This window comes from Bos javanicus, chromosome 1 (assembly GCF_032452875.1).
Source record: "Bos javanicus breed banteng chromosome 1, ARS-OSU_banteng_1.0, whole genome shotgun sequence".
NCBI classification, from domain to species: domain Eukaryota; kingdom Metazoa; phylum Chordata; class Mammalia; order Artiodactyla; family Bovidae; genus Bos; species Bos javanicus.
Window position 1 is genome coordinate 134,563,303 of NC_083868.1, and position 60,948 is coordinate 134,624,250.

General features: G+C 51.0%; 1 protein-coding gene and 1 long non-coding RNA gene across 2 annotated transcripts; one reads left to right on the top strand and one right to left on the bottom strand.

The window, feature by feature from the left end:
• The first annotated feature begins 11,688 nt into the window (after positions 1-11,688).
• On the top strand, positions 11,689-58,143 carry KY (kyphoscoliosis peptidase). Its single transcript, XM_061421085.1, has 11 exons — positions 11,689-11,919; positions 15,192-15,254; positions 18,962-19,024; positions 30,146-30,220; positions 32,172-32,234; positions 35,685-35,767; positions 37,289-37,397; positions 39,336-39,453; positions 48,009-48,197; positions 49,723-49,913; positions 53,761-58,143. The coding sequence occupies exons 1-11, from the start codon at positions 11,784-11,786 to the stop codon at positions 54,654-54,656; spliced, it is 1,986 nt and encodes a 661-aa protein (XP_061277069.1). The 5' UTR covers positions 11,689-11,783; the 3' UTR covers positions 54,657-58,143.
• On the bottom strand, positions 11,832-14,383 carry LOC133249964 (uncharacterized). The gene is made up of 3 exons (XR_009737186.1): positions 14,192-14,383; positions 12,473-12,581; positions 11,832-12,208 (listed from the first exon to the last, which is right to left on the bottom strand). It is a non-coding gene; the product is annotated as an uncharacterized LOC133249964 (long non-coding RNA).
• Positions 58,144-60,948: the final 2,805 nt, after the last annotated feature.

The following is a 60,948-nucleotide window of genomic DNA, read 5'->3' on the forward strand; positions in this document are numbered from 1 at the left end:
TTCTGTTTCTCTAACTCTCTGAGTCTCTCTCTCTCTGAAAACCTTTCCTCTAAGTATCTCTCTGTCCTGTGGCTCTTTCTTCCTCCTTCTGTCCCTTCTTCTCTAAGAGTCTCTTGTGTCTGACTCTGTGTCTCTGTCTGCCTCTTTATCTCTCCATGTCTGGTCTCTGTCCCTCCCTGTCCCCTGCCCTGTCCCTCCCTGGAGGCCTGCAGGCTGGTGGTGGAGCAGATGGTTGTCAGGCGTTGGCTTGAGGCCCGTGTCATCACACAGGCTCCTCCCTCCGTGGCGGCTTTTCAGCAACCACCTGGGGAGTGCAAAGTGTCCTGCCACAAACAGGTCTCTGTCACCACTGAGATCCAAGGCCTGGCCCAGCCCAGGCTCAGCCTGCCTTGGTTAACCCTGCACGAGGCCAAGTTCCCGCCTCTGCTTGCGCAACAGCCACTCTGGGGCCAGAGGCCCAGCCTCAAGGAGGGGAGCAGGGGCAGGGGCTTGCACCCAGGAGGCTTTTCCCAGCTCTTCCCAGGGGCAGCACGGGGAGATTGGGGTCCTCCATGGATGCCAGCCAGCTGACCTCTCACTGAGAGGCGTGGTCCAGACCTCCACCCCGGCTCCTCCCTTAGCAGGAGACAAGGAGAAGCCAGACTGAGTGGGGCACCAAAGCCCCATATCCCATCTCTCCCAGACCTGCAGGGGGGCCGGAAGCAGCCCTATGCTGCTGACCCCAGGGAGCGTCAGAGTCTGGTGAGAAGCCAGGGCCCCCACATCCCTGTTGCCCACCCAGTGTCTCCTCTCCAGTCTCCTCTTTTTCTCTGGAGCAGACCCCGAGACAACTGAGGAAAACCTGTGCCCTGGATGAGGGAGGGGGGTGGTGTTGCAGCCCCCTCACCCAGTGTGCCGTGGTGGCAGGGCAGGTGGGGGGCCACCCAGAGAAGGGGCAGGACCCCTCCAAGGTCCCACAGCACCAGCGGGGACCCAGATGGCCTCGTTACACACGTGCACATGCTCAGAACTGCCTAAAAGGGGTCCCTGCTCTGTGCAGGAAGCAGCTGCTCTTGGAAAACATGAACCAAAGACCTGTCCTTGCAGCAGAGACCTCCACGAATGCAGTACACCTGCCTCCACCCTGCTATCCTGAGGCCCCCATAGCAAGAGCTCCCCTGTGCCAGGTACACAGATGCCCCTGACTATGAGGGAAGTGGTCACGGCCAGGTTCAGGGCCAGGCTGCACGGCTTGTGCACAGACACCCCTCGTGCCAGCATGTGATGGGCCCCAGACGGCACCATGTCACCTTGTCTTCTATCTGGGGCAGCAGACGTGACCACTGCCCACGTACAGATGTGGAGACAGAGGCTCCCATTTGCCTGGCCATGCTGGGACTTGTGCTCCCAAGTGGCCTTTTTAGGATGAAAATGAAAGCACCTGGCAGGGCCCCCCACCCCAGACTCAGGGAGGTGAAGGGGAGGCAGGAGAGACTCTTCTGCACTGAATGGGCCCAGCAGATGTGCAGGAACCAGAGACCAGTGCAGGCCCTGCCATGGGCAGCTCCAGAGGGAAGCCCTTGGTTTTGTGGTTCTCCTGCATCCAGGAGCCCCCACTGCTGCAGCCCAGAAGCAGCTGAGCCTGCGCCCTGCCCTTCCTGCCCCCAGCACCCCTCCTGTCCCTTTTGGCTGGGGGTGGGGGGAGGACAGGATGGCAGGATGCAGTAGGAGCAGGCCCGGCTCATGTTTCCCCCTCTTCCTGGCTGGGATTCATGGTGAGCAAGGACAGCTGAGCTGGCAGGTGCAGAGGGGAGAGCTAGTGGGGGAAGGGCTCTGAGTAGCCACTCTGCCTACACACACCCCTTCCCAGCCCTGCGTGCTGGGGCCGAGCCACTGGGCCCGGGACTGATACCTGGGCACTTGCATCCTGTACACAGACCTGCTCACCAGGGCAAGTAGGTAAAGGCCCAACAAGTAGTTTCTCAATAGACAGACAGACAGACTCCAGGGAGAAGACCTATTGGTTTGAGGAAGCAGCAGGGCCCAGCCGAATGAGACCTCTGTAATTCTAGAATCTCTAATTAGCACTGCCATCCCCACCCAGCCTCCACGATGTTCCCTACCCTCCAGCTCTGCAGCTGTTGGAAGGTATCTGCCTGGGAAACCTCGGGGCCCCCTCACCCTGACTTGCCACTAGAGCCCTCAGTTGCTAGGACCACCTACCGAATGAACTATTTGGGAACACTCCAGCCTGGGGACAGAGATTGCCCACCAGTGGTCCTTAGAGATTCATCACAACAGTCAGGAAACCGTGGGTGACATCAAACAGTGAGGACTGGCTGTGGATCCAGAAAGGGCCAGTAGTGAAGTGTCAGCAGAAAACTGCACATGCTGAGTGACAGAGGGGCCTGGGGCTGGAGCTGGCTGAAACCCTAATATGTGGGAAGTAAAGGGGAACTCTCCCCCCTCGGCCTCTACTGGGTCTTCACCCCCAGGAGGAAGTCTTAGACCAGAAAAGTAAAGCAAAGCTGAACACTGAAGCAGCCGAGGTGCACAAAGGCCTGGCAGGTCTGGCCAGAGCCTATATCCTGGCAGAGAGAGTCCAGAGCCAAGAATCTCCCAGGAGGACCCTAAATCTGGTGCAGCCACCAGGGGAGACTCCAATTCCACGTCAAACAGAGTGGTACCACCTGGAATCAAACTCCAACAGCTGTGCATGCCCCCGTGACCACCTTCTGAGCATCACAGGAGGAGCCAGTTGACTTTGTGGTTCTTGTCCACATGCACAGCTTCAGGCAAGACAGTCCCAAAGTCAGCTGTCAAATTGTCCTGGACTGAGCTCTCACTCTCATGCTCTGCGTTAGCAAGCATATTCGAGCCAGTCCTGCTCTTCGGGTTTGATTCACATTGAACAGATGCCCTGTCTGAGTCCCAGTTCTCATCTCCAAAGCACACAGAACTACTCCATAGGTTGTTGGGATAATTAAGACTGAGGAAACACTTAGCACAGGGGCTCAAATGCAGTGGATATTCAATACACATTCCCTCCTCTTTCTTCCTTCCTTTCTTTCTTTTTCTTTCTTTCTTCCCCCTAAAGCAGAGTCTAAAAACCTTAGTTGATCCTCCTCCAGACCTTTCTCTTCTCCTTATTCTGCAGCTATATTTTTTTGGTTGCTTTTCTCAGGATCCTCTTAAATTCCACTGGGTCCTTCATAAGTGGTTCTGCACACTAGGTCGTTGACTATCAGAGAGAGACCCATTGATCTCCGTGTCCCCACCACAACAGAATCACAGCCTGGAATGCAGTGTCTGGTTCCAAACGGAATGAAGGAAGTGGTGATGGGATGGGGATGGAAGGGTAGGTGAATGAGGGGGTGGGTGGAACACATTACATAGGATGGATGGAGGGATGGGGTTAACAGATGGATTGAGACGTGATGTCTGGGTAGAGACAGAAAGATAGGGGAACAAATGGCTAAGTGAGACGGGTGGGTGAGCATGCGAGCAGATGGGTGGATAGATGGAGTGATGACTAGATACAAAAGAGTACGTGAAAAGAAAGATTGGTGGATGGGTAAACAGATGGACAGTGGCACGTGCCACGGTTGCCTTTGGATCAAGGCAGGGAGGTGTTTGCAAAGCTCTCCTCCCAAATCCATGTTTTCACCATATCCTTCTGCTCTTAAACCATACAGGTGTGGGGAATGGGAGGAAGGACCTGGCTGAGAGGAGCAGCAGACAGGTAGGCCTTCATTCCAGTTATGCCAAGCCATCATTTTGTAAGTCCTAGACTCCAAGCAACACAAGACTGGAGACACTTTACTCTCCCTAGCTGTTGTCCTGAGTCTCGCCCTCAGAAGATGCTTTAGAGAAAGGACTGACTGTATCAGCAAAGCTTTGACTGTCCTTGTGCTGGACACCAGAGTCTGGAAACCTGCTGACCTCAATTCCCAGGCTGCCGCTCTCCAGAGCAGGCTTGCATACTGGCTCCCTGAGACCCAGTTGAGAGTCACGTTATGTTATCCTCACCAAGTCCACAGTTCTCAAGAGCAGGCGCTGTATCCTCCTCACTGTCTCATACCTATGAGAGAATTCCTGACACAGAGTTGGCATAGGAAAAAAAAAAAAAGGTTCGTGGTTAAATCAGATGGATCATGAGTCTTACACCTGACTGACTGTCCTTTGGGGAAAAGTGGAATATATCAGAAAATCACAATAAACCTTGATCTAGGACACTGAGTTTGAATCCCAACTCTGTCACTTCCCAACTGTGTGGCCTTGCCCAAGTGCCTGTACTTCTCTGAACCTCATTTCCAAATCCTGAGAAATCAGGATAATAGCTGATACCATTCAACCATTCCCTGAGGTTGCGACGATCATACTGGGAATCGGCTTCTAAGCTGGTCCTTTAGAAAGCCCCTCACCATGACAGCCTCAATAGCCAAGACCCAAAGTTGAATATGCATCCCACCTGCTCCCCAGAGGGCAGACCAGGCCAGTGGGGAGGCAACCAGCATGCTGCAGGAGGTGAGCCTGCCCCACTTTCAGACCTCTGTAACCAGGGGTGTGCATAATCAACCTGACCTCAATCTTTCTCCATGAATTATGGAAAGACAGCGTTCTGAAAATGAGGCATGTGCAAAAGTTCCACCAGGCTCCCCACCCTCCCCTTACTTCATCCTTCCCAACTTAATAAGGACCATGGCTTATTAGCTCTTCTCCTCTAGCTCGCCTTGTTCTGTGCCCACACATGCGAGACTAAAAATACCCATGGCTCCTATTAGAGGCTCTGCCCCCAGGGATAGGCAAGGCTGGAGTCTGCATTGAGACTGGAAACTGGCTCCCTTGTGCCCCCTGAGATCCAGGCCACTGGGCCTGTCCTGCTTGGGGCAAATGGCCAACAGCCTCCTCCCAACAGTCCCCAGGGGTCTCCAGTAATAATCAAAAGGCTGTTCTGACTTTACATGTGTTTTTGTTCGGATACTCCAAAGCCGTTTTCTGGGTGCCTCCCTGCCACCCCATCAGACAGCCTCCCACCACCAGCTGTGCCGGCTCTTCCCCAGGGACATGTATCACTGGGAACAGAGTCTGGGCCCCAATAGTGGTGGGCTGAAGTTCCAACCTGCTGCTGGGAAAGACACCTGTGCCTTTTCCGCTAAAACGCACAGAATGGGAAGTGTGGGAGGCTTGGTGTGAGCACTGGCTCATCTAGAAGCCAGCAGTGGTGCACTGGGGAAGTCACATGAACAGATTTCTTTCTCCTCTGTTTCTTTGTCAGTAAAATGGCAAAAAGGAGTCAGCCCAGCCTTGGGTTAGAGCGAGGATGACATGAGTTCATAGAAGTAAAATGCAGAATTCTGCACGGAAGAAGGCGACACGGGTGGACGAACTTTGAAGCCGGAAGTAGGTGTGAGGTCGCCTTGCTTCCATCAGAGAGAGAAGCGGCTCGAGGAACACGCAGGGGGCATTTCAATAGCTCGGCAATAAACACTTGGTGAAGCTGAAGAGGTAATCTCTCCATGGGCTTTCATGTGCCACTGGATACCTCTCTTGGCATGGCCTGAGATATTTTGGAAGTGGTGGTGAGAGACAAATTGATTTTCATCATATCCATCCACAGGAAAAGGCCAAGAACGCCAGCGAGTATAAAGACTATAAAATTTAAACTACCTGGAACTTGGATGTGGTTCTTCCCACAGGCGCACATCATTATATGCAAGAAGAGGGGGTTGGAATGAGCCATACACAGAAAAATAGGGACAGGCGATGAGGGTGCCTTGGACAGAAATACTGGCCCAGGGAATGGCTGACGGGCCACTGGGGAGAGACAGACGGGAAGGCTTGAGGATGGAAACTGTGTTGAACAGAAATGTCACAGTTCTGGCTCCCGAGTGGGGTGGGGTGGGGGCGGCTGCGTGGGGCTGAGCAGCGCTGTGGGAACCAAACTCTCCCCAGATCCGCGCTCCAGATGGTTCGGTCAGCAGCGGGGGAGGGGCCTTTAGTGTTGCTCGTCCCCGTTTAACCTCCTCCTCCAGCCCCTGAAGGTCTGAGGAAAGCACAAAATGTCAAACTACCGTCTCTGGACGGCTGGTACCCTCCAGGCTAAAGAGAGAAGTCTTGCCGGCTGGGAGCACTCATTCTGCCCCATCTGATACAAACATTTATTGAGCACCTTCTGTGTGCAAGACACATAGGAGGGACTCAGGAACGAGGAAGACTATGACCCAGCCCTCAAAGGCCATGACTTCACCAGACTTTGCTATCAAATAGGAAAGACCTGGGTAGTTTGGAAGAGTATTCTTTTTTCCAAACTAATATTTAAATGCTTGTGCCATTTCAGTAGGAAAAAGGAACTAAGAATACAAACCACATGAGGTTTAATGATTTAACACTCACACACACACATACAGTTACATAAAAAATATTGTTCTATCCCAGTGGTAATTTAAAGATGAAAATTAATTACCACGCATAGATTATATTATGGCAAAGGTTCGCTCAGTGACAGCATTCACCTCTTGCGGCAGTCTACAGCAAGGTGAACGCACACAGCCAGTGACATTGTAAACAGGCACGATTGCTCTGCAAAGTGATTGGACAATATATCTATCTCGAGCCTTAAAATAGTCATAACCTTTGACTCAGTAATTCCACTACCTAGAATCTACTCTAAAGAACTAACCAGAAATGTGGTCAAAGGTGTAAGGTATAAGCACAAAGATATTTATCAACATATTATTTATAAAAGTCGAAGATGCAAAACAAACTAGAAATTCAACAACAAGAAAATAGAAAAGTAGATTATGGCACATAGGCATAGTGGGTAATGAAGCAGCCTTTTAAATTGGGTTTTTGAATACTTTTTAGTCAATTATTCATTACATGTGAATAATATGTCTTTTTTGATGTTGATACCAAAAAAATCATGAGACCAAACTTTATGTGATGTGATCCCAGTTTTATTTTTTAAATACGTATACACATATATTCTGGAGGAGGAGGGCATGGCAATCCATTCTAGTATTCTTGCCTGGAGAATCCCATGAACAGAGGAGCCTGGCGGGCTACAGTCCATGGGGTTGCAAAGAGTCGGGCATGACTGAAGCAACTTAGCACACACACATGCACACACACACATTATATGTGTATGTGTATATATGGGTATACACACACATTTATTATATATGTTATAATAATTATATGTTGTAGTCAAAAGAAAAGCTAAATAACAAAATGTTTAAAAGTGATTATCCCTAGATGATAGGATTGGGTGGTTTTATTTTCTTTTTTATATAGTGCTGGCATTTCCTAAATTTTTAATAATGAGCAAGAGTTTAGAGAGTCCCTTGGACTGCAAGGAGATCCAACCAGTCCATCCGAAAGGAAATCAGTCCTGAATATTCATTGGAAGGACTGATGCTGAAGCTGAAACTCCAATACTTTGGCCATCTGATGCAAAGAACTGACTCATAAAATGGACATGATACAGAGGCACTTCCCACTGGATTCACTCAGTGTTCATAGAGTACAGGGGGTGGGAAGGAAGGAGAGTTGTGTTGAACCACACTCTGCTGCACAGATCTGATGTCAGTTCTGCAAAAAATGGATTCTGGGGCTCACTGAGTTTCTCTGCAATGGCAGAATAGCAACAAAGAACAGTGACACAGGAGGGAAGGCAACTTTCTGCTCCACAAGAGGGTCTTTGACCCTCCGGTTTCTTCTGTTCCTCCCCTTCCCAACTGTGGAAACACGTCCACAAGAGCCTCCTCAGACCAGGAACCAGACTGGAGTCTGACCGGAATGCAGGCAGCTGCTATAGGTTTAATTAAGCTATTGCTGAGCATTTTATTTCACTTAATGCTAGCAACACCCTCACCCATTTGACAGATGAGGAAAACTGAAGATCAGAGAGGTTAAGTATGTTGCCCAAGGTCACCTGGCTAGGAGGTAGTATGGAAACATACATTTTCCTGACATAACTGCTCCCGTGGGAATTGACAGCTTTTCTAAATTTGATGAGCATGGGACCAGAGCTGGGGAAATCTTCCAATGTTAACCATTGGAATGGACACAGAGAAGCATCAGAGAGCTGGCATCCTTTAGGAGCTCCAGGAGCTAGGGTGACCAGGAAGGCTTCCTGGTGGAGGTGAGGGCTGGTGTCAGGCCTTGAAGGATGGCGAAACTGTACTTGCCAGGAAGGTCCAAAGAGGTCTTCCAGGAAGAAGTGAAAGCAAAAATAAACATTTAGAAGCAGAAACGAACCAAGCCAGGTTGGTCAAGACTCCTGGAGAAGCCCACACCTGCTGTAGAAAAAGTCTCTGGGAAAGATGTCTAACCCCCCATGTAATGGTTTGCCCATCTCCAGGGAAGAGAGAGTGTTAAGAGGTGGGGACCTGGTCTCTGCTCTTCACTGAGTCATCCCACGCTCTGTGTGCCCCTTCCCTACTGTACCAATGGAGAAAAGCATGCTGTGTCTACAGATTGCCTGCTTAGAGCCTTTCAAGGGTTGGCTTCCCTATTAGGTCTCTATAGAAAAGGGGGGAACTTGTCTCCTGGAATACCTAGAGAGGTAAGAGTTAGGTGGTCCCTGGGGAACTACTATTTCTGAGGAAAAACAATATTATGAGTTGGAGCATATTCTCTTCTGGCAAGAGCAAGCCTCCTCCCGTCCACCATCCCCCACCATCTTGCAAAATCAGCTGAGGGCTCAGAACCATTCGGCTGATGAATTTCCCCTTCAAGAAAGGGGTGAACACAGTGTGGGTGACAGCTGGACTTGTCTGGGTATTAAACATGACAAGGATAAAGGCGAAATACAGTCATCTGACTACTTTTTGACTTTTGGAATCCTGAAATTTCCAACTCATTGTGATTCAAATAATTAAAGTTCTGACCTAGAATGGAGATATCCCCTGGCTTGTCAGATCCTAAGACAAGGGTGTAGACTAATTAGTTGGGTCAAAATACAGAGGTCCTTGAATCCATGTTGTTGAAGATGGTGGCAGGATGGAGGAGCTAGAATGTGGAGCAAAGCCAGGAAGCAGACAAGACAGATGTGCTTGGGGAGCAGTTACATGGTCGTGGCTGCAGCATGTATGGGTTGGCAGGAGAAGAGGAAGGCATGGGTCTGCAGAAGGAGGTTGGACCAGGGTGTCAATCACAGGCTGTGTCTATTCTTTGTTCCTCTGGTTGTGGGAACAACTGGAGGGGGATTTTGAGCATAGAGATAGACCCTCTGACTGATAACTCATGGCCTCAGTCTTCACTCTTGCTTTCCCTTCCCCTTTCCAGATACATCCAAATGCCCTCATCCACACCATCTTCCCTGTGGTGTCTCCCTCTCGGCCCAAAACTGATGAGGCTCTAGATGGAGGTATGGGTCACCAGAGACCAGGGATAGGGGAAGGGTGGAGTGATGAAGGCATCTCTTCTTTCTGCTCCTGCTCCTGGAAGGAAGTAGTTCTGCGGGCTTCAGAAAGCCAGCTGCTGGACTGGGGGCTGTGGGTGGGAGCCTCTGCAGAATGGGTCCAGGGTTTGGGCAGCGTCAAGATCCAGAAGCAGCAGCATCTCTCAAAGCAGTCAAGGCAACGCAGCCTCTATTTTTACAGGTTTCCACCAGTGTTTTCACTGCATTTTTGTTTCCCAAGAAACATACGTCAATGTCTGGAAATGTTCTGGGTGTCACAAGTGGGATGTGGGTGCTCCTGGCCTCTGGTAGGTAAGTCTCAGGGATGCTGCCAAATACCCTACAATGCACAGGACATCCCCCTACAACAAAGAGTTCTCTTGCCCCAAATGTGCATCGAACCATGTGGGAGAAGCCCTCCCCAAAGAATCTATTCTCAGGTAACCTAGAGAGGCAGGGGGCCCCAGACCATCTTCCTGGAGCTGACTGGCCAACCCCCACCCACCTCCAGGTCATCACCCCCTTCTATAAAGGCAAGTTATGGTGGAAGGCAAGTCACGGTGAGTGAGTTCCTAAAGATGACACTCCCAGCAGGCAAGTGAGTGTGGGAATGAGAATGCAATGTCTGGTGAGGGGCTTCAGCTCCCTGCCCTCCCCAGCCACCCCCATTCAGGTGCTGTCCAGGAGCTTTTGCTGGGATCTGCACCCTCAAAGGCCTTAGCCCCAAGGATGGGGTGACGCTGAATAAACCATAGTTCTTACTTCCCCGGTCATCTGGCTCAGCCAGCCTCCCAGCCGTGTATGTGCGTGTGTGTGTGTGCGTGCGCGCATGTGTGTGTGTGAACATGCACACATACAGACGGGACAGGGAAGGACAGGGTTCCCTGCATAAGGAAACTGCCTTGGGAATTACCACCTTTACTGGCTCCATGCTGAGCCCTCTCCAGCCTCCAGTCAGTACTGCTGGAAGCCAGTGACTGCTCCTTTCATTGGCTGCTCAGTGGGCAAGGGGGCGGCAGTGATGCAACGAGGTGACGGCATTGTGAGCCACAGTCAACAGGGAAAGAGTTTCTGAGTCTGAGGTTCAGCTGTGTGACCCCAGCTCTATTATTGACTTGCCACTTCACCTGTCCCTTTCCTCATCCTTAGAATGAGCGAAGAATGACAGCTACCACTTGAAGACCACTTATGATGCATCAGGCACTTCACCCACACATCACTGTCACAGCAGCCTAGTGAGGGTCTGAATTATGCCCATGGCACAGGTGACCAAATGCAGGGGAAGTGGCTTTTCCAAGGGAACAGGGGCAGCAAGTGTAGAACCCAGGCCTGGGCCATAGGGTCTGCCTCCAAGAGGTGGGGGAGCTTCCAGGGGCCATGGTGCAAGGTGGGGTCACTCAGCTCCACAGCAAAGAGGGTCCCAGAGCAAAGGCCTCCAGCGGCATGGGATTTCTTAATGGTGGAAAGTCAAGTTAGGGTCTGGCCCCAGCCAGGTAGGCCCACAGTGCCAAAGGCTACCAAGCAGATGCGCTGTAAACACTCCTGAGTCCCAGAGCCAAAGGCCGGCGGTGCTACTGGCTGGGCAGGCCCGGCCTCGCTAAAAATAGACGGGCCTTCAGGTCCAGCTCCCTGACCGTGGCCCAAGCAGGCTGCTCCCTGCACCCAGCCTCCTCCTCTCCCCCTCCCCTCTGCCAACAGGGCTAGAGCCAGGCTTCTAGAAGGTACAGAGATGTTAAGAGTTTCACTTCAGGCCAGAGAGGACGGTTAGGCTGATGTCCAGTGGGCAAGTTCCAAGTTCTTGTGGGGCCATAATGGGGCAGGGGTCCTGACCTCAACATCCTACACATCTCCCTCTAACGGAGGGAGCTGTCAACCTCCAAGCTCACTCGGGGAAAGAGTGGTGCCAAGGGCAAAACTCGGCCAATTTCGCCACATCTTGCAATGGAATCTGAAGCCCCCTTGCCGTTTCTCTTTTACTGCACTGACTCTCCCCGTTGACAGCACTGTGCGGTTTCTGTATTTGTCGCGGCTTTCTGAGATCTTCTGCGGACTGTCTCGGGGAGGCCCCCGGGATCGCGGGATGGGGCAGTGGCCGGCCGGCCGGCCGGGCCGGGAGGCAAGGGGCGCGGGGAGGGAGGCTCCGGAGCGCGGGCAGCCAGGGATTTCCTTTCAAAGGTGACTTAGAGTCGCTTCATAAGGGTAGCGCCCTCCCGGGAGGGCCCTAATGGCGAGTTTGGCAGAGTCAGCGAAACGCAGCGCCGCGGCCGGGCGGCGGGGAGCGCCCTCTCCCGCGCCCTCGCGGTCGGTCTCCCGCGCCGGGCAGCGGCGCGCACGGGCCATTTGCAGCGCAGGCAGGCTCGCGAGCGGCCGCCGCGCACCGGCCGGAGCGGGGGGCACCATGGAGCTGAAGAAGGACAGCAACGCCGTGTCCATCGACATGCTGCTGATCGTGCACTCGGAGAAGCGGCGCGCCGCTCAGGGCGCGCACTCGGACCGGCCGGCGGACCCGGGCGCGCCGCCGCAGCGCAGAGGAGGTAACCCGCGCTCGGGCCGGCCCCGGCCCCCGGCCCCTCGACCTCCTTGCCCCAGGGCCTGCCCGCCGAGGGGCGCCCCAGGCGCCCCCGGAACGAGGTCAGCGAGGCCGAACTGCTCCCCAAAGCTGGCTGCGCCTCAGCTCTGCGGCTCTGGCGTCCTGTGGCAACGCGTAGCCCCGTGATTGCCCCGGGTTGACTCCCCGTGCATGCCTGCGATGCTTCCGTCACCCCGGGAGCCAGTTTCCTCTTGGTCACTCTTTGAAGGGTGCAGATCAGGTTGGAAGATGCCCTGGAGGAAAAGGACCAGAGCTTCAGGCCTGAATCCTGCGTGCCCGAGGCCTGTTCCCCACGGGCCACATTGCAGGGCACAGGGGACCCCGGGGAATTCGTGTACTGAGTCAGACTTTGAGATGGGGCCCCCCTTGGTGTCCTCGCACAAATCATGGCCTCACTTCCTGAGCCCTCTCCCAGCTTCCAACAGTAGAAGGCGTGCAAGGTGTGAAAGGCACACAAGCTGGGGTGGCGTTAGGCTGCTCTCCCCACTTTGGCTTACCTATGATTCTAACTGTCCTGCAGACTTTCTGGGGAAGGTGATACTGGTAAAACAAAGCGACTGTTCCCAGAGTGGTTGTGGAAAGCAGGACCCTGGCCCCTGTACTCTCCTAGGATAGGAAACAATGTGAGAAGAGTAGAGAAGGATATTGTTAGAGGTTAAATTGGCCCCTCAGGCATCTGGGAGCCCCCCGTCCCTGTCTCTGAAGAAGCCCTCAGGAGCGCTTGAGGAGCCTGGTGTGCGGTGCACTAGACGGACTGTGCCCTGGCTCTTTGGGAGTGAAGTTTCACAGCCCTCAAGGTAAAACTTCTGCCTCCCGTCTCCCTTCCAGCTCCAGTGCTCCTCGAAGTCTGTCCCCAACTCTTCTGTCCCCACAGCCCCTGTGCACACTGAATACGTGCCTTCCACCCACCCTGCGGTAGCAGCGGGGCCATGGATGGCTCTGCCCCCCACCCCCACCCTGGGCCACGCAGGCTGCAGCTGCCCCTTAGCTCCTAGTGATGTCCAGGGGAGGCAGGCAGGGGAGAGAAAAGAGATGGTGGAGAGCTGAGAATGTTGACAGGCACCCAGTCTCCAGAGGATTTGAGGCCTAGCAGTTGTTTGGGTTCGTTGGTTCTGGTGTTCTCAGAGCTGCCCCTGGGAGAAGGGGACATGGCCTGTCTAGGGTATTTGTATTGAGGAAATTGACAGAGGCCGCTGGGCCTTCCTTGACAGAAATGTGGCTGCCCACTACTGCATGGACTGTGGTCCAGAGGGCCAGAGGCCCCCCACAAGGCACAGCTCCATGTCAGCCCATGAGTCCCCACCTCCCTCTCCTGCTCTGATCACATTTCTCCAAATGGTTCTGACACTAGAAAGAGGGTGGAGAACACAGAGAAAGCCCTGAGATGCCAGCGATGCGGACTGCTCAGTGAAGTGTCCAACACCGGGCACAAACCCTCCATGACGCCAGATCAATGCACTTCACACTCATGATCATGACTCAGAGAAAGAAGACCCCTGTTTCTTGAGCCCTCTCTGCTGATATGTCGCTCCAAGTATTTTCCTGACGAAAGTTTCTTCCAGACATTATAGAAGCACAGAGACCATGTCATTTATTGACAATCAGACAGTTGTGAGCTGGAGCAGAGGGAGAGCACACGGTCTCCAAGACCCGCTGGACAGCAGTGATGTCCAGGAGACCCCTAGCTAAGCCAGCACATGGGCCCGCTCCTCGGGACAAACCAAGGAGGAGAAACGCTGAACAAGACCAGCTTGTTCCAAGGCCTCCTGCTGGTGCACAAAAATCTAAAACACACCCCTCCCCCTCTTCCAGGTGTGTCTTGTCCTCTGGTCTGCTCCCGCTCCAGGGCCTGCCAGGCAGGGAATCCTCCTGGCTCTACAAAGGAGAGTCTGAACTCTGTGTCAGGAGAGCGAAGCTTGGTTACTTTCACGGGCAGAGAACCGACTGAGGGTGTGAGCAGGTGGCTTTCTGCTGTGTCCTTGTGGCAGAAAAGATTAAGAGGAACCAGGAGGCACGGAGTGTGTGTGCCGGGTATTGGGCTGCAAGGTGGCAGAGATGCCTTTTCCTTTTCTGCAGGGCTCTAGCACTTCCCCAGCCATTTCCTTAGAGCCGTGCTTCTCCAAAACACTCCTGGAAACCCTCAACTCCTGTTGCATATTCGCCATAGAGGAGGTAGCCTAAAGCTACCTGCACTAGGTCTGAAAAAGCTTCAATACCTCAGGATTTCTCCCCAAAGTCGATGGGACATGTGCTTTCCACTCCCTGGGTGTCAGTGAGGGTTCCAAGTGGTAGGTCCCAGATGCTGACTATGGAGGGCTCTGCAGAAGAGAAGGATGTCAAGAAAGGATTGGGGGCACTCAGAGTGGTGGAAAGGGCTGGAGATTCATATTGGAAGCTGAGCTTCCAGGAATATGGCCATAGGCTGCAGAGCAGGACTGGCCTGGTGAGGAGGCCTCTGCTGCCACCAAGGAGCCCTCGATGCTCCTTCCATGCCAGCAACTTGATTTTATCGCAGCTGCTTGCACTGCCAGAATATATGCCAGTTCTGTGCCAGGAACTCGACCTTGCAGCCACCACTTCCAGCCACCGCCAGAAAGAGAGAGAGAGAGAGAAAGAACCACTTCCATTCCCTTCCCTGTTGCCTCACAGGTCCCAAGATGCAGTGAGACACAGGTGCATCTCAGCGGATGCCTCGGCCACTCAGGCTCCTTGCTCTAGCTGCAAGGGAGGCTGGGAGCGCAGACCACCGTCACTCTCAGTTCCCATAGAGATCTATCACTTTCCATCTTTGCCCACTCCCCACCCTACCTTAGGACTCTCAAAGTGGAAGAAGGTTCACCACACACAGAAATAGGCAGGCAAAATGAATGTCTTCTAGCAGATGAAGAATCTAGCAGATGTCTTCACAATAACGCTTCCATACTTATGCAGTGGAAACGTGGGCATGACAAAGAGGCATCTCCATTGTGAAAATTCTCCCTGAATGATCCTGATAACCAACCACCACCCCTGAAAATTACCATGGTAATATTTTTTTAATGTTTTAAATGTAGAGGGTTGCATTCATTCCTCTGAGCTCTTCTCATTTGTGGGCAGCCTCTCTCAGACCCCTAGAGAGCCACATTCCACCTTTAGCTCAGATCCATTCACAACTGGTGCACTTGATCTGAGTCTCCTTCCACAGAAGGCCTCATGCTGGTCTTTGTCACTTCACAGGACTTCAAGGCGTCGGGAATGGAATCCGGAGATGGCAGAAACTAGAAGGAAATGACCTACATGGTAAATTCTCTCATCTTCATTTTATTTTCTTTCCAATCTCTTGAATTCAACACATTGAAAAATGTCTATGAATGTTGGGTTTCACTTGTTTGATGACTAGCCTAGATGTCTAACCACTCAACAGTGGCTGTTCGTGACTCAGCCAGGCCTCTGGGGCCACTGTGACCCTGGAAGATTTCCCTTGGCATCAGGTCCCCCAGTTTCCTGGAGGCTGTTGTGGGGGGCAATGCTATCAACTTGAGCACCCACTTGTTCACTGGCTGAGCTATAAAGAAAACCTTGGCATTGTTTGGGATAGTGGATTTGGGTGTGTCCCCAGGGGAGGGGCTTCCCAGGTTATGCAGGGCATCTATCTTTTAAAAATATTTCTAAACAGGGAAAACAGTGGCCTGCCTTGGGTGGTGTTACTCAAGGCCTGGGAAGATGCCAGTCCAGGGTTCTGTGGCTCCTGGCCTGGAACCCAGAATACAATAAGATCTGAGAGAAATCCCAGCTTCCAAAGCTACCTCTTTACAGTGCCAGGCATCAGTCACCCTGCAAGCCCAGGATTTCTCTGGCAGTACCATGCATGGACCATTATACTGGGCCTTATTCTGGCCCTCCTTGACTCATAAGCCCAGCCTCCATGGACAAATACTGTGGAACTGCACTGTGGGCCTGTGAGAATTCTAGCAAGAATAAGACCTCCACTCCCAGAGCCCCAGTAGGGGACTCAGCCAGACCCTGACTATCTGAGCCCAGGATCAGACGACTGACTCATCAAATGCCAGTGGGAAGGACCCATCCCCCATGACCCTCCACAAATGGAGAAACAAGACCCCAAATGAACAGGACTGAGCACCTATGTTCTGCCATCCTTCTGACAGTAACAGAGGGAGAGGACGAACTTCTAAAAGTGAATTCATTCATTCATTCCCTCAGTAAAGGTGTACAGTGATTGCTTGGTTCTGGGAAGTGTTCCAGTTGTTGGAGATGAAACTGAATGGAATAGTCAGGAATGCCTACCCTCCTGGGGCCATGTTAGAATGACTGCATCATAATGCCGTTCACCACAGCCAAGTCTCAGCACCCTGGAGGTGAAGAGCTTGTCTGTGTCCCCTGTGCTATGCATGGAGATAACTTATCCTCAAGACACCCTCCCCCAACCAGGGACCATCTTCGGAGTCCTGGCTGATGGGCTTGCATGCATAGGATGTCTTCCTTATCCTTGAGGTGGGACCATCAGGTGGGAGACACACCAGTTCTAGCTCTACCTAAACGGACAGCTAAGTTAGCAAAACTGTGCTGTGGGTTCATGAGAAGCAGAAAAAGAATCAGACCTCCAAGAGACCTGACAGCCTCAGAAGCACATAGCAGCCCATGCAAGCGGGCATGCCCCACCAGTGTGCGGGTGGATGGAGGGCAAGTGGGTCGTGTAGGAGGAAAAACACACCCCGTCTTGGTTTGTTACAGCTCCTACTTCACCTGAGTTGTTGGAAATCCATCTTATGGCTTCTTGGGCATGTTGTTACACTAGAAGAGGTTTGAAGTATACTGAATTCATCCCCTTTTTACCATCTTCAGGGTTCCTGGTTTGGGGGAAGATTAGTGGAAAAACATAACAAAACACAAAAAGATATGGTAACTATTACAAGACTCTTCTTAAAGATGTGAAGTGGGTACTAGGTGCTAGTTAAGAAAGAGAATGCTTAAAGTAGTTCTTGCAAAATCACCCAAGAATTTTAAAAGAGTTTTAGGTAAATGCAGGGCTGGGGAGAGACTGCACAGAGGCCTTGAGCCCGGGAAAGGGGATTCCACCACTCTGCCAACATATGTAATTTAAAATTCACTTGAAGTAAAATTTTATTCATTTTTTCAAGTGGCATGCTTGTATGCAAGCAGAAGTTAAATCTACAGCTTCTTTCTGCGTTTTCTGACGGTGAGGTCCTGGGTACATACTTGCCTGGCTGGTGCTCAGGTCACCCAGCCCTGGTGACCAGAATGGTGCCCAGCCCTGGAAACTGGACGGCTTTCACCTGAGAAGGAAGCAGCTGCTGGCTTGTACTGGGTGGAGGGTGCACAAATGTGGATGAACACGCTGTTGGTCCCCCCTCTTGCTACTCATGCACTCCTCTGGCTGGGGTGCTGGCAGGATGGGGGCAGCCCAAGTGCTCCACACTTTTCTGAGCAGCAGGTGTTTGGGCTGAGCCATCAGCTTGCCCAGCAACGGGCTTCCCCTGCTGTGATTGGCTGCTTTCCTTGGTCCTGGCTGAAGTCTGCCTAGCAGCACAGGGACTAATGCCCCACAGCCACAGGGAAACCAGTTGTGCAGCCATGACTATAAATACCCTTACAGCAGCTATGCCAGCCAATCATCCTCCTTGAGGATTCCCTTCCCAGATCCTGTTTCCTCCACCCTCCAGCCTAGCGAAGATTACAGCCAGCTGTGCCCACAGGAGGTGGCCTCTTTGTCCTCGCCTGGGTCTGGCCTGGAGCTCCAGCCTAGCACATACTGCTTCACCCTGAGTTGGCACACACAGGCACCCTGACCCTTGCCCAACTGACCAACCTCAGCCTTCATGGGGCTAACTGACCTGGTTGGGCCTGCTACAGAGAAGCCTAGAGAGAGTGAGCTTCCCCGGGCAAGACCCACCCCCCACAAGGAGGATAGCAATCCAGTTCAGCTCAGTGAGCCACCCACCCACCGTGACCGGCTTCTGCCTGACCCAAGGCGTGGAAATGCTGAGTGGCAGCTCTGGTTAGGTATACAAGCGATGACATATGAACAGAGCCAAATCGCGCCAGTGCTCCCGAGGCATACTTGCAACTGTGCCAGTGGTCACTTCCAGGGACAGGCCCAACAGCCTTTTTGCAGCTCAGCAGGAGGCCAGGGGAGAAGATGGCAGGCCGGGGTGGTAGTGGCCCTTCCCTAGCCTCATCCCTGCCCCTCTGAAGCAGAGGTTCAAGGGCAAGACCAGACCACCACAGCTGCCATACATGTGCAGCAGAGATGGAGGGGAGGCGGTGCTTCCCACAGGAGGGGCAGGGGGCACCCTGCCATGGTCTATGGCAGGAGCTGGGCATGTCTCCATAGCAGCCTGACTCCACTAGGCTCTGAGCATGGCTCTGTGTCCCAGGGACACGAATATCACTAATGCATGGCAGGTGCCCTGCAAATGTTGGTGAACCTGAACCAAACTGCAAGCACCCCAACTCTGAAGCTATAGTAGGAGCAGGGTACCCTCCATTCCTCTCAGAGAGAGGCAGGAGGCTGAGCTCGGACTCAGGAGACTTGGGTTCAAGCCCGGGGTCTCACCTGGCCATGGGGTCTTTGGCAAAACGTTAACCAAAGTTAGTCAAAGCCATGGGCCCATGATTGAGGTAAGAGCCTTCCAGGCTGCTCCGTAGAAAGGTGTGGAGATCAGGGAGGCCTCACACTGTGCTATGGAAACTGGCCTGGCTGCACCAAAGTCAGGAACGGTGGTCACTTAGCCCATGGGAGACGTGCCCAGCTTTTAGAAGAGAAACTAACCTCTGCTGGCCCCCGCTGGGAGTGAGAGGCTGTGTACACGGGCTCCTAGGCGCTTGCCTCTGTGTTCAGATATAAGATTCTACTGATTCACACGTGTTGATACCCAGCCTGGCAACTCTCTGCTCTGCCCAGGGAAAATTCCATCCTACTCTGGGCCCCATGGTCACTGCATGCCCCTCTTGTCTTCCCTCAACAGGAAACCTGGTGGAGAAGCAGCATGCCCAGCAGACCCAGGTCATCACTTCCTACGACAACCAAGGTAAGGTTCCGCCACTACCTGTCCCCTCTCCCCCAGCTCCTGTGTGCCCAGATCTGCTGTCCTGGCCAGAGAGAGTGGGGTCAGAGCACAGACTGTGGAGAGCAGGGCCCTCTCTGCCCCGGAGATGCTGGAGCAACCTTCCCTCCCCACATCCCATGGTAAACAGTGAGAGGCTGGCCGTGTCCTGGGATAGAGCAATGAAGTCCTTGGGCCACAGAATCCGCTGCTGTCATCATCATCACCCTGGTTGTCATCACTTTCGCTGAGTGCTAACCTCACGTCAGGCACCCTGCCAGGCCACGTACATGGTCATTCTCATGTGGGTTATGCCTCACAACAGTCATATTTGATCGGTACTGTTACTGTCCTCATTTTACAGATGAGTAAACCAAGGCTTAGAAAGGTGGTCTTCTGTCCAAGATTGCAAGGCCAGCAAAAGTCAGAGCTGGAGTACTCCGTTCCCAGCACCATCCCCGCCCCCCACCACCCCAACCACCATCAAGACCTCAGCTGTCGCTCCTCTCACAGCACTGCTTCTACAGCCACCCTGGGACCCGGCTCCCCTCGCCAGGCCTCCCTCCTTCCGAGTCACGGCGGTTCCCTGGCCTCTCCCCCAGAGATGGAGCCCTCCTGGACAGGGCCCTCCACCCTGGGACAAGTTTAACTCAGCAGTGGGGATTCAGAGGGCCCTTCCTTAGGAATCCTCACTTTGCTGGACGGATCCTCCCAGAGGGGAGGGCAGGCGAGGGCGTCCGCTGCTAACTCTGCAGGAGACTAGATCTGAGAGCACCTCAGGGTGGAGGCAGGGTGGCTCACAGCTACAACTGGAGGAGAAGCCAGGTTAGAGCCCCACCCAACGTCCACTCCCCCACTCACTCACCTCCCCTCCCTGCAGCCGTGGCTTTCTGCTCTGGATTGAAGGGCCTGGGGCCTGAGAGCTCTCATAGACTTGGACCTAAGACGTCACTGCCGGTGCCCTCAGTGCTCATGTTCTAACTCATAAGGCTATGTCCAGAAGGCGGTGAGGAGGAAACCCTGGAGGACTCAGAGGTCCTCGGGGAATTGCTCTGTAACACCAGCTACCTCAGCATCCCCAAGGATAGATGCTGGCAGACAGTGAAGAAAGGCCTGCCAGCTCAAGTTCCAGCAGGAAGTGGCTAGTTCTTCTTGCAGGCTAGGTCAGCATCCATTTAGGGCAGGATTCCTGGGACAATGGCTCCAGGACAAACCCAAGGTCACTCAGTGGGCCCACCTCAACCTGTTACCCCTCTGAGCACTACAGAGACAATCCTGGGCCCCCACTTCTCTGAAATGGACTAGCAGCAAGCAGCTCACCCCAAATAAGAGTGAGTGACATAAGAGTAAGTGACACCCCACTGAAATGAGTGTGGATTCAGTTCAGTTCAGTCGCTCAGTCGTGTCCGACTCTTTGCCACCCGATGGACTGCAGCACTGAGTGTGAATTAGCAACTATTTATCTTACTTAGTTCTGGCCATACCCCCTTGTGGGGTCATGATATTATCCCTGTTTACAGAGGAGGAAACTGAGGCTGAGGATGCTGTGGTCCCCAAGCAGGGTGCTCCTGCCAGACCTGTAGGATTGGACTAGTGAAATGGGGCCTTCCAGTTACCTTGCCTGTACCCCATACCCTGGCTCTTGTGGGCCACTCACATGCCTCCTCCCAGGATCTGAGGCTTTCAGAGGTGGCCTTGGACAAGGTCCACTGAAGATCGGGATGGAATGGGCCCTCCAGGTCTTATGGAAGCCTGGACCACAGTGAGGGAGAGGCTGCCCTGCTCTGGGGCTGCGGCAAAGTCCCCACTCATGCTGATCCATTCATTTCACAAAAAGCACATCTGGATGATGGCACTGGGGATCCATCAGAGAACACAACAGACAAGGTTCCCTCCCTGTGAAGCTGACAACTGGTGAGAGAAACTGATGAACCTGACTAGAAAAATGCAAGGTGTCAGATAAGGTTGGGGGAGAAAATAAAGCAGGAAGGGGCATGTAGGGGGAAGTCACACAGCTGAGTATTCATTTCTGGTGGCTGCTGTGACACATAATCTCAAACTCGGTGGCTTAACACAAATGTATTTATTCTCTTCAATGGGCTTCTCAGGTGGCTCAGTGGTAAAGAATCCACATGTAATGCAGGAGATCTGGGTTCAATTCCTGGTTCTGGAAGATCCCCTGGAGAAGGAAATGGCAATCCATTCCAGTATTCTTGCCTGGGAAATCCCACAGACAGAGGAGCCTGGCAGGCCACAGTCCATGGGGTCACAAAGAGTCGGACATGACTTAGCAACTACAACGATATTCTCTTCAACAGTTCTGAGACTACAAATCCCATAACAGTCTCACTGGGCCAATCAGTCTCTTGGTCAGCATCAGGTTCCTTTTGGAGGTTCTGGGCGATAATCTTTTCCTTGACTCTGCTGGCTTCTAGAGGCTGCTGGCACTTGTGGATTTGTGGCTGCATCACGCCAGTCTCTGCTTCCATCGTCACATTGCATTCTCTCTGTAAAGTAGTTCTATCCCGCTCTGTTTTATAATAATCCTGGTGGTGGCACTGGGCCCACCCAGATAATCAGGATCACCTTTCTATCACGAGATCCTTAACTGAACCACATTTGCAGACTCCCCTTTGCCGTAGAAGGTAACATTCACAGGTTCCCAAATTAGGACATGGATATCTTTGAGGGCCATCATGCAGCTACCACAGGGAACAATTTAAAATAGAGTGGTTGAGAAAGGCATCCCTGAGGTGACATTTGAGTAAGGGAGGTGATGAAGGAGCAGGTCACGCGGCCTCTGGGGATGAGCTCCCAGCAGAAGGGGTGGTAACTTTATGCAACAGGTGACAGAATGATCATGGGAATCTTGGATCTTCACACGGAAGAGGTCTTTGCAAGATTCATCTGTGACAGGCCTGATGAGAGGGGAGTGATTATAGAAGCCACAGTGACCTCAGGCCCCAAAAGTTACTCTTTGCAAATCAGATTTCTGTTGAGGCCTCCTTCCTGGTCACCTACCCTCATCCCCAGGCAGACTGCCTGTGCCTTCTTTGATCAGGGCTGCACTAGGCTCCAACTGCCGTGTTTCCAGACCTGGGACATCCCTGGTGAGCTCCATTCTGCAGAAAGAATCATGAATGGCCCTGGGTTTTCAAGAGCCCCATGGAAGCCAGGGTCAGTCAGGCTGCAGGAGACAGCCTTGATCACACCTCTTGGCTGGTGCCCTGTGGCCTTGGCCCTGAGCTCTGGCACACTCGCAGTCACCCCACAGCTAGAGCTGCTGCTCAGGGCTTCCACCCTGAGTCAGACTGTACCTGGTGCGGCATCTGCAGAGCTGGACTGTCGCCATCATCAGTCAGCTTGCTGTTCCCAGGGTGTCAGAGCTTACACTTCCTGCACTAATGCTGACTACCACACTCTGGGCAGAAACCTCTGAACACCCAGCCCAGGGCTGTTTAAGAGTTGGGTTTTTTTAGAAACACTTTAGCTGAGATTTTCTAACTCAGCTACTGCAGGAAAAATTCGAAGGCAGAGAATCCAGGTTGTAAAGGTGACAGCCAGTTATGGACAGAGTTAAGGAGCGTCTTAAGTCAATGATGACAAATATCTGACATGAATGCCGTACCACCACCCCCTGCCCCAGCACACACACAAATACACCCACGCATGTATGCATACACACACTCACATTCATATACACACGCACACACCTGACAGTCTTTGCTAATTGATAAGCGCTCCAGGCAGCCACTTCCAATCAGTCAGAGTTAATGAACAACACAAAATCTGTTTGCCATCTCTGTATTAGATGTTCAGAGCAAATTAGGTCTTCAGACAAAGCCTGATTCAAACCCGCAGAGACCTGGAGAGAAGCTGTTGGGTGAGAGGACTCTCCTGATGGGGTAGAAGGCTAGGCCTGCCTGCTGCATTGCCACATCTCTGGGGGTGGGAACAGGGTCTGGCAATCACTTCTCAGGTGTAGCAGAAAATAACCCCTAATATGCTTTTACTAAGACAGCCAAAGTTTCAGCTTCACAAAATGCTGTTTCAGTGATAGCTGGTGGAACTGGGAAGCGGTAACATGAGAAAGTCTGGGGCAGGTGATCCAAAATCCCAGGAAGGCCTCCTTTGGGTATACTTGTGACTAAGATTAGCATCATGGTATCTGACTGTGCCTAGGGCTTAGATCTCACTTTAAAGTTTGTCCAAATGATATTCTACTTTTTATCATTGGCAAATTAATGTTTTCTTTAAAGTAAGAGTTTTGTTTGGTAAGGAATGTTGTACTTGGCAAACTCTTAGCACTTCACACCTTTAGGAAGCACGGGGTGATACTGCAACCATGCTCACTGGGGATAGTGTGCCCAGGTCCAGGACCGTTTGGAGCAGAGAAGCCTCCCAGAAGTGCCCTTGCACACCTGTGAATGAGAGCAAGAATCACACCCATCAGGGAGGCCGGGAGCTTTGCTATTCTCTTCAAGGGAGTGACAATTAATAGCACCACTTGGGGCAGAGCCAGGAGGGGGCCTCAGGAAAATGTCAGATCCCGGGAGGGGGGGCCAGGGAGAGGCGAGGCAGTTCAGGAAGGGAGAGGTGAGAAGGGGTGACTGATGCATGAAGGGGTGACTGGCTAGTGAGCTTCCAGCCAGGCGAGTGCCCAGTGGGAGACCACCTCAGCACCCACCTCGGAAAGGGCTTATAGAGTTTTGATTTTCAGCTCACTCATTCTCTGACATAGCAACATGGCTGGATAGGAGTGGTTGGAAGTACCTGGACATTAGGAGAAGTTTGGGAAAGAGGTTTGTTGTTGAGCCCTGGTAGTTCAGCTGGTAAAGAATCCACCTACAATGCAGGAGACCCCAGTTCATATTCCTGGGTCCGGAAGATCCCCTGGAGAAAGGATAGGCTACCCTTTCCAGTATTCTTGGGCTTCCCTGGTGGCTCAGCTAGTAAAGAATCCTCCTGCAATGCAGGAGACCTGAGTTCGATCCTTGGGTTTGGAAGATTCTCCTGGATAAGGGAACAGCTACTCACTCCAGGATTCTGGGCTGGAGAATTCCATGGACTGTATAGTCCATGGGGTCACAAAGAGTCAAACACGACTGAGCAATTTTCACTTTCAAACCAATAGTCAGGTCAGCTTTGCAGCTTCTCTGTACTTCTAGAGACTGTTGCAGCCCAGCGTTTTCCAAATTTTGTTTGACGAAATAATGCTGGGTCAAGTAGACTTCTGCAGAACTTCTCAGCTCGTTGTGTGATGCGACCTACAAAAGGGGAGGAAGTGGCCATTTTTCTCAAATCCTTTTTGTTATAAAACATCTAGTGGGCAAGTATAGCTTGGCACCCACTTTGAAGACCAGCTCTGAGTGTTCGGGGGAGAAAGCGGAAAGGCAGTGGTGAGTAGACCCCTGCCCCGGGCATTGTGGGAAGACACACAGCCGTCATTTGCTGCCCATGGCGATGGTAGCAGATCCTCTGACCAGAGCTGAATGATGCTTTGAACTCTGAAACACTTAACATCCTAATTGTCAAGTCACAGGCTGATTTTCTCTGCCAGTGAATGTGCTAGAAACTACAGTCAAAATGAATGTTAACCCCTTCAAAGTAATCCCTTGGAGGCCACTTTGTACCTTTTAAACTTGTTTAAGAATTACTTTCCTTAACACGCAGAGCAAGGTTATGAGCTACACAAGAAAGTCAGTATTGTTATTCTGTGAAAACACATTTAGCAGGCAAAGGATTAGTAAATGGAGTTCTTATGAAATCAATAAGGAAAAAAATACCACATCAGTAGGTAAATAAGCAATTCACAAAATAAGTTTAAAACGGCAAATAAAATACTATACTGAAAAAAAAATACAATACTGAAAACTTAATAAATACACAAAAACAGTGAGATGTCACTATTCATTGATTTTTTAAAAAACTTAAAGGATTAATGACAATCAAATGTCAAATTTTTGCAATACAAACCACCCCAAAATTCAGTTCCTTAAAACATTTAACAGCTCACAAGTTAACGGGTTGTCTGGATGTTCTTGTCTGAGCCACACCTGGCTGCCTGCAGGTCTTGGCTAGCCTCACCCCTGTGTGTGGTCAGTGGGAGGGCTGGCTGAAGATCAGCTGGTCCAGGGTGGCCTCACCTGCGATGGCTCTGCTCTGCTCCCTGTGGTCTCTTGCCCTCCGCAGGCTAGGTTAGGCACAGTTACATGGCAGTTGTGGCTGGAATCCCAAGAATGGAGTGGAAGCAGCAGAGTCTCTTGACATAGGTTCCAAGCCTGCACAGCATCATTTCATGCTAATTGGCCAGACTGCATCATCAGGCCAGCCCAAATGTGGGAAGGAATGAAAGACCTCTTTTTGGAAGGAAATACAAAGTATTGTAACCAATTTTGCCACTAAACACAGAAAGAGTGAGCAAAGTAGACACTCTCTTACACTGTTGAGAGAATCATAAAATCATTCAGGAGATTTTGCCAATATCTAACAAAAGCCTTAAAAATCTCCATACTCTTCAATACATGTTTAAGAATTTATTTGAAGAGACCGATTTGAAGAGTGTGTAAAGCAGTGTGTCAGAATGTTTGGGTTTCCCTGGTGGCTCAGTGGTAAAGAATCTGCCTGCCAACACAGAAGATGCAGGTTCATTTCCTGGGTCAGGAAGATCCCCTGGAGGAGGAGATGGCAACCCACTCCAGTATTCTTGCCAAGATAATCCCATGGACAGAGGAGCCTGGTGGGCTACAGTCTGTGGAGCCACAGAAGAATCAGACACAATTTAGCAACTAGACAACATCAGAATGTTCATCACATCATTGTTTAAATAGCAGAACATTTGGGAACTCTTAAATATCCAACAAACAGAAATTTCTTCTTATGATTATAAACCATCTGTAGAACAGAGTACTATGCAGCCATTTAAAATGACTTGTGATGATATTCAGTAACATGTAATGTAAAGACAAGTGAAGAAGGCAGGGTACAAAAACATGTTTATTATTATCCTGCTTTGCATTGTCACCTATTTTACATTGTTCTGTATCACATAAGTTCTGTTTTAATTCTACTTTTACTTTTGCATTTGATTGGTATTTTTAAATTTTTATTTTAATTTCAATTAGCATACAGTATTGGATTTTCTGGTGTGCAGTTCTATGTGTTTTAACACATGCTCAGATTCATGATACCACCACCACAATCAGAATACAAAGCAGTTCTGTCACCCCCAAAATTCCCTTGTACAGACTCTTTGTATAGATTCACATCCTCCCGTCACTCCTAAGAGTATTGTTGAGAAGTATCGCTTGACATGGCTGTACCAAAAGGTGTTTATCCATTCACCCACTGAAGGACATTTAGATGTTTCCAGTTTGGGGTAATTATGAATAAAGCTTCTATAAGCATTTGTGTACATGTTTTTGTGTGAATGTAAAGAGTCTCATTTCTCTGGGATAAAAGCACAAAAGTATACTTGTTGAGTCATATGTTAAGTACATGTTTTGTTTTTTTAAGAAACTGCTAAACAATTTTCCAGAATGGCTGCATCATTTTACAATATCACCAGCATCTGTGAGGGATCTAGTTTCTCTTCAACCTTATCAGCATATAGCATTATCATTATTTTTTATTATTGCTCTTCTAATAGATGTAGTATCTCATTCTGTTTTCAGTTTGCATTTTCCTAATGGTTAATCATGTTGAACTCTTATTTAGTGAGATATCCATTATTTTACCCGTTTTCTAATTGGATTGTCTTTGCACTTTTGTAAAAAATCAATTTGCCGTATTTGTGTGGGTCTATTTCTTAATTCTATTATGTTCCATTGAGCTATATATCTATCACTTTGTCAATATCACACTGTGTGATTACTGTAGCTTTATAGAACATCTTAAAATCCATTGGTGTTCTCCTATCTTTTTCTCAAAATTAACTTGATTTTTCTAGTTGCAATATCTTTCTATCTAAATTTTAGAATCATCTGGCCTATATTTACAATCTACAAAATTCCTCCAAGGAGTTTAATTGAAATTGCATGAAATCTATAGATGAATTGCCAATTTGACAATACTGAGTCTTCCAGTTCATGAACATAACATATTTCCCTGTGTATTTAGTCAGTCGGTTCAGTCCCTCAGTAAGGTCTGACTCTTTGTGACCCCATGGACTGCAGCATGCCAGGCTTCCCTGTCCATCACCGACTCCCGGAGCTTGCTCAAACTCATATCCATCAGGTCAGTGATGCCATCCAACCATCTCATCCTCTGTCGTCCCCTTCTCCTCCTGCCTTCAATCTTTCCCAGCACCAAGGTCTTTTCCAATGAATTTAAGTCTGCTTTAATTTGTTTGATCATATTTTTTAGTTTTCAGCATAAAATTCCTGCATTTTTTTAAAGATTTACACTTAACTGTTTCATTTTTTGGAGCCTTGGGAAATAGTAATTTTAAAACTCAATTTCTAATCATTTATTGTCAACATAAATATAATTGATTTTGAGGTGCTGACCTTGTATCCTGTGACCATTCTTAAACTTACTTTTTAGTTCTAGGAAATTCTTGTGTAGGTTATTTGGGATTTTTCCATGTAGACAGACATGTCACCTGTGAATAGGAGAGCTTCACTTCTTTCTTTGTAATCTATATGACTTTTCTTTCTTTCTCTTTTATTTCTATTATTTCACTGGGCAGAACTTCAGTACAGTGTTCATTAGGAACAGTGAGAGTGGCTATCCATGCCTTGTTCCAAATCCCTGGGGGGGAAGATTTACACTTTTCACCATTAAATATCCGGTTAGCTCTAGGTTTTTGGTAGGTGCCCTTTTCCAGATTAAGAAGCTTCCTTCTGTTCCTAGTTTCTTGAGAGGTTTGTTGAGTGGATATTAAATTTTGTCAAATGCTTTTTCTGTATCAATTGATATGATCATGTGAGTCTTCTTTAGCCTGCTAATATGATGAATTACAATCACTGATTTTTTCAAATATTGAGCTAACCTTGCATTCCCAAAGTGGTATATTATTCTTTTACTATACTGCTGGATTTAATTTTCTAATATTTTGTTGAGAATTTTTATGTTTATGTTTACAAGGGATATTGAATCTATAGTATTCTTTTCTTATACTGTCTTTGTCTGGTTTGGGAATCAGATTAATGATGGCCTCATAAAATACATATGAAGTATTTGCTGCTCTTCTATTTTCTGAAGGATCTTGTGCAAAATTGAAAATTAAACTACTATGACAGTTTTGTTAGAATTTGCCAGTGAAACCTTCTGGACCTGGTTTGGGTTTGCTTTTTGTTTGTTTTTGAAAAATTTTGAACTACAAGCTTAGTTTTAAAAATACATATGGGAAATTTCAGGTTATTACTCCTTCAGTGAGTTTTGATAGTTTATAGCTTTCAAGGAAATGGTCCATTTCAGTGGCAGAAATTACCTGTATAGAGTTATTTTACTATTCCTCATTATTCTTTTAGTATACATGGGATCTAGAGTGATAGCCCTCATTTAATTCCTGTATTGGCATCTTGATCCTGATTTGTGTCTTGTCTCTTTTTATTTGGCCACTCTAGTTAGAGGTTTATCAATTTTACTGATTTTTTCAATGAACCAGCTCTTGGTTGTGTGGATTATTCTGTCATTATTTCTTCGAATATTTTTCTGCATCACACTGTTTCTTCTCTATTTCTGGGATCTCAGTAACAGGAGTGTCAAATCTTCAGGTACCATCCCACAGGTTCTGTTCACTGTTTCCCTCTGTTGTTCTTGTTGAGTAATTCTATTGCTCTCTGTTCAAGTTCACTGACTCTTTTTTTGGTCATCTCTACTTTGCTATTGAGTCTATGCAGGTCTTTTTTAAATAATTGTATTTTTCAGTTCTAAAATTCTTATTTGTTTCTTCTTTTTATCTTCCAAGTTTTGCTAGTACTTTGTGCCTTTTCAGTTATTTCAAGACTATTTACCTCACTTTTTAGAGCATGGTCATCATGGCTGTTTTAAAATCTCTGGCTGATAATTCCAAAATCTGTGTCACCGTCAGGTTAGCATCTATTTATTTTCTTTTCCTTTTTAAGTTGATGTTTTCCAGGATCCCTCTATACTGAGTAACAGTATTTTAGCCTTTGCCAGGTCTGCACCGCACATGCACCTCACAGCAGCCAATCAAGCCATTGTTTTATACCGTAGTTTAGTTCTCAAAGACTGTGGTATCATGTTTAGGATGAGCACGTGCACAATGTGAATGAGATCCATTCATGTAGAGGTGACCTCAGGAGTTCATCCATAACTTTATGGAATTGCTCTCTTGATTCCCTCCTCTTTACAACCCACTTGCCAGTCCTCCAGCCCTAAATCTTGGGACTTTAGCTTTCCTACTCTTCTGGGTGCATCTCTGTGTCTGCATCTGGAAACAACCAGTAGAGAACAGAGAGAGGGAAAGAAATCAATGAGTATTTTCCCCTACACTATTGGGAATCACAGCTTCACTGGTAACCACCTCCCTTACAAAGACTTAGGTGTCTGTTGGGCCACCAAACTCACTGCTGTACTGATGCCAGCAGAATTTCCCTGGGGGCTGAGTCAGGAGATGAAAGAAAAAAGGGAAAAAACAAGAGAGGGTTTCCTCCACTATGACTCTTCGAGTTCTCCTTTCTCACTCCACAAGCCAAAAGAAAGAGCTTCTCTTGGAGCACTTTTTCTCTGCATCCACTGTGCCCTTATGCATTTGGGTCTGCCTTTGAGTCCAGTCTAGGTAATGCCATAGGGGAAGGGAATGGTCAACTCTGCCAATTTGATGATGCTTTAAATTCTAATCTTCTTCCCCAGTTTGCCTTCTAGCATTTGCTTTGAAGCGTCCTCAAACAGTCGGTCTATTCATTCTTTCCAGTGCATTGAGTGCGAGAGACACGGTGGAAGTTGTTTACCCCATCCTGCCCAGATCTGGAAACTGTCTGCTTATTTCTTGCTTTGGGGTTTTGTAAACAAAAATTATCCGCATATTGAAAAGAAAGGTCTACAACCAATTGTGTGCTGTTATTCAAACATCCATCATGAGACATTGCACCCTTTTCTGGCAGCGTCTGGCTGAGAATATTATCTATTCCTTTGCAGGAACACAGCTGACTGTGGAGGTCCACCCTCGGGATGCCATGCCCCAACTCTTCAAGAAGTTTTCCTTAGCTAAACGTACGTGCGTACAGGGCTGCTCATGTTTGGAGGGGTGGCACGGAGGGCTGGGGCAGCTGGAAGGGCCAGAGCCCAACCCGGGGAACCTTCTGGGGGAAGGAGGAGTGACCTGAGCCTACACACAGGGAACCAGCAGAGCCATGGCAGCTTCACCCTGGGACACGCTCTTCTCCACACTCAATAACCCCTGTTCTTGGGTCACACAAGGCATTTAGCTAAACGCGAATTTCATCACAAGAATTTTGTTGTTCTTAGACGCCGTGTATTGACTGCTTAAAAAGTGGTATGCACTGTCCATAAGCACTGTACACTCAATAGGTTTTTAACTCTTTGTTATTCACCAGTATTAGCCCTACTTTTTAGATCAGCAAAGGCTCAGAAATGTGAGATAACTGCCTGTCTCCTGATTAGGAAGCAGATCAGAACCCAGGTCCAAATGAAGCCCATGCCCTTACACTGTGCTTGGCTGCCTTCCGTGCTCTGCGCACGGGCCCAGACCCAGGCCTGCGACATCTCCACTGCTCCCTTCATGGTCCTTACCCTGTATCTGTCCATCTTGGGGCTACACAGGGGCCTGGGGAAACTCCAGCCAAGGAACAGAAGCTGCAGAACAGCCCAGGCTGACGTGCACTGCACGTCCACTTGCGGGGTGGGGAGCCGCAGTGCAGGTCCCCAAGGGCTGCCTGGTCCTACAGACCTCAGCAGCCAGGAGATCGGGAGGGCAGGCCCTGGGAGTCAGCTAGCTGGGTCAGATCTCAGCTGTGGGACCTCAGGTAAGTAGCTTAACCTCTCTTTTGTACTCAACTTCCTTATGTACAAAAGGAGGAAAATGATTCAAGGTCCCTCAAAGGATTGCTGTGAGGTTACGTGAGACAGTCAATAAAGCACAAGCCAGGCAATAGTTAAGTACACAAAAAATCTGGCTACTATTTTGAACCCCTATCACTCTACCAAAGAATGTAGATGGAAACAAAATATGAACAGAAGAAAGACAAGGCCCACTGTTTCTCAGAATGACCTCCGTACATTTGCAACCTTCTATTTTTTTTTATTTATAGCCAACAATGACCTTCAAGAGCAAAGAATAACTTCCCTTGGCACCCCTATCCCCAGCTCCTCCTGGTTCCATCCAGGACCCACATCTTCCTGACCTGGTTTCAAATCAGCAAGAAATTATCTCCTGTTGTTTATGGAGTCTAATGACAATTAGTGAGCATTCTGCCTTACTGGGCTTCCCTGGTGGCTCAGATGGTAAAGAATCTGCCTATAATGCAGGGGACCCGGGTTCAATCCCTGGGTCATGAAGATCCCCTGGAGGAGGGAATGTATCACTACCTACTCCAGTATTCTTGCCTGGAGAATTCCATGGACAGAGGAGCCTGGTGGGCTACAGTCTGTGGGGTCGCAAAGAGTCGGACATGACTAAGCGACTAACACACTCTCACACACACACACACACACTGCCTTAATAGTCTTGCATTTATAGATTTGATTGCCCTTGAACCTTCCTGAGGAATATTTCCCCTCTTTCCCCTCTCATGTCTGCTCATGATCAGTTCTCCTGAGATCATCTGGCAGTGTGAATTGACTGACACCCTCAGGATCTCCAGCTGTGGTCCAAGACAGCAGGAGCATCCAGTGTGGAGGCAGGAACAGGGACTCCAGGCCTGCTGAGTAATCCTAAGCCTCGATGTCCTAGAACATTCTTTCTCTGCTCACAGACTGAACTCCTCTTTCTTGTCATCCCCCATTGGCTCTGAGTCCTCCATATCTCACCAGAAAGCCCAGGGCAATCCTAGCAGTAGTTTGGTGGTGGGTGGGAATGAGAGCAGGAATACTGTGAGAGGGAGAGTGAAGATGAGGGGTCAGAACCACCACACAGAGAATCATCTGTGCTTGCCTTTCTATTTCTTCTGAAGTGTCTCTACTCCTGACCTTTGGGATATTGTAGGTTTACAAGTTGATAAAAATGGAAACACAAGACCCCGGCAGCCTGGAGGGAAAGATACCCATGGTAAGTTGCAAAGCCTTCTTGGGATTGTTTTCTGAGATTGGGTTAGCCTCATGAGCCAATCTGCAGTCAGTTGGAAATGGCTCCCTGGAGCAGTCCAGCTCCTTAGAGCTGGGTATCTGGGGCCATCTCGGGGCTCAGAGGACAAGACTATCATGATTGACTGGCAATATCTGCTATGGACACAGGTGGAGAAGTGAAAAGCTCACACACCAGATGTGATCCCAAAGCTAAAGCACAAACCCCACCAATAACAAGGCAGCCCATTATGGGAAACATTAGAACAGAATTCAGAATTGAATTAAGTTTTAAAGCAAGTGTCTGTAAGGTAGGAGGCATGTGAATCAACAGAGTGAGACAGGGGAAGAAATCCTGAAAGGGTGATGGACAGCCTGGGCTCAAATCCTAATTTTGTTCCTCACTCACCTTCCCATAAATAAGGCTGAGCACCAAAGAACTGATGCTTTCAAACTGTGATGTTGGAGAAGACTCTTGAGAGTCCCTTGGACAATGAAGAGATCAAACCAGTCATTCCTAAAGGAAATCAACCCTGACTATTTATTGGAAGGACTGATACTAAAGCTGAAGCTCCAATACTGGAAAAGACTCTGATGCAAGGAAAGATTGAGGGCAGGGAGTGACCAAAGATGAGATAGTTGGATGGCATCACCGACTCAATGGACATTTGAATTTGAGCAAGCTCTGGGAGATAGTGGAGGACAGAGGACAGAGGACAGAGTGCTTCAGTCCATGGGGTCACAAAGAGTCAGACACAACTGAGCAATAGCAACAACACCTTCCCTGTGCCTCAGTTTCCCCCTCAGTAGACCAGATGGCATCTAAGGCTTAGTACATTTTGTTACTTCTTCCTAATGTTTTGCTTTAAAATGAGAATAATTTAGTTAATGCCACTGGTATTTTAAATGTATTTATGCAAAATCATATTCAAATCTTACATAATCTGCTCAAAAAGTAAATTTAATGAGGCATAAATCATTATGGGTATTTTTAATGTTCAGATATTGTAAAATGGAACCAAGAAAGGGTAAAACTAATAATAGGGTTTTCAGTCCCATTTTAGAAATGCCATCCTTCTTCGAAATGGGGGCAGGGGAGACCTCATTTGCAGAGCTGAAGCTTGTTAAACGTGTAAGTCCATTTCATATCCACTTAGGTCACCGTGACGGCCCTTGTCAGAGGTGCAGGAGCCACAGTCCATGGGGGGAGAGGACACTGAGATGGGGGGAGCTCAGCAGGGCCTACTGCTGCATCCCCATCCCTTCTGAGGGCCCAACTGGGTGAGGGCCCCATGGTGGACCACCCAGGATAGGCTCTGAGGTGATCTGAGTGATCAGAGGGGAGAAATCCCAGCTCTGGCATGAGACAGGTGAGCCATGATGGCACTGGGTTTCCAGGGAGCCTCTGGGTAAAACTGTGCAAGACAGAAGGCTGGAGGCAATCGGGGGAGGGGAGCCAGGGAAGGTCTTGGTCCTTGTAGAGGAGCAGAAAATGAAGAAAGAAGACGCTGGGTTGCTGAGCAAGGCCGCAGCCTCAAGTGGAGTTTGCACTGCCTGCCCACCCACCACACACCCTGCCTTCTCTTAGGACAGGAATAGCCTCAGATCCTGGTGTGTCAGAGGCTCCCCACCCTGCCCCATGTGAGGACTACTGCAGCGGGTTAGCAGGGACTGAGGGAGCAGACAGAGGTGGCCAAAGCCAATCTGAGCTTGAGAAGGAAGTAAAAGGCTTCGGTCCTAACAGGAAGGGGCCCGCATCAGTGGGGACACGCAGAACAATCCATGTGGCCTGCTCCTGATGCTGAACTTGACTGGAGCCTGGGATCTCCTCTGTGGCTGGACAATGGCCAGCTCCCTAACCCGCTGGCAGTGCCTCACATGCAGTGCCAGCCCAGGGAGTGTTGCAGAGCAGCTTAGGCGAGAGCTGGTGGTGACACCTTGTCCCCACCAAGGAAGCCACTGCATCCATCTCAGTGAGAACAGCAGCTCTGCCTCCAAAACACTGTCTCCAACTCCTTTCCACTGTGACTTACAGCCCCGGTTCTGACTGCGCAGCCTCCGTGCTTGCTGCTCTGCTCCTCCTGGAGCTTGTGTACCTACTTAAAAACATTTAATAAATTATTCTTCTGCTTAAATTAAAAATAGAGGGGGCTGTCCTCAAAGGATGTGTGGGTTACATGCAGGAACAGCTCCGCACTGGGCACAGAGGTTTTATATCCCTGTTCTGTGCTTGCCTGCAAAGGACCCCCTCTTTGCACCCTTCCAGGGAGCAGAGCACCTCTAACCTTACCACGTGACCCACTATCTCATTCACTCCCCCAGGTACCCCACAGATACATGCTTGAGACCAGGCTACTGGATTCAGCAACTCCCAGTGAGGGAGATGTCGGCCAGCCATTCCAGGCCGTGTGTAGTCCCACCAGGCACTTTCCCCATCGCTCTGCTCCTCCCAGGCTTGCTGTCATGTCCTGTGGCCCCCAAAGCACCCCTCACTCACCGCCCCCTCCATCATGACATGGCAGAATGAGAGTTGACCCCCTGGAGGTGGGGGATCAGTGCCCCTTTGGCTCCATCCTCTTCCCACTCCCTCCCTGACCTCCCACCCAGGTTGCCTGACTTTGGTCAGCCTGGGCCTTGAATAAGAAAGACCCAGCCAAAACCCAGGCTCTTCTCTGGGCTGGGGCAGGGGTTTGCTGCCTGTCCATCCTTGGGTTGCTCTGACCATTGATCAGTTAGCTCTGCAGTAGCTATCTGAGTCTGCCCTGGGTCTGGACTCCCTCTGAGAAAGGCAGGACATGGGTGAGGGATTCTGAGACTCAGCCTCCCTTGGGGCCCCCCACCTTACCTTAGGCACCTGTTGCCAGAACTCTTAACTTTCTCATGGTGCATGCAGTCAGTCTCCAGCTGATCACGGGCAAGGGAAGAAGCCTGTCTGGGTGCCAGACGCACCTCACCGCATGGAGGCCCAAGTGGCCAAGAACCACCATGCCCTCCTCCAACACCCAGAGTGCCCTGCAGCACAGCCACCCGGGGCACCAAAGCCAGGGCATCAGGGGCCAGCAGCATTGCCTGGATGCTTCCCACAGAGCACTGTTTCTGGAAAAGCTAGCAGAGAATCTGCAGAAACCTACCTGGTAGGAGAAGGGATTCTATCGCAGTCTGCCTGGGGCTGCTGAGTTCACTGAGGTGCAGTCTCTTTACTGCTGACTTTCTAGGTCTCCTTAGGGTCCCTGTGAATCTCCCAGAGGACTAGAGGAGTTGCGACAGTTCCCAAAGAGGAATCGTTCTAGGAGATCTAGCTCTTGAGAGCAGTGTTTCAGTCTAGGAGTCATGCTGAAGGTCAGGCAGTCACGGCTCCTCACAAAGACAGGGAGGCCTGCGCCAGGCAGTCCTGTTGGCCAGTCACAGCCACTGACCAGCCTCCCTGTGTTTCCAGCCTACCCCTGGGATCGCTCCAGCCTGAAGTCCATGGCCCTGGACCTGCGGCAGTTTGAGAAGCTGGACACCTATGCCTCACAGGTAGGAGAGCTGGCCCCTCTGCCTGTGTGCCCCCCACCCCTCAAGACAGCTTGGAGTGTCCTAACCCAGGGTGGCAAAGCCTCTGCCCGACCCTCGTGAGTGCATCCTGAGTCCCTTGGGTGGGTGGTCCTGAGTGCCTTTCCACAGCGTGTGGACGGGGGACAGAAGGCCCCTGGCAACCTCTAATTCTGCTCCTAGGTACATAGGCCCAAAACACAAAGACAGATCCTCAGATACTTGTTCACCAATCCTCGTAGGGGCAATATTCACAATAGCCAAAAGGTAGAAACAATGTAAGTGGCCATCAGAGATGAATGGATAACCAATTTACTATCTCCATGAATTTATCTAGTATTTCAGGTAAGTGGAATCATACACTGTGTCTTTTTGTGTCTGACTTGTTTCACTTAGCATCATGTTTCCAAGGTTCATCCAAGTTGCAACATGTAGGAGAACTTCATTCCTTTTCATCAGTTCAGTTCAGTTCAGTCACTCAGTCGTGTCCGACTCTTTGTGACCCCATGAACCGCAGCACGCCAGGCCTCCCTTGTCCATCACCAACTCCCATGGATGAGTAATATTTCATTGCATGGATATACCATACTTGGCTATCCATTCATCTCTGGCCACTTACATTGTTTCTACCTTCTGGCTATTGTGAATATTGCCCCTAGGAGGATTGGTGAACAAGTATCTGAGGATCTGTCTTTGTTTTTTGGGTGTGTATACCTAGGAGTGGAATTGCTGAGTTGCATGGTAATTCCACGTTGAAATTTTTGAGGAACTACCAAACTTTCCCACAGCAGCTGCATCGCTTTACATTCCCACCAGCAATGTACAGGGATTCTAATTTCTTCACATTTTCGCCTTTGTGTGTGTGTGTGTGTGATTGCCTACCTTTTTTTAAACTACAGTCATCCTAGTGGGTGTGAGGTTGTATCTCACTGTAGGTTTGATTTGCACTTCTCTACTGACTAATGATAGGCTTCCCTGGTGGCTCAGAGGTTAAAGCGTCTAATGATAAACATCTTTTTATATTTTTATTGGCCATCTAAATTTTTGGAGAACTGTGTATTCATGTCCTTGGCCCATTTTAAAATTGGGTTTGCTTTTGTTGTTGAAATACAGGAGTTCTTTGTATATTCTGGATATTAAACCTTTATCAGATACATTATTTGCAAATATTTTCTTCCATCTGTAAGTTATCGTTTCACTGTCTTAATATTGTCCTTTGATGCACAGAAGTTTTTATTTTTATGAAGCTCAATTAATCCATTTTTTCTTTTGTATCCCATGCTTTTAGCATCATATCTAAGAATCCATTGCCAAACCCAAAGTCATGGTGATTTACCCCTGTGTTTTCTTCTAGGAGTTTTATGGTTTAAGTTCTTATATTTAGGTCACTGATTATTTTTGAGTTAATTTTTTATACAGTATGACGTAAGGGGTCCAACTTCATTCTTTTGCCTATGGATACCCAATGTTCAGGCCCTGATGTAGCACACCCCTCCCACTCCCCAGGTGACAGTCAAGAGTGGCCTTGAGGAGCTGGTGAGTGACCTGCTCCAGGAGGCCCACAGTGACCTGGAGATTGTCCGTGCCATCTGGATCTGGATCTGCCACCACATAGGTAGGCCCGCCTGTGGAGCTGCTGGCTCTGGGACACCGTTCCCAGAGGAGCATCTCTGGGCTTAATTCCATCACCAGTGTGTGTGCAATAAGATGGAAGGTGGAGGAGAAGGGCTCCCAGGGTTCATTAACCAGACTAAGGAAGGTTAACTCATACGCACCAGCTGTCCGTGTTTACGCCCCCGAGTCTGTGTGCTCTGTGAAGGGCCAGGGGTAGAGATCCCACCTGGCCCTTTGCCCACAGCCAGAGCTGAGTCCCATCACCCAGCTACAGCCTTCCCTCAGTCCTGCCTTCCTGGTCGACCTGCTCCACAGAGATGAGAACCCAGAGCAGTAGGTCATCTCCAGGAAGGAGGTGGCTGGGGATGAGTCAAAGTTGTTTGAAAAGTTACTGCAGCACCAGAGGTTTCTCAAAGCATCCATGCCAGGAAGGGTGGGCACCCCTCTGCTTGTTCCTTACTGCCACACCAGTGACCTCGCTGCCACTCTCAGCCTGGTCTCCAAGTTCTGAGAGCCAGGGGCCACGCAGCTGCCCCCAGCTCTGCACAGGACCCCCTCAGCTGTCTGACCAGCTCAGGCAAAGCCCCAGGAGGTTGCTAAGGGGAAGCTGGCCTGCTGCCTCCTACAGACCATGGAGAAGCCAAGTGGCAGGATGGACTTCTAGAGACTTCCCTGCGACATAGTGACCAGCGAAGATCCCCTACCTGCTGTCACTGGGCTTTCCTTTTGTCCTCCCAGAGCGGCAGTTAGGGACGCAGCTTAGAGGATGAACTCACCTGACACAGGTAGGCCATCTGGCCACAGGACCTGAAGGGCCACCTTCTGCCACGTCAACCTCAGCAGTTCAGCCTGGGCCTAATAAGGGAGCAGGATGGGAATCAGAACATCTGATATGACTTTGTGTGCGGCCCCCACTCTCTCACACACACACACACACACACAAACACACCCTCACACACACACACACACACCCTCACACACACACCCTCACACACACACCCTCACATACACACACCCTCACACACACACACCCTTACACACACACACACACCCTCACACATATCCACACACACCCTCACACATACTCTCACACACACACACACACCCTCACACATACCCACACACACCCTCACACACACCCTCACACACACACACACACCCTCACACATACCCTCACACACCCTCACACATACCCTTACACACACCCTCACACACACCCTCACACACCCTCACACATACCCACACACACCCTCACACACACATAAACACACCCTCACACACACACATACCCTCACTCACACACACACACACATCCTCACACACATACACACACCCTCACACACACACCCTCACACACACCGTCACACACACACATCCCGTGGGCACACGTGGGCACACACACACCCTTTGTTGCCTCAAAGGCCACAATGATTTCTGCCTCAAGGCCTCACACAGGTCTTAGGCTCTCTCGTTAGCCAAGTAAAGTGGCCTGTCTTCTCTTTTTGGGAAGAGCGTTAACAGTAACTCAGCTCCATGTGCATAGCGTGAGGCCTTAGCCTTGGGGCTGCAGCAGGGGTGGGGGGCAGCCTCACTGGCTCTGCTTACAGAGCTGCGTGCAGAGCCCCCAGCTGCCCAAGTGACGTGTTGGCCCCTCCCCTCCAGCCCCTGCTCAGAGACCTAAAGAGCCGGGTGGCCCCTTCTGCCAATGCCTTGCGCTTCCTCCCACCACCCAAGGGTACATTTCCCAGATATCACCCAGCCTGGGGCCCTGTTCCCTTCAGTCCACAGCAGCCTCTCCTGGGCCCAAGGGAGGCCAGCCCACATGATGCTGGAAGCAGAGCAGAGGGCAGGGGCAGAGGGGTGGACCCCTCTCTCCTCTGCACCAGCCTGCTCATCTCCAAGGACCTGGTTCCTCACAGCCTCCTTCTCTGCTCTCCAGAATACGACATCGAGGCTGCCCAGGAGAAGGACCGCCAGGCCTTCAAACCCACTGTCATCCTGCAGACCCAGAAGACCAACTGTGACGGCTACGCTGGGCTCTTTGAGAGAATGTGCAGGTACAAAGTGCTCCCAGGCTGACCACCCTGACCCAGCGCCTCCCCCTGCCAACTGCCCTGTGCCTTCACCCACGCACTGGACCTGAAATGGGAGTTTGCAAACTCTACTCTGAATCCAAGTGAGTCTTGAAAAGGTCAATTTCTCCCTTTTTAACACCAGCATAATTGACTTTGTACCATCTGCCGGGCTTCGCGATACATTAACATAATGGCAGATGAATGCATGGAGATAATTTGGTTATAAAAGGCCCTTTTTCCACCTTCTCCCATCTCTGTGCAGCTGAAGGTTAGAAGAATGGCAGATGTGGGAATGCCAGGACCATGGCTGCAGGCGCCAGGAGGACTATGAAAGGCTGTCCTCGGGGCTGGCGCAGGGGCCTCTTGGGGGAACAAAGTCCCCCCACCTGAAAAAAATGTGTCCGTTGGAAAAGCTGAATCACTGGGCAGCAGCTCCTCTGGGCTCTGTTTCCAATGCTCTGGGAGCGAGCACCTGGCCAGGATGCCTGGGGCGGGGTGGGGGAGGAGCGGGGGGCGACACAGAGGTGGTGAGAGCAGGCGAGTGGCTGGTAGGGAAGGCATTGCTGTTTGGAGACCTCACTGCCGGTTCTGTGTGACCTGGAGACGGACTCCAGGCTGGGGGAACCCTGCTGACCCTACAGTTTCCTGTGCCCACTGTCTAAGTTCTGCCGTGTTCCTCCAGTAACAATCAGCCAGCCTCGGGGGCCACTGCAAAGCCCCTCCCCAGGGGGGTAGACAGACTGCACCCACTGCCTGTGCTGGCCTCTGGGAATGAGTCTGCTCAGGCTCCCAAGCCTCAGCCGACCAGAACTGCAGGGGGCAATTCATCAAACCAAGAGTAGAGACGATAACTAAAGTGTCCACGGGCAGGTAGTGGTGTGACAGTGTTGTACCACGGCCATACGATGTCCTGCTCCCAGGGGGACCCGCCACCCACTCCGGGCCTGACCCCCAGCCCTCCAGGCTCCCACCCTCATCACCACCACCCATCACAGACACGCTGTTCCATCCCTTCTGTTCTCTCTCTGCTCTTCCGTCCCCTACCTCCAAGCCCACCCCTGAGACCACAGCCCCCGAGGGGACCCGAGGGTCAGCGGGCAGAGGATGCCAAGCCCTCTGCAACCCACCCCCCCACATTCCCACGCTACCCCAGACCCAGGCACCCCACATACATTCAGGGCTTCTAGGAACCCGGGTCCTCACCAGCCCCCTGCCCTGGCTCCCGGGCCCTAGGTTCTGAACAAGACTAAAAGCTCACACTATCCCCATAATGTCCTCCAAACTGCAGCCTCTCCTCCCTTCCAGCTCTGCCCCCTCTGCCACTGCCCTCACTTCCGGCTAATCCTGCTCCATCTGCTCGCCTTGCCTCTCAATGTTCTTTAGGCTCCACCTCTCCCTCCCCAGATGCCATCAACAAACCTATACACCAGCTCAGATCTTGCTTAGGCTTTTATTTAATCACTTTTCTAAATTAAAAATAAAATTTAACTATAGGTGATTTATAAAGTGCATAGAAGAAAACAGAAGAAAATTAAGCTACTCTGAATCCTACCAGTTAGAGAACACTTAACATTTTGTCCTATTGCTTTCTGGACTTTGTTCTCTCATATAGGCTTTGCCTATGCTCATTTCTTCTTATAGGTTTTACACGTCTTCGTGTCTCCCCCCACCTTCTTCTTTCCCTTTGAACATCCATCTCAGAATCCTACACACAGTAGGCCCTCAGTGACAGGAAATGACAGGACTTGTATGAGTTGGACCTTCTTTTTTTAAATAAGGGAATAACCCTCCATCTACGCTCAGCTCTATTGGAACCTAGCATCTTTCAGAGTGTAATTATTTTCATCTTAATTTGCAAATTTGAAAACACTTGGGGTTTTAAGTCACAGAGTATATATTTCTTATCCAGTAGAAGTCTTCTTAGCATGGTATGGAAGGAGTGCCAGATTCACAGCCAGAAAGACTCTTCTAGGCCTCAGTTAGTTTACCAGTCCTTGATCTCCAGTCCTTAACGTCCCACTCATTCGTTTTGCTCCCTTTGGAAGGCACTAAGCTTCTGGGTGCTGGGAGGGATCGGGGGCAGGAGGAGAGGGGGACGACAGAGGATGAGATGGCTGGATGGCATCACCGACTCGATGGACGTGAGTTTGAGTGAACTCCGGGAGTTGGTGATAGACAGGGAGGCCTGGCGTGCTGAGGTTCATGGGGTCACAAAGAGTCGGACATGACTGAGCGACTGAACTGAACTGAACTGAACTGAAGCTTCTGGGAGCCTCGGTTTTCTCATCTGTACACTGGGGACTCCACTGACTACTGGCAGGAGTAAAGGAGAACTTGGGGGCTATTATTTTTAACCCTCCCTGTCCTCTCAGTATTGGAGTGTCTTTGCTCTGTAGAACTTTTCTACAGACCACATAGACTCACATAGGCTCAGAAAATTGACATTGGCCTTGAGTGGAACTGTCAACTCTTTGGCCTAGTCCAGAGGCTTAACAAGGGCCATTTTCTGGCCTGAAGCTGATCATTAAAAGACCAACGTTTTGCATCATTTAAAGTTATGTTCCCACCTGGCAGTTACCCTGTGAAATACTCTCCACATAGTCTGGGATATTTAACAATAGCTCACAGTTCTCTGAATTCCTTTAACTTTGGCTTTAAAGATCAGTAACCTCAGCCATGCGTCTTTCCTAAGTCCTCTTCTCTTTAAAATAACTGCTGAGGGTTTGGTAAATTCATTAGCAGATCCCTTAATAACCAAGGACGTGCAATCCACACTTGCTGATTTATCCCTGCTTGGTTGTCAGAGTGGCCTCTCAGCAAGAGTTGTGTCCACATAGCTGGCATTACTTCTACCAGTCCAGTCTGCCTCCTTGCAATGGCCTCATTAAAGACTGATTTAATAAAGTAATTTGGTGGGGAATTCAGATATTTTTGCAACATCATTCATTTCCTCATCGTCTTTCTCAAGTAATCAGTGTGCCTTTTTTGTTAGTACTGTTGCTTGTAACTGCTGGTCCAATTTCTTTCTGACTTTCTCTCGTCCAGCATTCATGTCTCTGCTTTTGCCTCAGTTCCCCGACAGCCTTCACGAATTCCACTTCATTTCTTTGCAAGGGTCATGCTTAATTCCCCAGAGTTCTGCCAGCAAGTCAGCCTCCAGTTCAATTTCTTCCCCTGTTACCACGGCTCTAACACCACCAGCTAGCAGATTTTCCAGGGACTTTTGAGAAAGCCAAGAGCTTATTACCAGTTTCAGGCTTTGATGCGGAGGAGACTGGCTGTCACCAATCAGATGTCAGTCTGTTTCCCATGCATCTTCCAGCTGTCACAGCGGTGTGCTGCTGCTCCGCATCATGTCCCAGACAATCCCAGAACATTGCTTGGTTCCAGAGGCCCCGAAGGCTGGATATACAGGATAACCTTAAATTATCTCCATCCTATATGGCCTCTGAAAGGAACATCTAAACCCCACCACCCTTTTAGATACATCAAAGGACAGTGCTCATGAAGATGAATTGCATCACTATGGCAAACCAATCTTTAATTTTACTCTGTATACCACCTGGAAGTTTATGGATTGAAACAAATCTTGCTGTACAAAAAGGCTGGTGCGATGCAGATCCTCCTGAACTGGGCATCGGGACCCATGAGTCCTGGCACTGATGCCCCCAAGCCCTCTGTGTGTCCCCAGGCAAGTCAGCTTCCCTCTCTGAACTGCTGACTCCTCACTTGTCACAGAGGAGATCCTGAAGTCAACCTCCAAAAGCTCTAACAGGCCTGTGGAGTGAGAATTATTACCATGATTACAGTTACTGACCTCACTGTAAGCGGGGGAGTGGCATAAGGAAAGGAGAAGAGGACCATATAGCAGAAATATAAACACTGCCAACTTTATAACAAATCAGCTGCATAAACTGTGAAACATAAGTCATGGTTATGCATGTCATGCTGCAGTGTAGAAACCACAAACTGGGTTTCCCTGGTGGCTCAGTTGGTAAAGAATCTGCCTGCAATGCAGGAGACCCAGATTCAATCTCTGGGTTGGGACGATCCCCTGGAGAAGGGAAAGGCTACCCACTCCAGTATTCTGGCCTGGCCTGGAGAATTCTATGGACTCTATAGTCCATGGGGTCACAAAGAGTCAGACACAACTGAGCAACTTTTGCTTTCAATCTCGTTTTGGAATAATATATATATATATATACACACACACACACACTTCGTTTTTATTGAAATCTAGTTGATTTGCAATGTGGTGTTAGTTTCAGGTGTACAGCAAAATGATTCAGTTATACATATATATATATATTCATTTTTACATTCTCTTCCATTATAGATTATTTTAAGATATTGAATATAATTCCCTGTGCTATACAGTAGGACCTTGTTGGTTATCTATTTTATGTATAGTAGTGTGTATGTTTTAATCCCAAATTCCTACTTGATTTCCCCCCTCCTCCCCTTTGGGAACCATAAATTTGTTTTCTGTGACCTTCTTGGGGACCATTTTGGGAACTGCAGGCCCTAAAAAATTCTAATTCATGTGTTTGCCCAGTTAAACTGGCCGTTGGGCTTAAAGGTAATGAAACCATGCTTCCTAATTTTACTATTAGAAATCACAGTGTTTTTCTCAAGAGAGGAAAACAGTGCATGCTTCGCTACCTCTCCTACAGCTCTCGTCCTTTCCACCCTCCCTCTTTCCCATGTGGTCCCGACATCCAGGGAGAAGTGGTCAGAGCTAAGGAAGCCCACTGTGGTCCGGGGCTGATGTGTGGAGTGTACCGTCCACCCCAGGCCGCTCAGCCATCCTGCTGCCGGGGCCCGGATCGTCGCTGGTTTTTGTTTTTTTTTTTTAATTGGAGGCTAATTACTTTACAATATTGTAATGGTTTTTGCCGTACATTAACATGAATCAGCCATGGGTGTACATGTGTTCCCCCTCCTGAACCCCCTCCGCCACCTCCCCATCCCATCCCTCAGGGTCATCCCAGTGCACCAGCCCTGAGCACCCTGCTGTTTAAAGTGACAGTCACAGTCTGGATCCATCGTCTCCTCAGCATTACCCCTGGCGCTGAGGTTTTCCAAACTGTCAAAAGTAAAAACCAAGACTCTGCAGCCTGAGGTTACTAGACACATCTCCTTGGCTGATATTTTGGGCTCTAGGATGGCTGGTCGGGGTTCTTTAAGAGGTGGAAGTATTTCTCATCCTCTGCCTTTTCTTCAGTGCTCTTTCAGATCTTTCCAGCAAATTCCTTCCCCTTTGGGTTTCCTGAAAGAGCTATGCTTAGTTTCTCAGTTGTGTCCAGCTCTTTACGAGCCCGCCAAGTTCCTCTGTCCATGGGGATTCTCCAGGCAAGAATACTGGAGTGGGTTGCCATGCCCTACTCCAAGGGATCTTGCCAACCCAGGGATCAAACCCAGGTCTCCTGCATTGCAGGTGGGTTCTTTACCATCTGAGCCACCAGGGAAGCCCAAGAGCTGTGCTGATCACTAGCATTTTTGTCATGATTCACATATTCATTCTCTTCCTACTATGAGAACATCGAGGGTGGCCAGTGAGCTTTATTTTTAGAGCATCATAATTTATTATGTTGTAGTATTTATTGCATTTCTAAATGATATGACATGGGATATTATATCGTACAGGGGATATGATCCCCTGTAGAGTGTTTTGCACGGAGTGTGTACAGTCAGCAATCTTTGGAGGCCTGAGGTGGTTGTGGGTCACCTGACCAGCAACCAGCAGCTAGAATGACTAGTTCCACATTTTTGCATGAGAGTTATGGATTATTAACAATAATGCTCTACATTACGACTGCTTTGTCCAACTCATCTTGCACACTGCTGCCAGGTAATAAAATATCCTCACATCATAGTCAAGCATGGCAGAAGCTTACCGCTGAGGGGATTTTTTCATCTTTATTCTGCCCCAGGCATTCCCCACAGCCCTCCCAGCTTCTCCTCAGCCTGTCAGTGGAGAATCAACCCCTAGAGATCATTTAACGCCAACCTTTCGTTTTGCCTGTGATGAGCCTGGCAAGGTCACAATGGAATGAACGGGTTCTCCTGGCTCAACCCAGGCCAGTCTCACCCCCTCCAGCCCCAAGCCCTCAGGGAGCCCTTCCCAGGCACAGGGTGGGGCGTTCACGCTTATTCCCCGACTTGGTGCTCAAATCTGACCTCCAGTTTGGCCCTGGGTGAGAGGATACCTCTGCCCAGGGCCACGGCTTCTCCCAGGACACTTAGCTCAAGCCAGCCCTCTACCCACATCAACACCAGCCCATCTTTATCATAGCTCCTGGAGGCCACGTGGGAACTCAGTGCCTCTCCTGCCTCCCCTCATGTCGGGTGGCTCTGAGTGGAGGACAAGTGTGCTCCTGAGGACCATAGCTCCCTTCCCCTCCCTGCGAAGCAGCCCCTTCCCCATCCTCCACATGCCGGCCACTCATTTCTCCCTCCTCCAGTCCTAGAAATTCATGGGCACCAATGTTCTGGCCAAGAAAGGAAAATAACTCACTAGAAGTGTCATTTTCAAGTAGCACTTATGATTTTTTTTCCAATTCGAAAAGCAACACATAATCATCATTGAAAATTTTAAAAATAGAGAGAAGCTTAAAGAAGAAAATTAAAATCACCCCAAATCCCATCACTAAGAGACCGGATGACTTCTGCGCTGTCTTCTCACTCTGCCCTCCCCCTCTATTTCTGGTTCTCTGTGCGCGTGCGCACACACACACACATACACACACTCAGGGATTGTGCTGATGATGGGGTTTTGTAGAAGGTTGTCAATTAACAGTGAATGTGTCAGGAGCATCTCTTATCTCGCTAAATATTTTTCACCACATTCCTTCTCCTTATCCACTCTCTGAGTATGTGGAGCCCTACCTCCAATGGAAGGCCCCTCCCATCCCATCATCTTCATCCCACCCCTCTGGCCTTGCACGCACCCCTCCCCTCTCAGGGATTCCCTGGTGGCTCTGCAATGCACCCCACTCCGGTATCCTTGCCTGGAAAATCCCATGGACAGAGGAGCCTGGCGGGCTACAGTCCATAGGATCGCAAAGAGTCAGATATGACTGAGCAACTGCATTTTCACTGCATTTTCACTTTCTTTCACTTTCTCCCCTCTCTAAGGGGAGGGTCTAAAAGACCTCTAAGTATTAGAGGCCTTTTTTCTCTGAGACTGCACTCATTCAGATCCCACCTCCTGAAAACAAACCCCCTGGCCCCGCATCCCAGTGTAGCCAAATGAGGAGGGGGCTGTCTGGGTGTGGCTGCTTCTTCCCCCTGCCCCTGCTCCGGGCTTCTGGACCTACCCATGCTGGGCCTCCTGCCTCTGGGGGGCCCTTCTGCTCCTGGAGTCAGTGTTCCCTTTCACCCGCAGAATCCTGACATGGGATCTACTTTCTCTTGCTCTCTGCTCGCACCCCCAAGTGCTTCCGAAATCCTTCCCACGGGCCCAGCTGGTCTGTTCTCATGGGATTTCTTTGACAGCCTGGGGAGCCTGAATCTCCTTTTGTGAAGTGGCAGGCAGAAGGGAGGTGGGGGGCATGGGGTGGCTGTAAAACTTCCCAACCCATAAGGAGCCTCAACAGGGCAGGCCTGCCGCTGAGCAGAAGAGGGGAGTTCAGGCCGTGTGGGGTGATTTGCAAGCTCCACATCTTGCCCCACTCGTTCTCTCAACAAGTGATATGTAAATGCAGATAAGTCATATTTAATCCAATATTATGCTAATTGTTCATTAAACATTCATTTTTATATGGATAATGTCCGATTTCTGTCCCCATGCCTGTCCTATGGCCATTTCACCCCATTACCCTGAGGCTCCATGACCTCTTGTTTAGAGCAACTGAGGCTGCAGACCTGCTCCTGAAGGGACCCCCACCAGGCACTTCCCTGATAGAGGCCCAGCCACACTAGGAGCGCAGCCCCAGTTCATGCGAGGGGAGGGCGGATTCGGCAGACAGCTCATGCTGAGCCCCATCTGATGGGCTGGTGCGAGCATCCTGGGTATCACCGGTTTGGGTGGAGGGGAGGTGGGCTCAGCTTCCTCCTGCACCCTCATATCCAGCACCCCTCCCTGATACCTAGATGTCACCTAGACCCAGCTCCCCAGCCATGTGTCTAGAGTCACTCTGGTTTTTCTGGCACATTGTCCTGCTCCTGGTTTCCATGTTCACCAGGCGGAACTCGCTGTTGCACCGGTGTCCTCCTACAGCTGCCAGCAGAGCCCCCAGGTCAGCTCAGGGGAGAGACAGTCCCAAGGGCTGTGTACAGGCTGGAGGAGCCTGCAGCCAGTCTGTGCCGGAGGTGGCGGGGGACAAGCCAGCCAGCCCATGTCGCCTCCAGCCTCCACCTCTGCAGATAAAAGCCCTCAGGCTGTGTGTGTGTGACTGTGTGGAAGGCAGGGAATAGGAGAGGTATGGAGGGACTGACAGCAGACAGGCCTGAGGCAGGGCCACAGACAGACAGACTTGCAGGGGCGGAGGGACCCCCAGCAGGAGCCGCCTCTCAGAGCCTGTGTCCCGCCCCAGGATCGCTGGAGTGCAGTGTGTGACCGTGCCTGGCTACTCCAAGGGCTTTGGCTACCAGCTGGGGCAGAGCTTCTCTGGGGAGTTTGACCATGCCTGGAATGCTGTGTTCCTGGAGGGGAGATGGCACCTGGTGGACAGCACCTGGGGCAGTGGCCTGGTGGATTCCTCCACGTCCAAATTCACCTTCCTGTGAGTACCTCAGCTCTGCGGGGGTCTGGTCAATGGAGACAGCGGAGGCAGGAGCCTGAAGGAGGCGGCAGCGGAGAAGGCCAGTGGAAGGGGAAGGAGAGCTGGGGGCCTCTGTGTGCTGCGGACCCTCTCCCCCTTCCTCTGGCTTCAGGGGTGAGCTAGCTCCAGGCTGGTGACAGGTGACCTTTCTGTCACCTCACCCTTCCCTGTCTCAGTTCCCCTCTGGCTCCCCAGCGCTCCTTTTCCACCCAAGGGCTAAAAGCACAGAGTCTGCCCACAGGGCAAGTGCCAAGAAAGGCAGGGTTGAGAACCTCCTTTGTCTGGAGGCTCCCCTCAGGCTTTTAAAAAGGCCTAGTTGCTCAGTCGTGTCCGACTTTTTGCTGCCCCACGGACTGTAGCCCACCAGGCTCCTCTGTCCATAGAACTCTCCAGGCAAGAATACTGGAGTAGGTTGCCATTTCCTTCTCCAGGGGATCTTCCCAACCCAGGGATTGAACCAGGGTCTCCTACATTGCAGGCAGATTCTTTACCTTCTGAGCCACCAGGGACTCATAGTCGGGCCTTTGGCCATTGACTATGTTATTATTTGAGATGCCAGGATTCTCTCCTACTGCTTCTCCCAGATACCAGGGCTTCTCCTCCTCCTCTCCAGTGTAAATGCAGCCATATCCCACCTCTGAAGGAGGGGGTCTGGCTTGTGGGAAGGGGTGTCAGGGTGCCCAGCATCCCTGTGGGCACTGCAGGGCAGAGTGGCTGGGGGGCAGGTCTGGAGCACGTCTGTCCTCCAAGGCTCTGGCCGTAGCCTTATCAGCAGCTCAAATGCCTTTTCATCCAGAAAAATGAGAGTACTGCCCCACTTGTGCAGTTTAAATCCTGACAGCCCTGCATGCGTGGCAGACACCGTGGGTATACACAGCCCATACTGGGAGGAGGTGTCAGTCACACCCTCCTTTGCTCTGTCGGCTCTGAGTGCTGCCTGCCTTGGGCTGAGTGAAGGCTCTCCCATCTCGGAGGAGTCCCCCTTTCTCCTGATCCTCATCACTGACCTCTAGAGAGCTGCGTCTAGCCAGCCCCGGGGACTACATTAGGGCCTCCCCCTGCACAGCTGCCCACAACAAGTCATAGAGAGCATGGAGCTGGCTCCCCAGTCTCCCTGCCTGCCCTCCCTCCACGCCACTGGCACCTGTCCCTGGGTCCTGGCTTTGCTCCCTTTAGATCCCTTTGTTTTTGAGAGCAGAGGAACCCATTCTCTGCCTGGACATGCACTGCCAGGCGGTAGCCGTCTCTTAAAAGGGGGCCTCAGATCCTGCTTTGTCTCCTATCTCTGGAAGCAGCTGCTGAGGGGGCATCTGCCACACCCACGTCAGGGTTGGAGATGGTGCCTCTTCCCGTTGGGTTGTGGGTAGGACCCCCATGTGTTACCTTCAAGAAGGCCCCAAAGACCCTCTGTGGGCCCCACCTGCCCCTCTGCATGGCCAGGGCCTGTGCCTCCAGCATGGCTTCTGACCAGCCGTCCCCCCTCCAGCTACAACGAATTCTACTTCCTCACCCACCCTGCACTGTTCATCGAGGACCATTTCCCAGACAACAAGAACTGGCAACTGCTCAAACCCCCTCAATCCCTGAGGCAGTTTGAGAACAACATGTATCACAAGAGTGAGTTCTACAACAAGGGAATGCTGAGCGCCCAGCCGCAGACTTCCATCATCAAAACAGGTAACTGGGTTCATGGGCTGCCCTGCCAGTGCCCAGCTCAGTGGAAGCGGTATGTGGGGGCTGTGCAGGGGCGACTGAGGCTGCCTAGGCCATCGGGCCATCAGGGCAAGACGCAGCCGCAGGTCACATTTGCAAGGACAGAAACCCATCCCACCAGCATAAACCAAGACAGGGGCATGCAGCTCCGGAGGGCTGAGCTTTTGGCCAGGCATGCTGGGGGGCCAGGGCTAGTGGCCCCGCACTGGGGAAGCCTCTCTCAGCTCACACAGTGGGGAAAGGACTGCTTCAGCCTGGCTTCCGACGCCTTCCAGCTCAGGTGCGCGACAGAAGCTCCTAAACTCCTGGTGTGTGCATGCTAAGTCGTTTCAGTCATGTCTGACTCTGAGACCCCATGGACTGTAGCCCTCCAGGCTTCTCTGTCCATGGGGCTCTCCAGGCAAGAATATTGGAGTGGTTACCATGCCCTCCTCCAGGGGATCTTCCCGACCCAGGGATGGAACCCGTATCTCCTCCATTGCAGGTGGGTTCTTTACTACTAATGCCATTTGGGAGGCCCCAAACCCCTCCCAACAGGCCCCACAGGCCTCCCAACAGCCCCAGGTGAGCTCTGGCCTTCTCTCCTGGAGCACACAGGCAGCCCTTGGTGGGAGTGTGGGGGTGCACTGACCCCGCTGGGCTGAGCCCTAACTGTGGTGCTGCCCGCCTTGGGACCCGGTGCCCAAATGCCTCCCAGTCCACATCCAGCTGCCTGTGGTCCCTGTGGAGAGATGGGGGAGCGAATGCCAGTCCAGGCCAGCCTTGGGGACAGCTAGGGGTCCTGTACATCCAGCCCAGGAGAAGTTGCCTGGAAAAGGCTGGCTCTGCCTGCAGGCAGGAAGGAGGCAGATGAATAGGCATCCAGGTGGTGAGGGGAGCCCTCAGAGGCCAGGCTGCATCCCTGGAGCCCGGCCTTCATCTGGGGCACCTGAGCTCACATGTGGGAGACCTGCTGGGTCCTCCCTGAAACATGTCCGTCCCTGTCTCCCGTGATGCCTGCTCTCCGCCAGTTCCCAACACTCTGCTGCTCAGCAGCCCCCTTCCTGATAAAGCCCCCAGCACTCTCTCCTGGGAGACCCCCTCTGCTCCCCCACTAGGTCCTTAGGCCACTGGCATGCAGAACCCGGCCCAGCTTGGCCAACGCATGCCCACACTCAGGTGACGGGGCACCCATGTTAGTCCCAGCCGATTCTTCCCTTCAACCTCACAACGGTCTCCATAACCAGGCTGCCGAGCTCTGGGATAATTTTTAAAACGACGAATGCCTCCTGCTGCTGAAATAACAGCGTGAGGCTGCTGTCTCAGAGTGTGCCTGTGCCCCCTGGATGCCTGTCAGACAGGGGCTGCTCCAGCCAGCAGGGGCCACAGGGAGGACTGCGCCAGGTCACACAGACGTCAAAACAGTGCCACCAAGGAGCTTGCCTCTTTAAGAGACAGAGAAATGTAAACACTGGGTTTCTGAATATACAGTAAACCTAAAATTTGATTGCATATTCATGAAGCATATTTAAAGAATAGTTCTTTGCCGGAGCTAGTTTTGTTAAGAGTGGAGATGAAAAGAAAGCAGAGAGGGAAACAGGTAGGCTAAATGCAAGAAGGGATAGTGAGAGGGTGATGGAGGGGTGAGGGGAGGAGGAGGTCACAGGCTCTAACAGAGTCCCAAGGGTCTCCGTTCCTTTATTTCCAGGCTTCCCAGCCATTCAGTTCACCTTCACCAGGAACCCCCTGAGGTGGGCACCCCAGCCAGGCCCAGGACATGGCAAGAAAGGAGACAGGCGGGCCCTTCCCTGCGGCACCCACACCCAGCAGGGAGGATCCACATTACCCATCACTGATACATTACTATACTGCTAAGTTCCCTAGAGGAGAGGGAGGGCCAAAAGGGCAGCTTCCGGGTCACTCAGCCGCCTGCCCTACCGCAGGGCATCAGAAAAGCCTTCTTTGTGGTCAGAACATTGCCTTGAAGTCTTAGCCAGGTTTGGGGGACACTGAGCATATGTGAAGGCCCTGGAACATGAAGGGGTGTCCCCCTGGAGCAGGTACAGGAATACCATGTAGGCCTGAGGATGGGCCTGACTTGGGCAAGGCAGGAGGGGACAAGCCTCTCCTCTGGCCTCCAGTTTGATTGTGACACACGGAAGGGAGCCCCAGGGTGACTGTGTAGATATTTTCAGGAGCCCTTGAGCTACCATGTGGAGATGCCAGGAGCCCTCGATGCATCAGAGGAATTGCACGGGGACCTCTAGGGCACGACTTGGAGCAGGACAGGGTCCATGAAGGCTGAGGCAGCTTCTGCCTCCTGAGGAGGGATTCAACTGAGGGAAGTTGATAGTGATCTGCTGTTCTTGGTCCCTCTCCTCTGGAGGTAACCATGTCTCATGGTGGCTGATAGCCATGGAGAAGGAGCATACACGAAGAAAAGAGCACAAAAGTACAAAGAATACCACCATTCGTGTAACAGAAAGGAAAAAGAATCAGAGGAGGTGGGGAGGCCAGGCTGGGGTGGGTGGCAGCAGCAAGGTGGCTGTATGATCGGCGACCCGGGTCCTCCAAGGAAGTCACTGAAGACCTGGAGGATGGGGGCCGAAGCCAGGTTTCAGAGACCTGAATGAGTGGGAGGGAGCTGCAGCAGGGAGGGGCGTGGGAGGAGAGGCAGGTGAGGCGCTGGCAGTGCCTGAGAAGGCAGGGAACGTCTTCTGGTTCGAAGAGCCATAAAGAAGGCGGTGGGGGCAGGGGGCGGGGAGGCCAGTGGAGCCCCCTTCCCCTTGTGGGGATTCTCACTCCCAAGATGGGAGGTAGCACTGAATGCAGCAACTGAGCATCCTGGAGTTGGGCCTCGTGGCTGATAAGATGGGAAGTCTCAGGGGCACTCATCCTATAGCATTCTTGAGCATGGCTTTCTGCCTCCAGAGCAGGAACTCTGGATCCCGATGTGGGAGAGGCTACTAGAGAGTGTGAATGAGACACTAGTCGGAGGTGGCTGGGAGGAGGGGCAGGTGATCAGCTTCTGAGGGAGGGGGAGGCAAGGCTCTCAGAGAAGCCCTGCCCCTCCCTGTGATCCTGCAAAGCAGCAGGGACCAGGGAGGGGAGTGCCCATGGGCTGTAAAGACAGAGAACTGACCCCCTGTACACCCACAGCAATGACCAGGACAGAGGAAGACAGCGCTGGAGGGCAAGGGGCGAGGCGTGTGTGGGATGCACACGATCCTCTTGTGCACTTGACTCCATTCAGGAAGCACGGCCTGGAGAAGAGGGTGGAGGTGGGTGTGCGGGGAGGACCCGCAAGGAAGCAGTTCTGTCCCTGGAGCACAGTCTCCAGGAGGGAAGCAACAAGTTTTTAAGGTGATTGTTGACATGCCAGCTGTGAAGGGAGCAGGGTGAAGCAGGACTTGAGACTTGTAGGCAAAGTCAGAGATGGCTCTCCAACCAGGGTCTTGGCCCTCCGTGCCCCTCAGCCCTCTCCCTTGCCCTGGAATCAGGTTAAGCCCCCTGGCAACATTCACCTGATGTGAATCAAATGGGCAAGGCAAGCACGTATGACTGGGGACAGATTTTTCTTGAGACCCACCACCCCCAGCTGGTGGAAGAGAACCACCCAAAGGGGTGAGAACCCTTCCAGAGGTGTGCTGCCACCGGCTTATATGATGTTCAATGAGGTCATGCTGGTGGCTTAAAATAATTGGGTGAAGGTGTTTCCACCAGGGAAATGGGCAGACGCTGTAAGTCAGGGTTCCCTGCCCAGAGATCCTATTGTTACACGATTACCAGCACAGGTCGAACTCCTCTCACCTGATCCTGGCTCTCCCCACAGTGAATGGAAAGGCCACAGTCACCATCGAGAGCTGTTCTCCGACGCTGTTCATGTTCATGCTCAACGGCAAGCAGGAGCATGGGCTGCTGAGCCTCCGGAAGAACGGGATGAAGCTGGATGTGTACCCCCCGACCGCGGGCACCTACAAGCTGCAGATCTTTGCCAAGGGCAACTCGGAGATCTACAGCTCCGTGCTGGAGTACACGCTCAAGTGCCACTGTGCAGACAATGACGTCCGGCTGCCAGCGGAGTTGCACCAGCCCGTGGGCCCCAGCTGGTTCTCGGAGCAGATGGGCATCACCAAGCCGTCCCACCCTGAGCCCGTCATCTACACCAGCGACGGGCGCTGCTCCGTCAGCTTCAGTGTGGAGGAGGGCATCAGCGTCCTGGCTTCACTGCACGGAGACGATGGCCCCGTCACCGAGGAGACCCAGCGACGCTACATCTTCCAGCTGCACCGGGAGAAGCGGACGGAGCTGAAGGTGCAGCTGCCCCACGCTGGCAAGTTTGCACTCAAGATCTTCGTCAAGAAGAGGCAGGAACCGGGCAACTACCTCTTCGTCTTCAATTACCTCATCTGCTGTACCAACACCAAGGTGAACTGGCCCGTGTTCCCCGAGAGCTTTGGCAACTGGGGGGTGGACAATGAGCTGCTGGAGCCGCTGTCAGGCGTGCTGCCCGCCAACCGCAATGTCCCGTTCAAACTGAAGCTGCACGGCGTCGCCAAAGCCCTGGTGAAGGGGCAGGACACGTGGCCGCTGACCCTGAGCCCCGAGGGCTACTGGGAGGGCAGCTGCAGCACCGCAGGCTGCCGGGAGGTGTACGTCATGGTGCTGGAGAACGCCAACCACAGCTTCTACTCCTACATCCTCAAGTACCAGGTCAACACCCAGTGAGGGCCACCTGCCACCCCGAACCCTGCCGGGCCACGCACAGAGCCCGGACACCACTGAGTCTGCATGGAATCCCTTCTGGACCTCTGCCTCGTGTTCCTGTTCTGCCAGAGGCTGCAATGTCAGTGGCCAAGGGGACAGAGGCAAAGGCCCTTTAGACGACAAAGGTGCTATGTAAATCCAAGGTATTGTAACTGTATTCACTGCCCAGACACCCCCCTTCTCGTGCTAACGCTGTCCTTGTTGTTCTTGGGCTGGTGTGGGGAAGCAGGACTGCCGCCCGGGGCCAAACACCTTTCCGTGATGGGGAGAGAGAAGCGGGCGTGATCCGTGAGGCTGAGTCATCCTGAATTCTCAAGCTCCTTCCCAGGAGCTGCACAGAACTTCTCACCAACTCTCGGACCCCAGGGGAGGTCAGACTGTCATCTTCTTTCCAGACCTGACCACCTCCTGCATTCCCGATGCTGCTTCTTATTCTTCCAGGTCCTGAGAAGGAAGGCGTAGAGAGGAAGCTAACTGTCCCCCAACTAGCCCGGCGGCCGAGGGCCTCCACAATCCCTGTATGTGCCTGAAATGTAGCACCAGAAACGTCATGGGAGACTGCAGGACCGAGGGCAGCCAGTGCCTCCTAGTGTTCTGGGTGGGGGCCAGAGAGGCAGGGATGCATGGCAGTCCCGCCACCCTGGTCTCAGGATGTAAGACCCCTGACTCTGCTCTCAGAGGGATTAATACCATCTACTCGGTCTATCAGCAGTTCACTCAGCTCCTGCAAGCCCTCTCAGAGCCTGTGCCTCAGGCCCCAGCCTGAAACCCACACCGGGAACCCCACGAGGCTTCTGGGCCCTTAGGGACCCCTGGCAATAACCCTCAAAAAGACTTCAGGTGAAGTAGTAAGAACGGTGCAGTGCTGGGGGCCCCCACAATAGCAGAGTCCCACCAGCCCCAAGATCTCTACCACCAAGGCCACACCTGGGGGACCTCGACCTGCCCTGGGAGCAGTTTCTATCCCATGTCCCTTCCTTCCTCTCAAGAGAGACCCCCAGGGTCTGCCTTCTGTAGGGACCCTCCAGAGCTCCTTGTTTGCTCAGGCCTGAGAAGTCTCGTCTGCCCAGCCGGCCCTTAGCAGCACCTCAGGCCAGTGTTGCCATGGCAACAGCAGAAAGACTGGCTCCAATGAGGGCAGCAGGAGGGAAGGATGGAGAGGCCCTGAGAGGCCCTGCATGGCCGCTGCAGCACCATCCCAGCACATGGAGAGGTTGGAGGTGGTCTCACCTGCCCTCCTGGCTCCTTCGGCTCTGCAGCCCCGCCTACCAGGGCCTGGGCCTGGAAGAGCCAGCACTGCCCAGTACTCCCCTCCCTGCACTGCGGCTCTGGATGCCCCGGACTAGCTACAGCCAAAGCTGCTGGGGATCCTCACGCCTCCTTGCCTTCATCCTGACATTTGTGTATTCAGCGAATGTTCGTGGAGCACTTAACCAAGTACTGTGTAAGCCAGTCCTCCGTGCTGGGGCTGCAGCCCTGCCCCAGCCGTCCCAGAGCAAGGGTGGCAGCTGCCGCCCTTGCCCAAGCCTGTTTCAAGTTCCAGGCTCCCAAACACTCCAGTCCATCATCTCCCTAAGGTCCCACCCCACAAAGATCCCCACCAGCCCCAGCATGGACCCGGTCCAGAGGAATGTCTCGGGGGGCCCATCCTCCACCAGGCCGGGGGCCCTGGAACACGAGGGCAGTACATCACGGTGGGCTGAGCTGCCCTGGCCTGTGTCCAGCGTCCTCTGGCAGGCTCTGCCACCCAGGCATTCAGCACTGTGTCACTCACGCCTGGAAAATGCACAAAGGCTGCAGAGGCGGAACTGCTGTGCACCACGACAGGGGAACAAGAGGAGTTTTTACACCCTGGAAACAGCCTTTTCTCACCCCTTTGATTTTATGGGCTGAAAGAAACGCGCTGTGTTTCATCAAAATAATAAGTGCCTTCTATGACTCATGTCACTCACTGGACCCAGAGCTGGCTGCTAGTCCTGCTGGGAAAAACTTGCATCCTCTACAAAACAGTATAATTAGTCTATACATTCTGGAGCACACAAAGGATGCCACCCAGCAAAACAGGAGCTGTCCCAAGCAGGAGACGGTGGCCCAGCCTCGCCAAGCGCCTGGGAGCATCAGCAACCCCTCCCTGCTCGTTTAACCAGGCGCCCCCCGCTCCTTGTAAAGACAGCTGCAGGCACAGACAACACCTGCATTTCTTTCCACTGAAGTAAAAATACATGAAATGAAATCCAATCTTCATGAATTTTTACACGCATGCTGCTCAGGGTAGAATTCGGGGTTGCATTTTGAAGTCTTTTATTCAAATCCCCATCTTTGTTTCCCGACCGAGGCGTTCTAACGGCCAGTGGAATGGCACGGGCGTCCCCTGCTGTCCGAAATGCGGAGCTGCAGGTGCTGCAAACTCCCGTGAGGCTGGGGGTTTTATGCAGCATTTGAAAAAATGCGGCTGGGATGTTTATATTAAATTCACTGAGTGCCTTCTCGTGGCTTCTCGGAGTTTTCTCATGTATCCGTGGAGCACGTCGTTCCCACACAAGTTGTGAAGTGAGGCAAGGAACTGCCTGGCATGGTGCGAAGACGAGAACGTGATAACGGTTTGGGAATATTTTACCCGGAAATCAGGTAGAAGTGGATGGGACAGTCTGACCACATTCATTCGTAAATCAGTGAAAAATTGGAACTGATGGAACTCAGAAAGCTTTTGCTGCAAGCCCTAGGATGGCAGCCCTGAAGCCACAGAAGGGCATAGAGGGTCGGGGAGGGTGGGAGAGTGGGACGAGGCAAATGGGCGAAAACCACAACTGCAATTAACTTCTGTTCAACTTGTTTTGGAAGCGCCACTAGCACAGCTGGACTCTGCCTCCAATCTGATTGTGATCATTGTGTGTTCCCCATATGTTACATTGTCCCACCAGGACAAACCCCTGACAGCCTGCTGAGATTAAGAGGAAATAAATAGATTAACTGAAGCATGAAGGATTTAGGCTAGACATAAAGAAGTATTTCCTGTTGTTAAGCAGGAGGGACAAGTTGCCAAGAAAGTTTGTGAAATCCTCTTCTCAAAGGACTGGAAAAGTAAAAAAAAATTCTCAGTGGTCTTGGGTCTTTGCTGCCATGCTAACCAGTTCTTTCCAAACCAGTTTAATTCTTGAAATTCACTGGATCACCCACAGCAAACGGGGGACTGAATAGCATGGTAGCGTCCTTTGCTGTTGGCAAAGCTTTCCGAGGTGAGAGGTGGTGTGCATCTGCGTCCCCCGTCAGTTTATCTGAGGTCGATCATTTCTTTTCATTTGGATGCATAGCTGGAGCTTTGAAGAGGTGATTACTTTTCATAACGTGTGCATTGAGTTGTGTGGGCCACTGGCTGTTAGGTATGATTTCCCCTCATTGTTGCTGGTGTTGTTTTTCAATAAAATTTATATTCATTTTTACCCAACAATGTAATTATCGATCCATTCTTATCACTGTTCTCACAAGCAGGAGAAAAAAAAAAAAAACACTTTCATGTTCAAAGGGAACGTTAGGGAAAAAAATCAATGTCCCAGCTATTTGAATGTGATGGTGAGATGCAAATAGAATGTCAGGCAAATAGCTATTTCACATTAAAGGAAACATAATTAGGTTAGCTCCAGCCCCTCTCCAGCTCACATGCCTTTGAAGAACATGAAGGCAGTGAATCTTGTTTAACTTGAAAATTTTTAAGTTGATCCTAATTTCTATTTTTAATGCGAGAAAAAAAAAATGTTCCAAAAATGCCCATCAGCCTACTTTTTGTTGCTGTGAATATATATATAAATATATATTCCTTGATATTCATATACTTGTAGAAACTTTCCAGCAAGTTACCTAAACAGATTATTCATAAATTAGACATTTAGGGAAATATAGCAAATGAAAATCTAGACACCTCTGAGAAGCTGCTGTAACCATGGAGACCATTCTTGTAGCTGTCGTGTGAAGGACAAAAAGAATTAATGTTCCCAAATTTGGCCTTGTTGAGCTCCTCACCGCTAGACCCACAAACACGAGCCCGCACATGCTTCTCCTTACCAAGGCTTCCACGACCGACCCATATCTTTAACAGCATGTTAAAGGGAAGTCCAAAGAAACAGTCTCCGAATAATAGAAGGAAGAACTCTCAAGTTGTTAGAACAGTCTGAAAGTGCCAGCCCTGAGGCTGCCGTGGATGACCTCTAAAGTCCCTTCCAGTCCGGAGAGTTTGTGATGCTGTGTCTCCGTGAACAGATGCTGGCAGGCGGTAGGCCTGAGATTGTCAGTGGCGGAGCATCTGAAGGGCCCTGCTGTGTTAAGAGCCTGCCCTGCAGCCCGCACCAGACTGCGCTGCTGGCTCTTTTCTTGCCCGAGGGCAAGGGGCTGGAGAAAACCCAGCAGAGGGACCAAAGGGGAATCCGCCGCCTCTGACAGGATGTTGCTTCTCTCTGATTCTGCGAACAGAACTAAAGAAAACCAAAAGTCAGGCAGCAACTGGGATGCCCCCTCTTGGATGTCCTGCCAGCCTCCCTGAGTCAAAAGACCCTTAACCCAGGTCACTTCTCTCCCCCAGATTACCTCTGCCTCCTCCTGGACTGCCAACACAGTAAATGTATCCCCAAGCCCAAAGTCAGACTCATGGTGGCCACTACCGACTCCTGCATCCCTTTCAGTGAGAAATCTGCTCCATTCCGCCGTGTTCCATATTTGACCTGCTCCTCTAACTCCATGTCCACTCCACTCCAAAACCTTTGTCATCGTTCAGGCCCTCCTCATCTCCCAGGGATACATGTGATTGCTTACTATAATGACAAAAAGAATAAACACTTTTACTGGCAAAGTCTGAATATTTTCAGGGCTGTCTTCAGGAGGGTTGATGTCTCAGAAAACAATAGTCCAGTGAACATCAGAGCTCCTGGTTCTTTAAGCATCATTGTCCCCAAGGCTAATCCTCTCAAGAGAAGTGCCTGCAGGATGAGACATAAAAGAGACAAAATGCCCTCAAGATCCTTGTGTATCCAGTGGCAAAACTGAGACATGAGGTTTTGAGAACGAATGAGAAGGAAACCTGGACTTAAAACAGCTCTCCAGATGCTTGGTCATTGCTACCTGGCACACTGGCTTAACGATTCTGAGGTCACAGTGGGCTCAATAGGAAAGAGGACTGTGATTAGCTGGTGATCCTTAGACACTGGATTGAAGGGTGAGGTGTGCCATGCATTTGCTGAGTCTGACTAAAAGGAAGGCAAACCCAAGCTAAGACCAAATGACACAGGAGATTATTCAGACCAGTGGGTGAGTGCTGGCTTCCCAGCAAACTCACCCACTGACAACCAGTCAACTCCCACCATAGGCGCAAGGATGCTCTGGATGTATCCTGACAGCCTCTGGGCTCCAAGAGGAGCCCACCCAACCCACCGCATGGAGCACCCAAATGCATAGCGCTCCAGGAAGAATGAGGCACCCTGAACTTGTGCGCTTTTTCATCTCATGATGAAACGGTACCTTGCATTTAGGCTAAACGACCACTGTGTGTTCAAAGTGAACATCAGTTGTTCTTTCAAAAACAAAATTCTAGACCATTGGCTTTATTTACAGCATTGTTGACCCAAGAGGTTTCTTTTTCCAACTAAAAAGTATGCGCAACGAGCACCTTTGCCTCTGTGAGAAATGTGGGTTTACAGGAAGACAAAGATTGCCACCTGGCTGTGCGCACTCCTGGTGTTCACCTCCAGGAAGCAGTCAGGGAACTGATTGATCCGAGGAGTGCCCTGCTTCCTGGGGGGCCTGCCGCCCTCAGCTTGTGCTAGGATTGCTTTGTTTCCATCAGGGGGATGGCTGACTGCCTCCACGACACAAGGAATCAGCCATCATTTCTCCCTGGCTGTGCGGGGACCAGGTAGGGACTCCCCACTCCAGACCGGTGGGGAGGGCGGTGGGGAGGTTTGTGCCATGAGGGCAGAGGGGCAGCCACACCGTGAATGGCCGAGAAGAACTGGTGCACGTGATTAATGGAGAACAGATGTCAGGAGTGAGGGGCCCCTGGCAGCTCCCATATGGACAGAGTGCTGATGGAGGAGGAAAGTGTACGTAGAAGAAATGACTGCGGGATGACAAATTGTCCAGTGAACAAACACTGCCAATATGTATTAATATATGTATTAGTGTGTATGTGAACACCAAGCGGAATCTGAAAGTTAACATTGATCATTTCATCATATTACAAAAAATTAAATGTAGCCAAGATACCGCA

What these genes read in the sequence shown, in the direction of transcription:
- KY (XM_061421085.1), top strand. Translation starts at nt 11,784, where the DNA reads ATGGAGCTGAAGAAGGACAGCAACGCCGTGTCCATCGACATGCTGCTG. An exon ending in GCCGCCGCAGCGCAGAGGAG is followed by an intron (nt 11,920 to 15,191) that starts GTAACCCGCGCT and finishes GTCACTTCACAG; the next exon opens with GACTTCAAGGCGTCGGGAAT. An exon ending in CTCTTTGAGAGAATGTGCAG is followed by an intron (nt 39,454 to 48,008) that starts GTACAAAGTGCT and finishes GTCCCGCCCCAG; the next exon opens with GATCGCTGGAGTGCAGTGTG.